The sequence below is a fragment of the Camelus ferus genome, chromosome 12 (assembly GCF_009834535.1).
Source record: "Camelus ferus isolate YT-003-E chromosome 12, BCGSAC_Cfer_1.0, whole genome shotgun sequence".
In the NCBI taxonomy this organism is placed as follows: Eukaryota; Metazoa; Chordata; class Mammalia; order Artiodactyla; family Camelidae; genus Camelus; species Camelus ferus.
Window position 1 is genome coordinate 19003208 of NC_045707.1, and position 72089 is coordinate 19075296.

General features: G+C 42.7%; 1 long non-coding RNA gene across 1 annotated transcript; it reads left to right on the forward strand.

The window, feature by feature from the left end:
* The first annotated feature begins 10800 nt into the window (after window positions 1-10800).
* Window positions 10801-31698, forward strand: LOC116667606. The gene is made up of 3 exons (XR_004324520.1): window positions 10801-11065; window positions 12394-12653; window positions 30670-31698. It is a non-coding gene; the product is annotated as an uncharacterized LOC116667606 (long non-coding RNA).
* Window positions 31699-72089: the final 40391 nt, after the last annotated feature.

The following is a 72089-nucleotide window of genomic DNA, read 5'->3' on the forward strand; positions in this document are numbered from 1 at the left end:
AGAAGCTTTTGAGGGCCTGTGATTTCCTGCCTTGGGCCCAATGCCAATGCCAGGGCCATGGGGAAAGTCTCACTCAACACTGTGATGCACAGCAAAACAGCACTGGGCAGGGGAAGTGAGGAATGCGGCAGCCAGGCTCAGCCCCTGCAGACCTGGGTGATGGGTGGCTGTGAGTCAAAGAACTCGCTGGGACCCGTGCTCTCTGGGAAGGCTGAGTCTGGACGCTGTGGTTCAGGGTGAAGGCCCTGCTGATGCTTCACGGGGCTGTTCCATCCTGTGGGCTCCTGGCCAGGCTTTTCACCCCACCTTTCCTCCAGGGAAACGCACACATACTCCAAGTTTGATGATTTCAATGTAATAACATTTGAAGCCCCCTCCTCACTAAGGCCCGGAGATGCTGGGATCATCCCTGGGGATCTCCACACTGTAACTGGTTTTCCAGCCTCTGGAGATCCTGACTAAGGTGTTCAGTCTCAGCTAATGATTCTCAGCTCTGGAAAAATCTCCTAGTAAAGTAGCCAGGGATGTAGTCAGTTCCCAGCTGGCCCTTCTGATGCAGATGGTGGCCAGCAGTGGGATAATCCAGGAGAGTGGAAAATCCAAAAGTGCTCTGGCTGCTTCAGAATCCCTTCCTGTGGACTTGTGTTTGCTTTGGGACGACAGAACCAGCCCTGGGGAGATGGCTTAGTGACTCAACTTTGTAATTTACTAGCTAGCTATGTGGCCTTGGGAGAGGCAACTCATTGCCCCACTTCAATTGTTTTTCATGATGATTGGAAATTATAGTCTTTATCCTACAGGTTTATTGAGGAATACATATGTTAAGATGGGCCCTCTCCCTCCTCCCTCCATTCCAGGCCCAAGGTGGGGGAGCTGAGGATAACCTGAAACTTTGCTTTCTGCTCCTGATAAAACCAGTGACTTCTCTGAGACGTCTTCTCTGCTTGGAGTGGATTCTGCCCTGGCCCATTTCCTGGGGCCATGGTGAGAATGGATTGAGTTTTATTTCTTGAGGTGCTTTCTTGGTGCCGGGCACCATGCTGGGCCCAGGCAGATGCAGAAACAGTTGGTACATGGTGGGAACAGCAGCAGATGTCGCATCCAGGAAGAAAAAGCTCACCCGTCCTAGTTCACAGGGTTAGGGGCGAAGTTCTGCCCCGACACTTAGTAGCAGGGTGATTTTGGCCATGTCACACAATCTCTCTGACTCTTTGCCTCTGTCTCCAGTGCACTTGTGAAGGTCCAATGGGTCATCTTTCCTGCTTGGATGGTTGTGAGCCTCTCTTGGCTTGCTCCCTTCAACACAGAGACATCTTAAAAATAAGCTGTTTCCTTTACATTATTCCTTTCTAGCTTCTTTCCAATTCTTTCACAACCAACCTTTTTTTTTTTTTTTAGAAAAAACTACTTTTTTTAAAAGTTTTTTTTTGCCTCAAAATCCTCCTTTTAATTTATGTTGTTACCACCCCGTAATGTTCCCACCACCATCCCTGGAATAGAAACAGTCTTTGCCAAGGTACCCAAACACAATCTCCACTTTCTAGCCTGTTGATTTGTGACCCTGCTAAGCACTCATCTTTTGAAATGTTGGGATGTGTTCTCTCTCTCTCCTCTCCCGTTTTTGGTCACCCTTCACCCCTCTTTGACTCTCCTTTCTCTGCCGCTTCAATGTTCTCCACTGTTCTATTCTTAGCCCTTTTCTTCTTTCCTCTTTAAAGACTTTCTTGTGTGACTCATCCTTGGAGTCACACTTAGGACTCCCACATCTTCATTCCAGCCCAGATTCCTCTCCTGAACATTAACATCCACCAGCTGATGGGGAATCACAGGATGTACCACAAACCCATCAAACCCCACAAGCTGAAAACTGGCCTCATCCCGCTTCCCCATCATCTGTGCATCCTCCTCCACTGTTTTCTGTTCTGCAGCATCAACATTCACCAGTAATCTAAATTGAGAGCTGAGAGTAGTTTTATGGTTTTCCATCTCCCTAAACAGCTACATTACAAGGACCTGGAGGCCTGTCAAGTCTCCCTCTTTACATGCTGCCCTTCTGTCTTTTCCAGGGCCTCCACATTTTTCTTTCTTTCTTTCTTTCTTTCTTTCTTTCTTTCTTTCTTTCTTTCTTTCTTTCTTTCTTTCTTTCTTTCTTTCTTTCTTTCTTTCTTTCTTTCTTTCTTTCTTTCCTTCTTTCTTCCTTCTTTCCTTCTTTCTTTCCTTCTTTCTTTCCTTCTTTCTTTCCTTCTTTCTTTCTTTCTTTCCTTCTTTCTTTCTTTTCTTTCTCTCATCTGGCTACTAATGCTTTATTTTTTTCTTTTTTAAAAATGGAAGTATAGTTGATTTACAATGTTGTGTTTGTTTCAGGTGTACAATAATGTGACTCAGTTATACATACACATATACATAAATCTATTCCTTTTCAGATTCTTTTTCATTATTGGTTATTATAAGATATTGAATATAGTTCCCTGTGCTGTACAGTAGGCCCTTGTTAGTTATCTTTTTTATATATGTTAATCCCAAACTCTTAATTTATCCCTCCCTCTCTTCCCCCTTTGGTAACCATAAGTTTGTTTTCTATGTCTGTGAGTCTACTTCTGTTTTGTAAATAAGTTCGTTGTTGTCACTTTTTAGATTCCACGTGGAAGAGATGTCATGTATTTGTCTTTCTCAGTCTGACTGAGTTACCTTAGTATGATAATCTCTAGGTCCATCTATGTTGCTGCAAATGGCATTATTTCATTCTTTTTTATGGCTAAGTAATATTCCATTGTATATATACATTTTCTTTATCCATTCATCTATCAATGGACATTTAGGTTGCTTCCATGTCTTGGCTATTGTAAATGTGCTATGAACACTGGGGTGTATGTACATTTTCAAATTATGGTTTTCTGTGGATATATGCCCAGGAGTATGATTCCTAGATCATATGGTAATTCTATTTTCAGTATTTTTGTGTGGTGGGGTGGGAGGAAATTAGATTTATTTATTATTTTTTTAGAGGAGGTGCTGGGGATTGAACCCAGGATCTTGTGCATGCTAAGCATGTGCTCTACCACTTGAGCTATACCCTCCCCACTATTTTTAGTTTTTTTTTTTTTTGAGGAATCTCCATACTGTCCTCCATAGTGGCTGCAGCAATTTGCATTGCCACCAACAGTGTAGGAGCGTTCCTTTTTTCTCCACATCCTCTCCAGCATTGATTATTTGTGAACTTTTTAATAATGGCCATTCTGACCCATGTGAGGTGATACCTCATTGTAGTTTTGATTTGTAATTCTTGATATTGAGTATCTTTTCATATGCCTATTGGCCATCTGAATGTCTTCTTTGGAGAAATGTCTATTTAGAGCTTCTGCAAGGCCTCCCCATTTCTTATCTCCATGCAAGAAACAGACTCATTGTTGATCTTCCTTCTCAGTGTCTTGGCTTCCATCTACCCATTAAAGTGATTTCTCAAACACAAACTCTGTGGCAGAGCACATGTGTCCTTGTACTAATGGGCTCCTGTCTGTCCCTTCAATTTCAACCCCTCCTCACTCCTTCATCTGAACCCTCCCTCAAACATTAAGTTTTTTTCAATTTCTTGCATAGGTTTTATTTTTCCTTGCCTCTGCTTCTTCATGTATTTCCCCCATGTAATGTCTACAATGCCCTCCTCCACTTTGAGATGCCCAACACACAGCGAGAAGGCAGCATATTTTGATGGAATGAGAATAAATGAGTGGAACTACGTGTCTTCAGAATCTGGGCCGAAGGGATGTGGAATGGGTGGACTAAACTTAGATTAATTAGCAACATGAATGTGTGGGAAACCAGGAGTTCCTCTTACATACCGAGCCACTTGTTCTGATGTGCACTTTGCTGGACTGTCTGTGAGGTTTCTTCAGTGAACCTAGCCTGATAACCCCTCTCTCTGAACTTCTAGGTGGGCTTGTGCTGCAGAAACCTGGTGATCCAGGCCATAGAAGCTTCCTTGAGTCTGGAAAGAGAGCCGGCAGGTTCTCAAAGGCTCGGATAGTCTCTTTGGGGTTTCGTGGTGAAGAGGGCTGGCACTGGGCTTTGAATTCCTAAGTAGTCTAGAATGAGACTCCCCAGGAAGGGCCCTGGGGACAGGTGAAGGTCCGGGGGACAAGTGGCTTGGGAGAGAATGGGGCTGCTTGGCTTCACTGATGGCTTCCAGTAGGGTCTTCGGGAGGAAGGGTCAGGGAGTTCCTGTGGTCCAGGATAGGAATAAAGTTGGCGTCGGGGGTGAATCAGTTCTCATGTCAAAGGTAGATGAGGAGGCCCCTGTGGGGAAGAGTGGGCAGAATTCAGAGGAAGGTGGGCTGGGGCTCCGGTCCCTCCGTAAACACTGGGCACTGGCAGCAGAGAGATCAGTGTGATGGGGTTTCTACCTCATGGCACTCACCTTGCAGGCTTGGTAATAAAATAAATGAAAGAATTTTCTATTAACACTGCCTGCTGTGGGGAGTACCCAGAAGAGGGAAAAATGAAGGTCTGAAGTAGCTCAGGGCTGTTGCAGGGAGAAGAGCTGAAATGTTAGATGAAGTGTCAGAGGCCTTTTGGGCAGGAGAGTGAGAGAGGACCTGCTGCCTTCTGGAGATCAGAAGCCAAGGGTGTAACCACTATATATAAAAATAGATAAAAACCAAATTTCTTCTGTATAGCACAGGGAGCTGTACTCAACATCTTGTAAAGCTTTTAATGAAAGAGAATATGAAAATGAATATATGTATGTATATATATGACTGGGACATTGTGCTGTGCACCAGAAATTGACACGTTGTAACTGACTGTATTTCAATTTAAAAAAAAAAAAAAAGCCAAGAGTGGAGAGGGTCTGGGGAGGGTGTGGGGTGGGGTGAAGTTTCCAGCTACAGGAGAGCACAGGGATCTGTATGTGTGTGTGGGGTGTGTGTGTGTGTGGTGTGTGTCTGTATGTGGCTGTGTGGGTGGTGTGTATGTTGTGTGTATGTGGTGTGTGTGGTGTGTGCAGTGTGTGTATGTGTGATGTGTATGTGGTGTGTGTGGTGTGTGCAGTGTGTGTATGTGTGGTGTGTATGTGGTGTGTGTGGTGTGTGCAGTGTGTGTATGTGTGGTGTGTATGTGGTGTGTGTGGTGTGTATGTGATGTGTGCCTGTGTATGTGACGTGTGTATATGTGGTACGTGTGTGTGTGTGTGGTGTGTATATGGTGAGTGTGGTGTGGTATATGTGGTGTCTTTATGTGGTGTGTGTGTAGTGTACAGTGTGTGGTGTGTGTGTTTGTGGTGTGTGTGTGTGTTTGAGTGGGAAGTATGTGTAGACAGAGGAAGACACTCTCTTCTCAATCCAAAAGTCATCTTGGACAGATCATTACACAGCAAACAGGAACAGTTCTTGCTATTTGCACAAGTCTTTTCCAGGAGGAAGTCAGCCCTCAGGGGGCTGGAGTCAGCGCTGCCAACCGCAGCCTCTGCAGCAGCCTTTCCCCTTGACTCCCTCCACTTTTCTGCACCTTAGGAATTAAAGGGGCAGGTGCTCCCAGGAGTGGTGGGCGAGGGGTCAGAGATCTGTATGGTAAAGACTTTTTCATTAACTTAAAACAAGATGTTTTTCATAAATTTAAAACAGGTCCTTAATGATCCATTACCAAGCTTAGGTTGTTACCCAGAATGGAGAGGGAGGGGAGGCACCGGATGGGAGCAGGGGCAGGGACGATGCCTGAAAGACAGCGGCTCATTTTCCCTTGGATGTGGTTAAAGAAAAGCACACTCTGGTCACCTGGGTTATGTGGGGGAGCGATTGTCCCTGAATGCCTGGCTGGACATCCTTCTGATTGCGGGGCTGCTGATGGCTCTCCTCCTATCCTGTATCTTCTTTTCCATTCTTCTCTACCTCGGTGCGGAGCCCTGTTCTCGACAGGAGGGTAGGACATGTGGAATCCAGAGGGAGGAGGTGGCCCTTCTGTTAAGAGGATGGAGTGATACTTTCTGCATCTAAGACACGGACAGAAGATGCCTTTACCTGGTTGCCCTGACCGCCCGGACTTTGCTGGTCTTCCTGTCAAGCACCCCCCGGCACTGCAATAACGAGTTGTCTCCCTGAGCTGGTAGAAGCTGACTAGTCACCTTGGTCAAGGGCACTAGGTAAAACCAGAAGGTAAACTGGCTGAATTTTAGATATGCTTGCCGGAAAAATGTCCTCCAAGTCAACGTCCCAGGCTTTGAACAATCTCAGAGTGACACATCATGTACCTCTGAAAGGTGAGTTAATATTTGGAAATGATCAACTATCACTAAGGATCAACGATAAGGAAAAACGAGGACAGAGATTTGGGTTGAAAACTGAACTTGGTGACTTTATCACAAGGCTCCCTTTTTGCCTGGCTCCTGAACTCATTCTAAAAGTCAGTTCAAAAGGGGAGACAATTTCGGAGCGATGGAAATCTGCCTAGGATGAGAATGTCTTCCCAAGGTGATGCGTTTGAAGAATGTGGTGCTCATTTAGAGGGAGAAGTTCTCGTTTATTTGAGACAAAGAAGTTCTCTCTTTATTCCCATCAAGTTGGGACTTGGCCTTAGCCAGGTTTTTGGCACACTCAGTACATTCTTAATTCCTTTATCCTGATGGGCTGGAAAGTTGAGAAGTCATCAGACTTTGGGAAGTTTCAGGGCTGGGAATCAATCTGGGGAAACTTCCTGGACAAGAAGCTGGAGGAGAGGAGATGGAAGTATGTGCCTTCAGTGTTGAAGACTTGTTAGTTTAAGGCTTGGATGCAGGACTGGGGCTTGTAAACTGAGTGGAGTTCACTGTGGAATCTTAAAACTAGGGAATAACAGAGTTGAGAGGGGGGCTGTTGGTAGAAAGCCAAGGTAGGGCTTCACAATGGAGCTTTAAATGGGAAGGAAGGGAGGCCATCTCGGTGGCATGCCATTCTCTGCCTTTGCGTAATTGGAGCTAAGCCTAAAGTGTTCCATGCGGCCTGAAGAGGGCCTGGGTCCTCTCCACGCCCCGGTCCTTATCACACACCTCCTTAATCCCCAGAGGTGCCAGGGGTCAGGCCCCGCTGCACAGAGAGCCAATTTCCTCGAGGAGATGACTTGGACAAACGAATTTTACGTTCTCACTTGCTCATGTGTGAGCCTGGGGCACTGCGGGGCTGGAGGCGGAGGAAAGGAGTTGCCTGAGGTTTGGAGGAGGCAACTTGCCTGTTCTCTGCTGAGATTCTAGGAACTGCAGGAGGCTGCTGTCCTGAAGAGTCCCCAGTTGGCCTCAAGTCCTGACTCCCTCTGGTCCCCTGGCACTCTCCCGGGTAGAATTCCAACCTCTTCCCTGCTTCCTGTTCTGAGTTAAGGACAAGTCTAAGTGGGAACATTTAACCTCCTTAGACACTTAGATGAGGAGGGTCTTAGGGAGAAGTCATTCTGTCCATATCCATCCGACTAGCAGAGAGAAGGGGGCAAATGCGCCAAGCTGAGGGGATAAAGGAGAGAGAATCCTTCCCTTAGGCTTTGAAATGTACTGTGGATGTATAATTTCTGCCGTCTCCAGTGCTCTGTTTCACGCACTTCATCCAGCTTTCTCCATGCGGGAGCAGTGGAGGAAGGCTCCGGCTCCGCTTTTCTCTATCACTTACTTTTCATACACAATGAATAGACTTGACCCTCCTTCCCACTGGGAGAAATTCAGCTTTCTTGTCAATATCTCTGTGGAGTCCCAGGAGCTTCTGCCCTTTTGATCCCCACAACGTCCTCTTCCTGCTGAACTGTGTGTCATTTGTCTTAATTCCTTGAGCTGTTCTTTGAGCCTTGAATACCATCAGCCCCTCAAAATGGGACACAACCCCTTTCTCTGAATTTCTCTGAGCACCACCAACAGAAGGTTTTGACTTTGCTGAAAATTTGGGGTTAAATTCTAGCACAAAAACAGTGTAATAGTGACTATTAATCATCCTTGTTGCAAATTTCAGTGGCCCTGACTACCTCGGGGAGCTCCACACCATCTCCCTGTCCTTGGAACTTCACTCTCCCCCAGACATCCTCTTTCCCTTTGCCACCTTCTATCCATTGACCTAACTATTCTTCATCTGTTCACTCAGTAAATGTTTGCTGATATTTACCATGCGCACTGCTCACTGATCAGCTTAAGTGGTTTAGTTCTCCTCTCTCTTACCACCCAGCGGAACCCCACCTCTCTCCACTGAGAACACAGAACTGGCACCAGGCCATGCCACCATTTTGACCAAGCGTGCACATCACATCACATGCCTCAGTCGGAGAGAAATCTTTGTATGTCGTGATGAACCACGACACACCACAGCTCTGTCAAGCACTTTATCTTGACCCTCTATCCTATGAGTTGCTGACTCACTAGTGAGAAGAAACGCATCTCTGCCTTTACAACACTGATGGCTGCAGACCACATAATGACCCCTGTAGGTACGCTCATCATGTGGGGAACTGCTGTTTTTCTGCCAGTGAAATAAGGAACAGACCAGCTGTTACTTTGCTGTTTTCCTTTACCGTCTATGTGTCTTCAGAGAGCCCAATTCTTCTAAAGGAATTCCTTGTACATGATGCAAATAAAAATACTTTATTTTAAATGTTGAAATCGGCCTCTGAGTCTTCTATTTGCTTTTGACATCACCCAAAGTTCCTTCCTTTCTTTTCTTTTCTTTTCTTTTTTTGGAGGGGGAGAGGGAGGTATTTTGATTGATTTATTTATTTTAATGGAGTTGCTGGGGATTGAACCCAGGACCTTGTGCATGCTAAGCATGTGCTCTACCACTGAGCTGTACCCTCCCTTAAGAGGTCCTTTCTTTTGACATTACCCAGATCTCACTGAAATATTCTCTCACAAAAAGATGTATACCTGGATACATTATACCATTACTTCGGAGGGCAGGATGTCTCTAGCCAGGTATTTTTGTTATGAATTATTTTATAGTAAGAATGATGTAATTTGGTTTATATGAGGAGGCCCTGGGGAGAAGGAGGAGGGTCCCACCTGAAGACTGAGGTCTTTCCTTGGGCAACGGTTGACCCTCAGATCCCTGCTGGTCCTGACACACGGACTCTCAGGGTCTCTGCCTCTCCTCCGTCCCACCCCTCCCACAAGCCACTCCAGCTTTCTGGCTGACTGCCACACAGAAACCCGAGCCGGCTAGCCAATTCTGGGTCTCATGGGTTTATGGGAGGCAGCAGTTAGCGATATCATTGATATGTTTCTGGGTGACGGTGTGGAAAAGAGTTCTCTAGAGTGAACACAGACTGGGGACTGGGGAGGATGAGAACTCAGGCGGGGTGCCTGCAGATTCCTGCCAGGCATTTCAGGGGCCCGGGCACAGTCTGGGGAAGCAGAAGGTAGAGGCAGGAGGTGAACCCTGGCAGCGCCCTCCCTGGTAGGGTCAGGACTCTGTTAGCCAGGCCTTTTGAATCCTGGTTTTTGGTTTTAAAATTCTGTTTATTTTCCTTACGTAAAGTCATGCTGAACACTCCAGACTATTTCTGTGGTGCTAAATGAATTAAACAAACGGTATTTTTCCATGTCTGAGCCCGGGAGGATGTCAGGGGCCAGAATGGGGTGGTGTGGCGGGGACATTCTCCAGAACAATCCATGGGGACATATTCTGGCTGCCTGGCCTGGCTCTCTTTCCTTTCTTCCAGCATAAAACTCTGACTTAGCGTTTCCGAGTTTAGAGTTAAGAGGACAATGTCTATATCCAGGGCTCATTTAAGGATAGAGTTTCAAAGAGGGTCGGGGGTTTTGGGAACGGCACGCAAACTAGCCTCATTTGAGTAGAAAATCGGGGTGAGAAATAAGAGTGCTGGGAAGGGACCCACAGGGCAGGGTGGTTTCTGTCAGAACTGTGGATGTGTCCTGCTCCAGAGCCCCAGCCTGGGTTTCCTTACCTGCTAAGCAGAGTCACCTGGTTTCTGCCTCCTTTCCCTTTGTCTTGGAATGTTTTTCACTTTTGCCCAAGCTCATTCCTATAAGCTGTGCATTTCTGGCCCCTGGTTATATCACATCCACGGGAAGCCTCCTGCCACAAGTCTGGCTCACCGTTGGTCTGTGAATGCCATGCCCTGGGAACATTTCCACTTGGACTCTTCTTACAGTTTTGCCACTGGCTCACTGGGTGGCTCTGGAAAGCCACCACCTCTGCCCCATCCTGTGTAAAGCGAGCGGGCTTTGCTAGACCCCTCTCAGGCCCCTGCCAGCTCCCCCAGGGCTCCCTGGCTGATGCAAGACAATCTGAGACTCGGGGACTGGATCACTGCCTGCGTGGGACGTTCCCTTTCCAGGGAGGATTCTGCGTTCCTGGTCTGGACTGCCAGCGTTCGCTCCCCTTCACCCTCGCCCCGCAGCCTCTCTTCCCCCAGGCCCAGGACACTTCTGTCTGAGAGAAGCGCTGGATTAAGAAGAGTTTCCTACCAGCTTTGTGTGTTTTCTGCTGCTCCCAGGTCCCGGGGAGGCTGCCCTCCCCTGAAGGAGGATGGAAGTGGATTGGGGGAGGCACATCCCCCCGATCCACTGACCCAACGGCCACAGCAAATGCAGACAGCACAGGGCGCTATGGGAGCAGCCTGATGGTCCCCACAGCCTTCCATTCCCTCCAGAGGTCATCTCAGGCCATCCCTGCCTTTTAACCAGACTCTCCCTCCTCCAGCCCAGTCCAGCCCCTGCTTGTTTCAATTTTGTAATTTCACAATGCCTTGTACACAGAAGGTACTTGGCGTGTTTGTCAAATGAATGATGGAAAGAAACCAAAATCTCTTCTCAGTTCCCACTTCTCTGGACAAAGGAGAGGCACTCCTACCCCAGCTGGTTATGGGTCTCTCTCCAGCCTGGTGGGGATACTGAGGTCTCACTCTAAGGCCTGTTGCTTCCAAGTGGCGAGACATGGAAGCAGGCAGCGCTGAGCCCTGCGCAGCAGTCTCGAATCACCATTCTGGTTGTGTGCACGCTCTGTTCTTTATTTGACTAAGTCCCAGGAAGCTCCATTCAACTTCAAGAATATCTTTGAGAAGGAGACAGAGGGTCAGTGAGTCTGAGACCAGGACCAGGCACCAGAGGAAGGTGGGGCTGTCCTGCTGTCTCTGGTGGGAGGGTAACCAAGGGACGGAAGTCCTGCAGGACATGGGGTCGTGGGGACACGTCCTCCTCTCCAGGTGGTTCTGGGGCTCAGGCCTGATGTGAAGGAGGGTGGGGTTCTGGCCTGTGCTCTGCGGTCTGCGCCACTCACCCCCAAGGCTGTTTGGGTTATGTATTCTTTTCTTTGAGCACCACGGGGTGTACACCAGTGGACTGTTACCAGCTTTTAGGGAGCTTGCCGGTGAGCAGTGTGGAGGGAAGGTGAAACGATGTCCTTCAGAGGTGGTCTGTGATGTGCTGAGTATAGGCACCAGGCACAAGAAGGAAAAATCAAGAGGAGTGAGGCGGCTTCGTGGACCAGACAGAGGATACAGCTGACTTCAGGGGGAGGCGGCAGGTGATTCCTGCCGTGGGGGCTGAGAGCGGGCTTACTGGGGACTGGTGGTAGAGGTCATGAGAAGGTATTATCTCAAAATACAGAAAGGGTGATGGAGGCCAGTGGGAGGTGAGTCTGGACGGGTAACTGTTTAACTGTGGCTTGATTATTTACAAAGGGATATATTTTTCTTCAATTAAAAAAACCACCTTTTTGTTGCTGTTGTTGGTAGAAATGCCTGAAAATAAAGGGTATACACTTCCTAGGAAGGAACACATGCAAGCAATATGCATGTCATATTGTTGGAGGCACCGACATAGCGATTCTCTAAATTCCATCTCTCGTCATTGTCACTTCCTAAGTCCAGGCTGCTATAACTCTCGTATGTACCACGGCAGTAACCTCCTAACTGATATCCTTGCCTCCAGTCTTTCTCTCCCCCAGGGCTCTGCCAGAAGGAGCTTTTTGAAAAGCATCATCACGCCAGCTTTTACTTTAAAAATCCTTGTCAGCTGATTACATGCAGGATGAAGTCTAAACTCCTTTGTGTGGCATTAAGACTTTTTTTTTTTTTAAACTAACTCCTTTTTAGGAGATTCTGAGACCGTGGAGCATTGGTGGCACAGATTTAGAATTTTTCTGAATTCCCACTTAAAGACAGTAACTAGATGGCAAAATCCCAAGCTCATGAACTTCTTTACAATAGAACGAGGTGACAGTATCCTCATAAACTCCAAAGTACAAGGGGATAGGGCAAGTCACCTTTTTTTTCCCTTAAAGCTAGGAATCCATGCGATTTTAATTCTTATTTGTTTGTTTGTTTGTTTGTTTATATTGATGTATAGTCGATTTACAATGTTGTGCCAATTTCTGGGTTACAGCATAGTGATTCATTTATACATACATAGATTCCTTTTCATATTCTTTTTCATTATAGGCCATTGCAAGGTATTGAGTATCGTTCCCTGTGCTATTCAGAAGCAGGTCACCTTCTGACACGAGAGGGTGTTATTGTTGTCTAGAAGGGAGAGAGCAGAGACAAGAGATGGGAAACCCTGCAAACTCAAGAGCAGAAAACCACCCCCAAATACCCAGCAGCTATTCCCTGGAAGGAACTGCAGACCAACCTGAGAACAGCAGCTGACGACGGGAAGGGTTTTCCTCCCTCTGCTCATGGATGGGTACCAGGGGCCCATGGTGAGTCTGAGGGGCTGGCTGGCTGGAGCAAACCCCTTGGATCTGTTGACATGAAATTATCCAGGCTCCCTTCTAGGGAGAAACTCCTGGGAGTGGAATAAAAGTCGAGCAGGATAGGACAAAAAGAGACAAAAGATAGAGAAGAGAAGGTAAGGGTGGCGTAGGGGAATAGAGTTGGGAAATCTCAGAAAATGAGCCGCCATATATATATATTTTTTAACACTATGTGTAGACGACAGAAGACGCCACCATTCCTTATGCATTGAAAATATAATTACTTGTAGAAATGAAACTCAGTGAGAGTTAAAAATAAAGGTATCACATAAAATGGTTATATATCCAGTCAATTAAGATAGAGGGTTACTGGAATGAGGAGCGTGCATAGACAACTTAAAAAACGATTCTGAGTGTTGGAGGTGGTAGCAGTAATATTGTCACTTTCAGACTGTTGTTGTACAATGTAGGATAATATAAATAAGTAATGATGGGGCAGTTCCATCATCCTGTGCTTTTAAGAGCTAGGATTCTTTCTATATTCCTTAAAAAAGAAAGTTGCTGGGGTTTTTATTGGGATAACATTGAATCTACAGATTAATCTGGAGATAACAGAGATCTTTAAAATGGTGAGTCTTTCCATCATGAACATGATCTGTCCCTTCATTTATTAATAATTGTTAATTAGTAATATTATATTAACAATAATGGTTTGTAGCTTCTGTATAGAAAAATTTTTAGATTTATTTCCACAATTTGACTTTTTCATGCTATTGTAAATGCGGTTTTAAAAGTTTCATTTTCTAATTGTTCATTCTTTGTGTGTTGAAATACAACTGATTTTTCTAGTCGACCTTATATCCAGTGACCTTGCTTAAATTACCTAATAGTCTGACTGCAAGTTCTTTGGAGTTTTCTGCACATACAATTTTGTTGTAATCTTGTTGTGTGGGAATAATGACAGTTTCATTTCTAAGTCTTACATTTTTTCCTTGTACTTTTGCAATGGCTAGGACCTCTAGTACAATATAAACCAACATGGGGAAAACAGATAGTCTTGTTTTATTCTTTAAAAATTTTTTTTATTGAAGTATAGTCAATTTACAATGTTGTGTTAATTTCTGGTGTACAGCATAGTGACTCAGTTATTTATATATTCCTTCTCATATTCTCTTTCATTTATAGGCTATTACAAGGTATTGGACATAGCTCCCTGTGCTGTACAGCAGGACCTTGTTGTTTATCTATTGTATATATAGTAGTTAGTATCTGCAAACCCCAAACTCCAAATTTTCCCTCCCCACCCCCTTTCCTCCTGGTAACCATAAGTTTGTTTTCTATGTCTGTGAGTCTGTTTCTGTTTTGTAAATAAATTCATTTGTGTCATTTTTTAAGATTCCACATATGAGTGATATCACATGGCATTTTTCTTTCTCTTTCTAACTTACTTCACTTAAAATGATGATCTCCAGGTCCATCCATGTTGCTGCAAATGGCATTATTTTCTTCTTTTCATGGCTGAATAATATTCCACTATATATATATGTGCCACAGCTCCTTTATCCAGTTGTCTGTTGATGGACATTTAGGTTGCTTCCATGTTTTGGTTATTGTAAATAGTGCTACTATGAACATTGGGGTGCATGCATCTTTTCAAATTAGGGTTCCCTCTGGATATATACCCAGGAGTGAGATTGCTGGATCATATGGTAAGTCTATTTTTAGTTTTTTGAGGAATCTCCATGCTGTTTTCCATAATGGCTGCACCAAACTACATTCCCACCAACAGTGTAGGAAGGTTCCCTTTTCTCCACACCGTCTCCAGCATTTATTGTTTGTGGACTTTTCAATGATGGCCATTCTGACTGGTGTGAGGTGATACCTCATTGTAGTTTTGACTTGAATTTCTCTGACAATTAGTGATGTTAAGCATTTTTTTCATGTGCCTATTTAGGTCTTCTGCCCATTTGTTTGATGGGTTTTTGTTTTTGTTTTGGTTTTTTTTTAATGGTCATTGAGTTGTATGAGCTGTTTGTATACTCTGGAAATTAAGCCCTTGTCAGTCACATTGTTTGCAAATATTTTCTACCTTCCGTAGGTTGTCCTTTCGTTTATAGTATCTTTTGCTGTGCAAATCTTATATGTTTAATTGGGCCCCATGTATTTATTTTTGCTTTTATTTCTATTGCTTTGGTAGACGGCCCTAGAACATTGCTATGATTTATATCAGAGAATGTTTGGCATATGTTCTCTTCTAGGAGGTTTATGGTGTCTTGTCTTATGTTTGAGCCTTTAAGCCATTTTGAATTTATTTTTGTGTATGGTGTGAGGGAGTGTTCTTTTTTAATTTTGGGGGGAGGAGGTAATTAGGTTTACTTATTTATTTATTTTTAGAGGCGGTACTGGGGATTGAACCCAGGACCTTGTGTATGTTAAACATGTGCTCCTCCACTGAGCTATAACTGCTAATGTCACACACTCAAAAGAAAGAATCAGATATCATCTGACTCTTGGTGAAACACACAACACCACCTGGATAGTCTTACTAAAAGGGTCCAACATCAGTCTGACCAAGGCTCTGGATTCAATTGTCAGTTTGCTGAAAATACAGAGGAGAGAAATATGTTGGATTGAATCATAAATATGGAATCAACCCAAGTCTAGACCATCAGAAAACTATACAAATATCTATCTACAAGTCAAAGGTTTATCTTCCATACAGACACTGAAAGGAAAATAAAAGGATGAAGGGGGAACCTTTAGATTAAAAGGGACTTAAAAACATTACAAAAATTTTAAAAAGAAGTTTTAAACTTAGAGTGGACAGGGATGCACTCTTGGGTGATAAAATCATAAACAAACACAAGGGAAATATTACTATAAACATCAAGAGAATGGTTACTTTTGTCGGGAGGAAGGCAGTTGTGAATGGGATGGGACACTTAGACAGGCTTCTACAGTGGTTGGTAAAATTCTGTGACGTGGGTGGTGGGGTATATGGGTATTAAAAATACACATTTAGTTTGAGTGGTTTTCTGTATCTGTATTTTGCAATAAAAAGTTTCAAAGAAAAGTAATCCTTTTCTAGAAAGTTCTGTTTCCCATTCTCCAGGCCCTGGGTACCCTTTTGTATCCCCATTCTGAGCACTGACTGCTCGGTGCTCTTTTTGCCACCATAACTTTGTTTGGCTGCTCCTTTTGCCTAGAATAACCCTCCCAGGTCATCTAGCTAATGAATTACAAAGTTGGCACTAAACCTTAGATTGGCTGATTCTGAGTTCTGGCTCTTTCCACAGTAGTACATCTTTCTTCTTTCATAATCCAAATTGATTCAGAAATCTGCCTGGTCTAGCCATTACCACTTAGGTGATCAGTCTCTTGGGCTCGCTAAGTGAGTGAAACTGGGGTCTTTCGTTACCTGCTTAATTCGTGGAGACCCCCATCTTCTCTGAGGGCCTCTGGCTTTGGAGCTTAGGACTGGGTTCCCTCTACTGATTTCCTTAAGAGTTTGTGGTCTCTGGCACTGCTCTCCTTCCTCTCGGCTCTCTGGGAAGCTCTAAGCTTCTTAGTCTCAACTTCAGGCAAGGACACACCGTATGTAATTTGGCAGTGAGTGTAGAGAACGATGAACAGCCAGCATGACAGCAGTGCCAGGCCCGATCAGGTGCAGAATCATGGCTCTTTCTGTTGACCTCGTGTCCTGTCCTTGTTCCAAAAACCCTGCACCAGGCCAGAGTTCCTGAGTTAATCGACTTTTTTGATCACAGCCACGTGTCGAGCTGGAGCCAGCTCCCCTAACATGCCACCCTGGGCCTGTGTAGTGAACTCCCTTTTGGGGGCCCCTTGTGTCCTTTTCTGTCAACAGACCCCATTGGGATAATCCAGACAACGAGAGGTGTCTGTGTTACTGGTTAGTCCCAAGGGGGACGAGCTCAGAGTCTTGATCCCTTTCCTCTTAGAAGCCTTGTTGGACTCTGTGTATTTCACCCCAGGGATTTTCTCTAGATGTTGAGGATCTTAAATAAACTAGCCTTGTCTGGTCACATATAAAAGGTCTGATGGTACCATTTCCCCAGGAGAGAGGGTACCTACCCACCTTGTAACTGTACGATTAAGGTAACTATTTTGTGCTTCCTACCATAATAATGAAAATCTGCTCAGAGGTGACCCCCTCTCTTTAGATACAGAAGGGACTAGTGAAATCTTAAGTGCTGTGTTCCTAAGCATCCCATTACCTAAGTAATAATCAATTCTAGTATTTGTGTAAGACACATGTAACTTTAGCATAAGCTAATTAGGGTTGGCACATTGATTTTATATAATTAAAAATAAAAGGGGTGATATTTTATGTTTTTCCTGTGTATCCTTATTAGTTGCATGTGTAATGATTATTAGAGTCACTGAAAGACTGCAAATAGTTAGAGGGTCCACATTATCACCCTCATGTCCACTAGGGATCTGGGTAGCCCAGGCAGGGAAACTTTGCCTTGTTTTATATGACATAGGTCTAGAATACACTCCATCTCAGGGCTTCCTGGAAGGATATTCTGCTGGGGCTTAAAGGATGCATGTCCATGCCCGTTCATGTCCATTGTGGGACGGGTGAATCATCCCACTGAGGGTGAGGTGCTGCCTCCCAACCCCCAGGGGGACAGTGCTAGATGGAACAGAACGTGGGTTTAAGAGACACATTTCCCTATTTTTAATAATGGAAGTAAAGACCTTGGTAATTGAAGTGGGTGATGATAGCACCTTCCTTTGGAAGGGTGGTGGTGCTTAAAAATGAATCCTGTGATTTCTCCCTTTTCTCTAGGGTTTCTGAGGAGCAGCTGACAATGATCAGTGCTCACTGTGTATAGAACAGTTACCTGTGTGCCTGTGTGTACCTTACCTGCCTGTGTAACTTGTATCTGAATCTGTGTGTAACACCACTGGCAGACCCGCCTCACATTCCTGGGAGAGACAGACTTACAGGACACAAAATGACTCCGGACTAAAGTATCACTGAGAACCCACAACTCACAGCAACAGCTCAAGGAGCAGTCTTGCTAACGCATCCATGTTTCCCTCTTTTCTCAGTCTACGTAAACTTTCTCTTCCATATGCCGTACCCCTCCTCCCTTTTCTTAGAGCATTTACTTTAGAAAACTTGAAACAGTAAATCCTTTCTCTGCTCCTTTAAGAGGTAAATCTTTCAAAAAGCCTCCTGTAGGCTTTACAGTAACGGGATATCTTTCTCAGGGCCTGGGAGCCATTGCTTTGAAATGTAGTCAAGGACCAGAGCATCCCTACCTGCCGGTCCCAGTGGAGGCTGGGAGTCTAATTCAGGTGCCCGGCTCCCAGTAGCAAAACTACCTCCTGTCATAAAGATAAGACAAGTGTATTTTCCTTTGGATAAAGGCAATTAGCTCACATGCATGACCACTCCAATTACCACATGAATTTAGGCTGAACTACGTGTGACAAGTGGTGCTGTCAAGTCCTCTTACTTGAGGACTGGCTATCATTTATCTGGAGACCATGTATGCAAGTCACATGTACTTGGCTATGTAAGGGTGAGATTTCTTTTCTGTCTTTGCAGTCTCTTTAGTGAGTGGCCTGTGATATGCACCACATTCTGATTTAATGCTTATTTAATAATACAAGTGTTTCCTTGTCTTCTACTTTTGTGGAAATATTTTCTGGTTTGGCAGGTGATTTTTTTTTAAATTTTTAATTTTAAGTTTTAATTGAAGTATAGTCGATTTCCAGTGTTGTGTTAGTTTCTCGTGTACAGCATGGTGAGTCAGTTATACACACACACACACACACACATATATATTCCATCTCATATTCTTTTTTCATTATAGGCTATTACAAGATATTAAATATAGTTCCTTGTGCTGTACAGTAAGACCTTGTTGTTTATCTATTTTATATATAGCAGTGTATATCTGCAAATCCCAAACTCCTAATTTATCCCTCCCCTCCCATTTTCCCCCTGTAACCTGTTTTTACTTACATCTCCCAACTCCTCATTTACCAGACTTCTTCTCGGTGCCCTCCTTCACCCTCTCCTGACACCAGATTTTGTCACCAAGAATCTCTTCTACAGCTGAACCTTTCTCTGGAACTTTCTTCCACTTCCCGGCTTTAACTGACACCTGCTACCTTCGGGCGACAGAGCAGGCAGCAGGGGGCGCTGTGTGACCACTTTGGGCTCTGCTGACAGGCTCGGTGTGAGGTCTCCTCTCCTCTGTGACTTAGACCGCGACTTAGCTTCTCTGAGTCTGTTTCTTCATTTCTAAGAGTAAGATGACACACCTTCCTGTCGGAGTGGCTGTGAAAATTAAATGAGAGAAAGCGTCGGGCGTGAGTCTTGGTCCCATCATTCAGTAGACATATGACTGCAGGGAAGTTCTTCATCTCTAAATTTTCATTTCTTTCTCACTCAGGGTAGACAGTGTGGTAGTATCTGCTTCGTGCTTTGTTGTGAGAATGAAGTGAGATAAACCATTTAAGCACTCGGTGACACACCTTGACCATAGGACGTGCCCCCTACCTGTTTGTGGACGCTGATGGTGAAAAATATTTGCTCTATTCCGTCTAAGCCCTCTGGAGATGAAGCCGCTCATCCTCCCCGCACAGTCTCCTGTGTCTTGAGGTCAGGAAACAGGGCTGACACACCCTGTCCTCACCTGTTTGCCCTCTCCCCAGTGCCTCCCGGACCATAGAGCTACAATTTCCCTTCAACAGCCGCCTTCCTTTGGGACTGCCTTACTCCTCTGTCAGTTTCTCAGTTGATCTGGCACATGGTGGGGAGGAGAGGGTGGAATAGGGTGGAATTTATTGTTACCCTTAAATCCAAGTATTATTCAAGACTCCCTGTGTTACAGTCTGTGTGAAAACCTAGGAGCTCATCAGAGGGACCCAGATCCAGCTCAGTACAGTTCTGTTCACTTCAAGTTGGAATTTATTGGATGTCACAGCAGCCAATTAGAGGACAATTGGAGTGGGAGAAATGAACAGGCTGGGAAAACTCCACCAATGGGGACAGAGCCTATTCCATCGGAGTTGTGGTGGAGGACTGGAGCATGAGGTCCTGATCCTTTGCCCAGTCTTATATTTCAGGATATTTTCTGCAGGGTTTTGCTGGGACAGCAGCTAGTCAGTCAGGAAGGAAGGCAGGGCAGGCAGGGCAGAATTCTGGGAACCCCAGTCATGCCTAGGCTGCCCTGCTCACAGCCTTCCTCCCACCCGGAGTATTACTTTCCTGCATCTTGACTTTACTATCTATATGGATGATCAAGTCCACGCTCTCATCTCAGAGATCTTGATCTACTGAACACAGGTCTGTTTCTTCTTTCTCTATTTCAGCTAATGCCAGAGACTGGTAATTAGATTTTTTTTATCCAGCAGAGTCTGGTGTTTTGGAAGGAGGAAGTCATCTGACAAGAGGAGAACACATTTCCAGACCCAACTTCTACCCAGCCATCTGGTGTTCTGGTTAGGACTCAGAGTTCATTTAGCGTTTGAGTTGTTTATCCACCGATTTCTTGGGTTTCTCAGGTTCATCAAAATCTTTGGCATTTTGTTCAGAGTCTTCATCTGTATTCCTCTGAGGTCGTTTCATTATCCATATGATGCCCAAATATTGGGAAATAATGTTTCCCAACTTCCCACACATACGTACATACATCGTGGCATCTGTCCCCATGTTTCCTCTTTCTCCCCCACCTTCAGTCGCAATACCCTTCCCCCTGCCCCACAATCTCAGAGGATAAAGCATTATTCCTAAAGCCTTGATTTTATTTCCACATTTTTCTGCAGCATCTTGACCTTATTCTTCTCCTGGCATTTTCCCCAGCCCACAAACATTATTTTATTCCTTCTTTGTAGAGAAATCTCTCTTTTAATCCTGTGCTCCCCTCTACAGGCTCGGTCACTTTTTAACCTTTTACCCAAATGTCTCCATGTTTTTATTCTATTCCTTACCTCTCCTTTTACTCTTACGTCCATTTATCTGGATTCTGCTCTAACACTCCTTCAGAAAAAAAGCCCTTTAATCCTAATTTATTATTTCTTTTATGACTTTGATTTTGCCGACTAGTTTCCTTTTTAGAAGCAAACGTATTCACTATTTTTCATTATATCAGTTCATTATAATATTTGAAAATTTGGATAAGCAAAGTGAAGAGAACAAAATCCTTGTTAAAAATATTTACTGAGCACTGGAGGAACCATAGGCTGGGAGTGGACTGAAATAATGAGTTTGGTTTCCAGAATGTTGTATTGAGTTGGCTGCGTGTTATCCAAGGTTTTATTAAGCAATTCAATACATAAGTATGGGACTCAGGAGAGATTTTGGGCTGGCAGTATAGTGATGACGAAAGCAATATTAGTATGTATCAGATACTGTGCTGGCAGTTTTAAATTTATTTTCTTATCTTGTCCTGTCAACATCTGTATGTTTTTACAAATAAAGAAATTAAAGCAAGAGCTGTCATGCAATTTGTTCAGATTGGTAAGTGGTGTAGATGGCATTTGAATCTGTTTGCCTGTCTCCAGAGTCCACACTTTAACCTCTCCACTGTGCTTCCTCTCTCAATGTCTGTCTGTCTTATTCTTAATTTGGATACAAGGCTGTTTTGGCTCATTTGCCTTAAAAGATGCTTATATTTTAATGCACATTCTTCTAGCTCCTGCCCAACTATTCAGGGATTAATTCATAGCCTTTAAAAAATTTTTTCATTTAAAAATATTTTATTTGTTACGGTATCATTTAATTATTTTATTTTGGTTGGGGGGAAGTAATTAGGTGTGTTTATTTTGAGAGGAGGTACTGGGGATTGAACCCAGGACCTCATGCTTAGAATGCTAAGCATACGCTCTACCACTGAGCTATACTCTCTCCCCTTAATTCATAGCCTTTTGATTTAACTTGTTCTCCCCACTTTGGACCTTGTGGCTTGACTGTTTCTCCCAATGGATTTTCTGAAAGCAAAACTAATAATCTCAATCTTATGACATTGAAGCAAAAAATTAGTTCTTAGTCCTGATTGAAAGGGTACAGAATTCCCTGACTGAAAGGGTGTATCTGGTGAGGGCAATGTCCTCAGTCACGTTCAGTAGATGGTTTGGCCTCCCTGGACCTCCTCATCTGTGGCTGCAGTAGTCACCGTGAGACGACATCTGACCTATGATGTTTAGCCAAGAAGGGAGATTAGAGGCTGGTTCTCCTGGTGAGGTGATAAAGGGGTCAATGGGAAATGAAGAAGTGAGGACAGAGAGTAGAAATACTTTCAAGAATTTGGCCTGGTTGGTGACAGATCTCAGTGGGCAGGGATATGGTGTTGAGGGAGGGTTTTCTCCAAGATAAGAGAGGTTTGATTTTATTTATTTATTTATATTTGCATTCTTTTTAATTGAAGTATAGTCAGTTTACGACGTCGTGTCAATTTCTGGTATTCAGCATAATGTTTCCGTTTTACATATACATATACATATTCTTTTTCATTACAGGTTACTACAAGATACTGAATTTAGTTCCCTGTACTATACAGTAGAAATTTGTTGTTTATCTATTTTACATATAGTAGTTAGTATCTGCAAATCCCAAACTCTCAATTTATCCCTTCCCACCCCAATGACCCCCTGGTAACCATAAGTTTGTTCTCTACGTCTGTGAGTCTGTTTCTGTTTTGTAAATAAGTTTCTGTCTTTTTTTTTTTTTTAGAGTCCACATATAAGTGATATCATATGATATTTTTATTTCTCTTTCTGGCTTACTTCACTTAGAATGACGATCTCCAGGTCCATCCATGTTGCTGCAAATTATTTTATTCTTTTTTATAGCTTAGTAGTATTCCATTGTACATATATATACCACATCTTCTTTATCCAGTCATCTGCTGATGGACATTTAGGTTGTTTCCATGCCTTGGCTGTTGTAAATAGTGCTGTTGTGAACATTGTGGTGCAGGTGGAGGCTTGACTATATTTAAATGCTGATGAAAAATCCTGAAGATTAACACTGTTAATTTTTCCTTGCTTACACATCCAGGTATGTTTCAGTATAAATTTCTATACATATATATACATCATGGTAATTTTAGAAGAATAAAAAAATATGTATAACAGTCAAAAGGAGAAAAAAGAATAAGAATGAAAAAAATCACTTGTAATGTTACCATTGAGAGATAGCTGTTATTAAACGTCTCACTTTAGGGGGATATATATGCATGTAGATACAGTAGGGTTTTCTCTCCTCTTGTTCTCTTACCACTACCTCAAGGACTAGCTCTGTTTCTCCCCTTCCCCTAGTCCACACTGAAGCAGATGCAAATATTTAAATCTAAGCTTAAATTCAAGCTGAGATACAGTTACATGCTTACTGAGCTAGGGTTTCCTCTGTAGAAGACCAGACAGGGCAGGGCTGGAGGAGAAGGAGGGGGTGAGTGGAGTTGGAGAAGAGGAGGGATCAGAGTCCTTGGATTCCATGTTGAGGACCTGGAAGCAGCCTCAGAACTCAGTGCTGAGCCAGTGCTTCAATGTGGACCTTCCCCTCCACTGATGCTGGAGGCAAGTGTCTACAACCATCCTGGACTCTTCTGAAGCCCCCCCTGGGCAGGCAGTGGTGTACTTACATATGTGTGATGAAGCTGAGCCTGAGGAGGGATCCTCGCCTCGGAACCAAGGGTAACCATGCAGAGCCATATGAGCCAGTGCAGCCGCGGAATCACTGCCAGTGTGTCTATATGTTCTTTAAGTGAGCTGGACTTGGTACGAGGAAAGAAGACAATATTTTTCTTACCACCGTCTTTGGAAACCTGCTCTGTAAAACCATTCTTTCCACCCTTGGATGAAACTGCAAACAGTGTTTATACCTTTTCCAAACACTGTCATTAAATAAAAAGCCGAGTTTAATAAGAAAACTCTAAACCTTAATCCATCTAAAATCTTTCCCTTCCCTTATGGATGATTCTGGCTCGGAAGCACGTAGTCAGGGAGGTGGGCTTGGACCATTTCAGCCTCCTTTACCACCTGTTCTTTTACCCCTTCTCTGTCCATGAGGCTGCAGCTGACTCTCCCAGGGTTGGAATAGAGATGTGGGAAAACAAGTCCCACGCAACTAGCATGGGTGTAGTCTCGTGCTGGTACCCTTAGATGTAGCAGATCCCACATACGGTTTTTTCTTTTTGGGGGCTTTTGCCAAAACAGGATTCAAAAAGGTCCCATTAAAACAGCCAGTTACATACATAGGACACAGATACACTCAAAAGAATATTGTCATGTGATATATATACTGCTTTTCTGAAAGGACACTATATTGTACTATTTTTCAATGTTAATAACTCTACATCCATATGCTTATCTTAATGGAATATATTTTCCATTTTAATTACTTAAAGATTCAAAGGCAGTATATGTTCATATAAAAATTCAGAAAATATGGAGGGGAGGGTATAGCTCGGTGGTAGAGTGTGTGGTTAGCATGCACAAGGTCCCGGGTTCAATCCCCCGTACTGCTATTAAAAAGAAATAAATAAACCTAATTACCACCCCCTGCCCCCCAACATTCAGAAAACATGGAAAAGTGAAAGTTCCTGTTTACCATTGAAATTCTTCTCTCTTCCCTAGACGAAGCCATTTTAATTTTCTATGTATCCTTCCAAATCTTTTACCACCAACTTAAGTATAGATTTAAAAATTAAGAATAGGATCATATTTACAGTTGGGTGTCTTAATGATTTGACTTCTCGTTTTTATATCTTCCTCATGTTATTAGTACATATCACCGTATCTCACTTAAAATAACGGCAGCCTCGTATTTCAAAGAATGAATGTACTCTCTTTTATTTAGCCACTTCCCTGTTGATAGGTTTCTGGGCTTGGTTTTAATTTCCCCCTACATTAATATTGCTGAGGTGTACATGTGTGAATATTTTTGAAGGATAGACTCTTAGAAGTCGAATTGCTGGTTCAAGTGATACGTTCACTTAAAATATTTTCATTACTAACGTTTTGTATACTATATGCTGTTGGAAGAGTGAGCAGTTTTCCTCCATTCAGAATGGTTCTTTCCATGTTAGGAAAACTCCAAGCATAACATACTCATGGTCTCTCTTCACCCCAACAGAAGTGACTTAAAATGAGTGGGGAGTTTGGAAGAAGAGATTGGGTAGGTGTGGTTGGCCGAGCGCCTTGTTCTTGACTTTCCCTTGGGACCCAACCTGCCCTTGGAGAGCACGTGTCCTGCTGTCCTTCTCCAAGCCGGGGGCCTCCTGAGCGGGATGGCCCGTGGTGGCCCCGTGCTGTCTGTGAGCATGTGGGCAACTGTATTTCATTCTGAGATCCAGTGGTAGAAAGTTTCTTTCATGTAGATATGAGCTTTATCCTCCACTACCAGACTTATCAGCAGGAAAGATATTATCTTGATCATCCTTCATCACATTCTTTAAAAAGAGGTCAACTTTTTATTTTGAAATACTTTCAAACTTCAATAAAAGTCACGTAAACAACCAAAAACTGTATACCCTCACCCAGATTTCCCAATTGTTAGTAATTTACCACATTTGCCTTATTCTCTCACTTACTTTTATTATTTTCAGTCATTTGAGACATGAAACCCAATTACTTTTAAATATACAGTGTATATTTCCTAAATATCAAGACATTAATCTAAATAACCACAATATGCCCATCAAAACCAGAAAATTAACACTGACAAAATACTACCATCGAATCCACATTCAATAATGCCAATTGTCCCAATCACACCCCTTGCAGCAAAACAAACAACAAAACAACAGCAACAACAACGACAAAATCTTCTTTTTTCTACTTTGACTTTCTTTCCAGAGTTGAGTCTAGGATCACGCATGATATTTGGTCTTCATATCTCTTTATCCTCCTTCAATCTGGGAAAGTTCCCTGCTGTCTCTCCAGGGCCCAGAAAAGGAACTCAATAAATATTTGTTGAATATTTACTTTATTTACCAAATACTTTTCCAATCAAAAAGCTAAAAGAAAAAGAAAACTTCTGGGACCAAGTGATGGAGGAACTCAAAGTAGAAATAGAAGCAGGACAAGTCTACTGCAGAAACAAGGCCTGCTCTTCCCCCAGGAACCCCGGAGAGCCTTGAACCCAGGCATCAATAGGCTTGAGGAGAAACTGATCAAGGGGGGTAATCACAAAGACAGATAAGCAAATGACGGTTCCCGGAATAGCCGGGCTAGTCATTCCCTTTCCCCTCCTCATGTTTACAGAGTGACTGGCTGAACGGTTTGCCCTGGAGTGAGCAAACAGAGAGGAGTGAACCAGGACCTGCGGTAACTCTGGGCCTTCAGATGGTCACAGAGGAGAAAAGAAAGGGAGGGTTGTTCCTCAGGAGGGACACTGACTTGCCTTTTGACTCTATTTCCATAACATCCACATACCTTAATAAGAAACCTTTCTGTCAACATCCCCATCCTGTAGAGTCACTCACAAAGGAAAGCAAATCAGACTAGCACCCGGGTCCTACCTGCTACCCAGAAAGCTAACGGCCAGTGGGTCAGAGCCTTTCACCATTTTACGCTGGGGTTCGGTAGCCAGTTAGATATTGTGAGGGCAACATAAAGAGCTATGAAAGTATGTCACTCATGCTCCTTTTTTGAAAAACATTGGTCTATAAACAATACAATTTCAAGAAAGGAGAACCTGATATACAAGAAAGATTGGTAAGCAGAGAAACCAACAGAACATATTATCAAATGTAAAAAATTCTTGTAATCACTGCGTTTAATACAATTGTTAAGAGATGATTCCTGAAATATATGGTTTCTATTAGGTGACAATTATTGTATTATTATATATGTATATTTTAAAACATATAATATCTAACTATATAGAATTATATATAAAATAATACATTACTACCTATTATATATTTAACAACAAAAATGTACAATATCTGAAATAAAATTATAGATAATTTAATCAGAATTTTGGAAGACTGAATAGGAAAAAGAGGTAAACTATAAAATTATACATGATGCAGTTCTCAGTTTTTTGGGAGAAGTCATGGATATTAATTGTTGATACTGAAACAAAAATATCTAAATAAGTTTGCTAGAAATGTAAATATTTCACTAGTAGAATGAGAATAGTATGTAGTTGTGGCAGTGTGTTACTTGCCTACTCGGTGTCCATTCTTGGTTTCTTCCTTAGAAATAGAATTTGGAAGTCATTTATGAAGGTGTCGTGCAAAGGTAACATTTCCCAGCCGCTCTTGCGGTAAGTAGTGGTCACATCAGTGTAAATGGAGTGCTGTGTTAAATGTCAGGAAAGGCTTCTCAAAAGGACCTTGTTCAGCTGACCCTTGTCCTTTTTGTGCCTTCCTCTCTTCTCTCTTCCTACTGCTTGGAAATGTACACGATGGCTAAAGCGGGAGCAGCTGCTCTGTGACCTTGAGAAATGGGAGTTATGTTCTAAGCGTGGTGGAGCAGAAAGAGGAAAGGTGGCTGAATTCCGGAAGCCAGTAGAGCCTGGATATTAGTCCTGATGTAACTGGTATAGATCGACTTTCTCTAGATTTCTTTGGCTTTGAAAAAAAAGGCTTGGAAAAAAAAAAGTGCTCGTGTCTTTAAGCTGCTTATTTCAGAGTTTCTATTTCATGCAGCTGAACTGAATCCCAACTGATTTATAGATCTTCCAAACTGGGAGAGGGAAAAGAGGAGCAACAACAAAAATTTTGATCCATCCAGTGAAGGTTAAGAGGGCAAGGCAAAAAAAAAAAAAAAAACCAGCAACAAGAAAACAAAATAAATGGCAGGGTTAGAAGGTGAACTTAAGTCAGAGATTTCTTTTGTGAGAGACACACCAAGAATAAAATAACACACGAAAGTTGAAAATAAACAGATGGTGAGAGAAAATTTAGGTAAATGGACAGCAGTATTAATATACAGCAAAAGAGAATTCAAGGCTAAAATAATTAAAGGAAATGTAAAGCACTATTTAAATAGCACAGATAGAAAAAGGTGAAATTTGCCAAGAGAATAAAATAGTCACCAACCATCATGCACTGAACTTGGCATTGAAAGAAAGCAAAGACCGTTACAAATATGAAAAATATCTGACAAAACCACACTCTTTGTAGAAAGTCTTGGGAAGTGATGCTTTATGTGGGCCAAATAGAATTTTGTATATAGAGGGTTTGAATAACACAATAGACATGCTTGCTTTGAATGTTACGGCCAATGAAAAGGGAATAAACATTCTTTTCAACACCCACAGGGCTTTGATTAAATACTACACACCCAAGAAACTCTGAATTAATTTTCCAAAGAAGAAATTATAAAGGCCACATTCCGTTACCATAGTAGAATATAAGTTAGAAATTAAAAATGAAAGAAGATTGACAATAATTCAAAAAACTAACCACAGGGGTGAAAGAATAATCTTCTTAATTTTGGGGTCAAAAAGAAAACTGAACCTTAAATTATGATTGGAAAAGGGGGTATGTGAACACAAAGACGTATACGTCTTTCCCTGGGCTGAAGCAGCGGAGTTTTTAGAAGTTCCCTGGTGTCTAGTGCTTTGATGAGAAAGAAATACCTAGCTGAAATACAGTCAGGTTTAATGACTAGAAAATGGCGAAACAGTTGCTCTGAAAAAAAAAGGAGAGGAGGGAATTAACAGATATAAACACGAGATTATTCAACTAAGTTTCAGAAGAAGCAATCCCAGCTCTCCCCTGGCATCTCCCTTTCCCTCTGATGTGTATTAGCTGTGGACTGTGGTGACATGGGGACCAGTTAGGACTCTGCAGCAGTGTCCAGACGTATCACTAACACCACCTCCTTTGAGGAGTTCTGAGGCTTACAGGGGTCCTTCATGATCTGGTCTCTTCCATGGGCTTTTTTTTTTTTTTTTTTTTAAACCCTTCTCACCGCTCCGTCTGTGTCCTAAGCCAGGTAGATTTTCTTTCAGTTCCTCGAGCATGCCTTGTCTCATGTACTCCTGGGGTTTTGCACATGCTGTTCAGTTCTTCCTGAAATGTCACCTTTCCCTTGATTTCCAATCCCAATATTTGAGTAATGCTTTTTACATTTTTCATCTTATTTCGCTTTTTCTGGGAAATTCTCTCCTATCCTTTAAGTTTTGATTAGGCACAGTTCTAATAGACTTTACCTGCTCCCTATAGTTACCCTTTCATAGCATTTGTCATTTTAAAGTATACGAAGAGATTTACTTTCCTGAACTTCTCTACTCTTGCTTCCTCCAACAAGACCAGGACTGTCTTATTCAATGTTGAATTCCTGGCATCTGGAACATGTCTGGCATATAAGAATCACTCAGTATGTTTTTTGTTGGACTGAGTCAATCATTTGACTGAATCTTTGGCCTCAAGGCAAAGTGCAGAACTTTAGGAAGCTTAATTGGACCATATGGGAAATGCATTTTGTGTGGTTTAGTGTCATAAATGGTGCCATGTGTTAAGCCCAAATTTAAATCTTTGAATTTTCCACCCAGGAGAGATGAAATCCACAGTCATCAATGTCAAAGGAAAATGAGCCAGAGAGAGCATTTCACTGTACACAGATATGTATCCTCCCTGACGCCCACCACCCCAGCTAGAAAATATGGCCCAGTGTGGGTCTGCAATCTGCTCTGGCCGCCAAGCATTTCCTCTCCTTCAGAAAGAGTGAAGAGGGACCTTGACCTTCTCCCCCTAGAGACCAATACAAGGATATCCTTCAGTGGAGAAGTTTAATCAGTGACGCTGAGAAATAAGTTTGAGCTCTATTAGTGCAATGCTACTTGGGCATCTTACCCAGTTTGGGCATATTCTTAACAAATACCCCTTATTTGAAGTTTTCTTTTAAATTGAGGAATTTGATTATTGCTGTGGAATGTTACATTTTCTGTGGAGGAAGCAGACAGTATAAAATACATGAAGTGGGTACTGAGTAGGGTGGCCATACGTTCTACTTTGCCTGGGACAGTCCCAGTCTAGAACTTTTTTTTCTCCCAGTGTTCAGTCTGGGTTAGCATGTGATTCTGGAATTTTCGTATTTGAAGAAGCTATTAATACGATTGTTAATAGCTACATTACAATAAGCTGAGATAGTCCGGTAGACCGTCACTGTGTATTTCTGCCATGGTCTCCTTGAGAAGTGTGAGGAACCCCTGTTCTCACTTTAACACATGGTTGAATCTGAAAGGCAGAGGGTGATAACCTTTCCTTCTTATCTTTTACAGATGCAATTTGACTAACACCTCCCTTTCAAGGACCGCTCGCAGGGCACTTCCTGATAAAAAATAATGCACCCACTTGGAAGCATTAGGGACAATTACTTCCTTCAGGTCTTGGGTAGTGGTGGTAGAAATTTTTGACACCGTTCTTCCTCCGGGCCATTTGGTGTGTCAGCCAGTTGTTCAATGGCCTGTGAAGTGACCTGTGAAGTGCAACAAAAAAATCAGGGCACAAGTTGACAGAGTCAATTGGACAGAGAAAATTGGAAAGTTATGAGACTTTTGTGGGGGACAGAGGCTGATCAGTTCTGCAAAAGACGTACAGTATATAGCCTGACTTCCCCTGCTCGGTGGTTTTTGTCATTTATTTTATGGTACAAATCTCATTTACTTATTTTATTGTTTGGCACTGCTTTTTAATTTTTGAACATTTTTGGCAGCAATGAACTAAAACAAAAGACACAAAAATTAAGTACTTGATATTTATTTCTTAGAGAAAGTTGTTGATGAACATGAGACTTGTTCCAAATGTTTTGTTGCCATTTACTATCCATTTTAGGGACCACAGTGCTACAGTTTGAATGTTCGTGTCCCCCTAAAATTCTTAGGGAGACCCCATGAAGTTTCCTTGCCCCTTCCACCATGTGAGGACACAGTGAGCAGGCAGCTGCGAATGAGGAAGAGGGCCCTCACTGGAATTTGACCACGCTGGTGCCTTGATCTTGGAATTCTCAGCATCCAGAACTCTCAGAAATAAATTTCTGTTGTTTGTAAACTACCTAACTTATGGTATTTTTCTTTTAGCAACCTAAACGGACTAAGACACGTTTGTCTTATCACTGACCACATGAAAGCCAGGAAATACGTCTGCTGAAGATGCAGGATTATCTTCTTCAAGTTACTAGTTGTTTAAGAAGACTGGGCTCAAAGACAATGATTTACTGCCCACCGCTGCAGAAGGCACATACTTGTATTACTCTGTGGAATCATGACTTTTCACTGAGATCAAACAGTGTCCTAAACTAATTTTGCTAATTTTGAATTCCAAGTTTTCTTGCGCATGTGTGAAAAGTGAACTTGTAGCTGTTACTTTATTAGCACTATTAACAAGAGAAATTTGCAAACATTTAAAAGATGCAGATTTTATATCAGTGTCTTTGGATATTTCAAGTACAAAATCAATTAAGTCCAATAATTCGATTTTGTTCCCATCTAGTGCATGGAATCAAAATAAGGTTTTGGGAATCCATTTGCCATTATTGTGAATGCTATCATAAACTTAGTTAAACAGTTTAAGTTTGAAGATAAAATTATTTGTTTTTGTGGTGATAATGTGAATACAATTTTTGGTAGATCACATGTTGTGGTAAAAATATTTCAAAATTAAAAAAAAAAAACTATGAAGTAGAAATGTGCCTGTGGTGCATGTATAATTTATAATATTGAGGCCAAAAAAGTGACAATATTCTACCAATCCAAAGAGAGCTATACTTGTAAAAATTTACAAATACATAAATTTACAAATTTGTACAAATATTTAAATTGCAAACTTATACATAATTTATATGTGTAAACATACATGTATGTATAGTAAACATGCATACATAAGTATACATTTATAAGCTGTATATGTATGAACAAAGATGATTTATAAGAAAGCTGAGTCATCAACCTAAATGTTTTACAATGATATTAAAGCTTTTTAAAAATAGGCAGAATAATTATTATTGGTATACATTCATGAACACTAACCTGCGAATGTGAGTGCATTTTGTTTAACGTTCATTGGAAATCTTTAATCAAAATATTCATTAAATGAAATGCCAACAACATCAGCACTTGAAGCTTTTAGTAAATTGCAGTAATGGAAAATAAGGCTCGCAAGCAGAAAGACATTGAAATTTATTTATCTCCACAGAAGCAAATGAAAACCAAACAAATCAAATGATGAGCACTCAAACAGTCTGGAAGGTTTAATTTTGAGATTTTTAGAATATCTCAACCTTGTGGGAAGAATGTTTTGATAGAGTTTCTATATTTAAACAAACAAGTTGATTTTCTCTTCTGGAACTAGATGGAATTGAGAAGACCTATGATAGTGCAGAATCTCAGTCTGGTGAAACATTTGAGGAACACTTGCCAATTCTTTTTGTCTTCTAAAAATATTTGCCGAGTAACGCTACTCTGAACAGGTTAGAAGATAGTTACTTGTGAACATTTCTGGGCTGAAATATTTACACATTTCAAAAATAAAAAAAAATTAGGATAGAATATTCTATTTGGCAGAATTTTCTGAGTTTGTCAGGCACTCCAGCAATTGTGGAGAGAGTGTTTTCTCACTTAAAACATTACGGTCTACAGAAAAGAATTAAAGACGTCAACAATTTCAAATTTGAAGGCCAGAGATCTGGGTGATAAAGACCTTCTTATTAATTTTTAAAAAGTGGCCCAAGTTTAATGTTCATTCTAAATGCGCTCAGAGTAGGAAGGCATAGGATGGTAGAGGTTACTCCAGAAAGGGTGATTATTATTATTTTTTCCTCCTGAGATGGTTAATAAACATACTGTGTTGAGTTTGGGTGGCTTGAGAGGCTGTCCTCCCTGGACCTCCTGTGGAAGGTCCTAATGATTGTATGTCTGACTGTCTTCATGTCCAGCATGTTCTTTTTCTAGTCCTTGTACCTGGGTGCAGAGCCCTGTCCCAGGGAGTCGGGGATGGAGAACACAGAACCCAGTGGGAAAGGATGACCCAGATCCCTTCAGGAGCTCCCAGCACAATGGCGGAGGCACGTGCATCTCCAAGCCCCAAGTATAAACTTTACCCTGACCACTTTGACTTCCCTGGTCCTTCTGCCAAGCCCCTGGGAGCACTACAGTGACGAGTTGTTGCCCTGAGTAGATGCAAGCTGACCAGTCACCTTGGTCCAGTGCATCAGGTATGACCAGAAGGCAAAGAGGTTGTCTTACCAGAAAAACACTTCAGAATAAATGTCCCAGGCTTTGAATACTCTCATGTGATACATCACAGTCTTATGAAGGCTGAATTGATGTTTGGAAAAAGTCAAATGTTATTAAGTTCCAACAGTGAGACATATGAGTAGACAGATTTAGGTTGAAAACAGGACTCGATGACACCAAAACAAGGCTTTCTGGTTTGCATAGGTTGCAAAAGCGCTTCCAAAGGTCATTTTACAAGGGAAGTTTCCACAGGCATTTTTTTGAGCAATGAATGCTCTAGCCCCTCTTCACTTGATTGAAATACAATTGACATGTAACATCATGTAAGTTTGAGGTGGTTTAAGGTGTGAAGGTATTGCTTTGACACGCATATGTATTACAAAGCGATTACCACCGTTGCGTTAACTGCCACCTCAATCTTATCACATCGTTTTCCATTTCTTTTTTTGTGGTGAGAACATTCAGGATCTACTCTATTAGCAACAGTCAAGGATATGATACAGTTTAATTAGTTATAATCACCATGCTGGACATTAGATCCTCAAACTTGTTAATCTTCTAACTGGAAATTATACGTTTTGACCAACATCGCCCCATTTCCCCCAGCGCCTGCTAACAGGACCCTAGTCTCTGTTTCTCTGAGTTTGACTTTTTAAAATTCCACTTGTAAGTGATAATTGGATGCTCTTTTGGAATAAGTCCTTTGCCTCTCAGAGTGACCAGTCTAAAGGGGGTAATTAATGGCCACTTCGATGGAGAAGTTCTGAATTGTTTGTGACAAACCTGTACTTCTCAACTTGCCATCACGTATCTCAGACTTGGTCTTACTCAGCAAGGCCACTGAGATATTTACTGAAGGCTACGTTCCTTTGCCCCAAAGGGACGGAGAGCTGAGGCATCACTGGACTCTGGGAAACTGCGGGGGAGGGATTGCATCTCGGGGGACTTCCTGAAGGAGGAAACCTATGAGGCAGAGTTAGAAAGGAGGGCAGGTGGACATCAGGGCCGTCAAGCTAGAAACTGCTTATTGTGGGTTTTGGATATAGAAAGTAAAACCAGGACAAATCAGCTATATGGAACTGACTTTGGGAACCCCTATAAATGAAGGGTGACATAAATGTGAGGTGAAGGGAGTTGCTTGAAGACTGGGATGTTTTTATGGGAGGCTGTGATAAGACGGAGTTGTAAACAGGAGGAAAGGGGCTACCAGCTTACTCTCTGACTTTCACTACTTTTGGTACTTGGAGCCAGGTCTAAAATACTAATGGGACCTGAACTGGATCTGGGTCTTCGCCAAACTGGAGTTCTCCTGACCCATCCCTTTAATCCCTGGAGGCACCAGGGAGGCAAGCCCAGGTACATGATGTACCAATTAACTCATAGGAATGACTTGGACAAATAGAATTTTTATGTTCTGGTTAGTTCACGTGTGCGCAGAGGGTGGGGGAGAAGGAGCCGCCCAGTGGAGTATGAAGGACACAGGCGTTCCTGTTCTCTGCTGAGATTCCAGGAACCATGGGAGGCCATAGTGTCCTGAAATGCCCCACGTGGCCACAGTCCCTGGTTCCCTCTGGTTCTGTGTTGGGAAGAAGTCCACGCTATCTCTTCCTGTTCTGAGTTGGCAACGAGGACAGGGTGGTTGGATACACGGAGGGCTTTAGTTTCCTCAATGACCCAGAGATGCTCAGAGGGGAAGGGGCTTAGGCATCGGCCAGACCGGCAGGGAGGAGGGAAACAGACATGCCATGTCTTGTGCATGGTGGAGCTGGGATGAGGGGTCATTCTTTATCTGAGTTTACCTTTTGCTGTGTGTGTGTGTAACCTTGCTCTCTGGCTGTGTGCTATGGTTGGATACTTAGAAATGCATCTATCTCAAGGCTGCGAGCCTCCTTGCTCTCAACCTTCTTTAATAGCTTCTGTTACTGCACGAAAGATAACAGATGGGCGAGGTCGAGCTCCTGCCTCCAAGTATCAGTGGATCCCAGCGTCACAATCAGTGTCCCTGTGATTTCCTTTTCCTGCAGAAATGCCGTCTCACTGGTTTCTTGTTCTCAGAAGCTGTTCTATCAGCTCTGACTCTCCCCAAACACAAGACTTGGTCCCCTTTCTCTGAATTCCCCCCAGCACCACCGACATGAAGCTATTGTGTGAGACAGACTCTGGCTGAAGGTTTGGATGGACATCACGGCTGACAATTTTATGTTGAGGATGAATCACCCACACCATATGTTCACAGGCTGCGGTGGACGCAGACTTTCCCAGCATCCGGCCTCCTCTTCAGGTCTCTCGTCTTCCCACAGCGCTTGCCTTCCTGGACCTCCACTGCCCCTGGCTATTGTGTCTCTCCTGAGGCCACCCTGTCCCCTCCTGCCCCCAATTATTTTCACAGCTTTTTTTCTCGCTCATTCATGGAACAAGTGTTTGTCGAGTGTTGCCACGTGCCAGGCACCGGTCTGCACACTGGTGAGTCTTGTTCTCTTTGTCTTATTGTTGAGGAGATCCTCACCTTTCTGAAAAAAGACCTCTCAGAGGTCCTCAGATATGTTTTTTATCTATTTAAAAGAAGACAAACAAAAGCATCTGCTCCTGGATGAAAGTTGTCACTCTTCTCTAAGACAGGAGGCGATAATTATTTTTGTTGTAGAGTTTTCTCACTCTCTGGGGTCCATATTAGTGTGTGTGTGTGTGTGTGTGTGTGTGTGTGTGTGTGTGTGTGTGTAGGGCTGGGTGGGGAGAGCAGGGAGGGGTGATCCTTCTGGGTAGTGGCAGACAACATACATTCACAGCCAGGGTCTGATGCTCAGCCTCAGAGCCTCTCCCTCCCTGTCTCCCAGGGTCCCCAGGAGTTTCCTGACCTCTGATCGACTTTCTCACAAGGACCAGTGCTACAGAGCTGAGCCGGTGTGGGGGGCAAGGGTCTCTTGGCAGTTGGAGGAGAGTAGACTGTGTCACTGACAAGCTCCTGGGTGGGTGGGGGAGAGTTCCCAGGATAGGGGGCGGGGGATTTCTGCCCATCCTTTCAGGGCAGCTTGGGCTCAGCCATTTAGGGAGGCAGGAGGTGGAACTGGACGGCCTGTGAGCGGTGGCTTCGAGCTTACCACGGGAAGGAGAGTTTATGAGGCCACAAAGCACAGGTTCGAGGCTTAGGGCGGCTGGGCTTGAGTCCCAGCTCTGCCCCTTGTTTGCTAGTGACCTTGAAGACATCCTGGGCTGTAGTGTCTGAGAGATGGGTACCGCAGGGTTCTCACCCTCCAGGCCTGATTAAAGTTCCATCGAGAATTGAGGTGACTTTAGCCTGGAACGTGCATGAGGAGGGAGAGACGAAGGGTCTGCTATGGTCTGAGGACAGCGGGAGTGAGCAGAGGGGGTGCGTTAGATAGCGTGGCGGTGTCCATTCGGGGAGACGGGGGAAAGTGTCAGCCTGAGGGCCTGAGGGTTTGGTGCGAGGAGGGTGGTGGGGTGTGTGTGTGTGTGTGTTGTGTCTGAGGATGTGTGTGCATCTTATATGTTTGTGAGTGTTGTGCGTGTGTGTGTATTGTGAGTGTGTGTGGGGGATGGTATCTCTGTGTGTGGTATGTGTTTATCTGTTGTCTCTGAGTTTGTGCACTAATTGTATGTTTGATTTAATTTAATTTAAACTTCCCAGGGCAAGTCTTAGGGGAAGGAGTGCCTCAGGCAGCAGGGCAAGTGATCAGACCTGAAGGAGGTCCGTAAACAGCCCCTGGGCCCAGGAGAACCTGCAGGGAGGTCCAGGGACTGAGTCCAGAGGAAGCCCATCCTCGTGGTTTCCCAGCTACCTCCCGATATCCCAGCATTCCGGGCTTAGGGCCTGGGGCCATGTGGGTGCTCTACGGAGGAGATGGGCCCCCAAGTGACCTGGGAAAACCTTCTCAAACGATGTCCAGTCTCTGCCACTGCCCCTGCCCCTCCCCAGCCAGCTTGCACCGTGACCTTGGGAGAGTGAACTGCAGGGCAGCAGCAATGCCAAAGTAAATACCAAGCTGGTGCTGGCAGGGACCTTGGGGAACACTTGACAAAGTGCAGAGTCAACACCCTTGGGCAGCAGAAGGTGGACCAGTGGATTTGGGGGCGGGGAAGGGTGGAGGAGGAAGGGCACTGAGGGAGGGTTCTTTCTGCCAGGGGGTCTGAGCCCTGTCAGGGTGATGAGGAAGTTCTCCCTGAATTTCACTGCTGAGGCCCTGGGGTCGGACTCTCAGGTTTCTGGGTGAAGGTTTTGGAACAACCAGTACATGCTCATAGCAGGAACGTTTGAATGAATCAGGGGAGAGAGAAGAACAGGGGTTAGCGGGTGGCGGGCACAGGTGCACAAGGGCTGAGACAGATGCTTGCAGCGGAAGGTGGGAAGGAAGAGCCAGCAGGGAGAGGGGGCGATCTGGAGAGACAGTTGAGAGACTTAAAGTGAGACACTCAGACAGAGAAAGAGACAATAAAAACTCTGTCCTTAGAGCACGAGGGGAATAAGTGTGCAAAGGAACTTTCTCGGAGTCACATTGCAAAGTGACAGCATCCCCACGCCGTGGCAGTGTTCATTAGGACTTCTGTCACTCGGTGAATGGCAGCATCAAACGTCCTATCCTTTTCCCAGACAGACCCGTTTGAAGTTGTCCTCTGATGCTGATTATTTATTGTCTTCGTGGCACTAACATCCTAATTTCAAAGGCATCTCCTTGCCTGTCTCTGACTATGATTTATTGTTAATGATACTGACGATTGAACTTGTTCATCACTTTGAACTTCAAATCAGCAATGGAATATTTTATACTCAGATAACACATTTATTTTCCCCTTCTGAGAATATAAATTGCATCATTCAAGACATCATGAAATAAACCCATCACCACCACCCCCCACACACACACACACAAACACACATGTCTGTCCTGAGAAACTCCCTCCTCTTCACGTTTGGGTTCGTGGACGGAAGACTGGGGTCAACCTTGGTGGCTGCAGCTTGGAAAAGCTTCTCAAGCTCCCTGGGAATTAGGCTAGAACTGGGTCTCAGTAGACAACCTACCAAAGGCAGTGGGCTTTACCTGGCCAGAGGAGAGAATGTAGGGTGGGGACGGGCGTGAGGCATTCTTCCCAGGGGTGTGACCCAGCCTCTGTCCCCAGGAGGGAAGAGTTTGAGGTTTCAGGGAGATTCCTCCCTACTCTGATGACAGGGAAGTACAGATCCAGGGCAGCCATGAAGCCATCTTCCCTGGCTGGGGTGGAGGTTGGAATGGAGCCTCAGATGGTTTCCATGTCTCGGAGGGTTAGTGAGGGATGGCTGAGAAATGACCACTGGTAGCTGTGAGATGGACGGTGTCTGGGCACACCTGCCCCTGTCTGTGTGATCTGGAGCTGACACTCTGAGTGTGGCTCCCTCAGCAGGCTCTCTCTGGATTTGAGAGAGACACACACACTGTGGAAGGACCTGAGCAACTCTGCTGATGCTCCTTGGAAGCCTGAGGGCGGATGGCTCCTCCGAGGGCTTGCTGCCCGGTTCCCCAAACTGCCTCCCTCTCTGGGAGCCATGGATGAAGCCCGGGGCAAACTCGCTGACACTCACCCATCAAGTATCTTCACCTTCTTCTCTCCCTTTCATTGTTCTGTGGGTGGTTTCTCAACCTCTTTCTCATCTGAGTGATTATTCCCTGCTTTGAATTCCCTCTTTTAAATAATCAGATTGATTTTTCTTTTCCTAGGTGAGCCCTGACTGGGAGAGAGTAGTGATCAGACAGACGAGGTGCTTGTAGTCAAGGAGTTTGTTTCCTTGTTGAGGGGGAGCGGGGCACAAAATAAACAAACACACACAATATACGAGAAGTACTGATACCTGTGATGGAGATAGGTGACAGAGAAGTACCTGCTGGGGGCAGGTGGTAAGGGAGGACCTCTTTGACAAGTGACATTTGCCTGCAGGAAGTGAGGGAGCACAGGTGGCAGAAGAGGGTGAAGAGAAGAGCTTGCCGGGCAGAGGCCCCGAGGCTGGCGCCTCCTGGCGCACTGGGGACCAGTAAGAAGCAGAACAGCGGAGTCGAGGGAGCACGTGGGCAATAAGAGTGGGAAATGCATCCAGAGAAGCAGCAGGTGGGGTGCAGATCCTTTGTAGTCTTGCAGGCCATTGTGGGGACTTCGGTTTCACTCTGAGTGACAAGGAATGCCACAGGAGGATTTCAAATGTGGAAGTGATATGATCTGACTTAGATTATAAGAGGATCACCTTGACTGCTGAGGGGAGAACAGGTTATAAAAGCAGAGAGAGCACTTTAACAACCACGCTTGCTGTGTTACAGAAAACCTAAAATGGGTTTATTTTTTTCATATTAAAAAACTCCAGAAGCACACAGTTGAGGGCTGGTAAGGCACCTCCAAGAAGCCGTCAAGGATTCAAGCTTCTTCTGTGTTTTTGCTCCACTGTCCTGAGTGCCTGGCTTCCATCCTCACAGACGCATCATGTTCTATAATGAACGCTGAAGCCGCAGCCGCTGGGCACTCCGCAGGCAGCAGAAGGATGAGGACAAGGAAGGGCTGGCTTATTCTCTTTTCATAAGTCTTCTCAGGAGTACCACGCAGCACCTCTGATTGTGTGGCCAGGACTGCACCACACGGCCACACCTAGCTGCAAGGGAAGCTGGGAAATAGAGCTTACCTGTTGCACGTAGAGTTCGGGTTTTTGTCACCAAGGAAGAAAGGGAGGATGGAAATTGGATGCTCATTAATCTCCCCTCCCACACAGTTAAGAGGCTGTTGCAATAATCCAGGGGAGAAATAATGTTGGCTTGTAGCAGGTGGTCGTGAAGGAAATGGTTGGAGGTGTTCAGATTCTATCCTATTTTCATGGTAAATCTGACAAAATTTGCTGGAAAATTATTTGTTGTGCTTGTGCAAGAGAGAAGTCCAGGGTGATGCCAAATTTTTTGGCTTGAGCATCGATAAGCGCGGGAGTATCTATGGACAGAATTGAGAAAGACTTTTGAGGGAGCCCAGATGGTGAGGGTGATGTTGAAAATCGTGAGTGCTGTCTTGGCCGTTTTAAATTTGAGAGGACTGTTAGAGATGCTGGTGGGGCTTTTAAGCAGGCGGTTTGATATATAAGTTCAGGGGGTATCTCTGGGTTGGATGATATTTGAAGCTGACAGACTGGATGAGATCACCTTCAACGTGTACAGAGAGAGAAGAGGATGAGGTCAGAAAGATGGGAGGAATTAACAAAGGAGTCGGGGCAACAGTGTCCAGTGAGGAGGCAGGAGAACCAAGAGTGAGGTGGCCTGGGAGCCTCGGGGATGCAGGGTGTCAGAGAGGCTGTGATGAACTGTGTCATATGCTGCTGATGGGTCAAGCAAGACAAAGTGGGGATGAATCAATCAAAAGGTGACGGATGATCTTGACAAGAGCCTTCCCAGGGTATTCACTGGGGGACTAGAGTGAACTCAAAGAAGAATGGGGGACAATATTATAGAGCAGATATTCTGAACGCTCCCCCCTGACAAAACAAGCAGAGCCTGCACAGATCATATGTATAATTTTTATTGCATTATTGGACTAGCAAAAATCAAGGAATTCTCCAAAAGGCCAAACTCCTCAAACAAACCATGAGCTAAGACCAGAGTGATGAGCAGGAAGCTGCTCTTATTTGACAAGGAGATTCAGGGAGATCTGAAGGTTCAAAGTTCTTGGTCTTAACCATGCGTACTCAACCATCCTCATACCAAGATCCCACCTCTAACTTTAGCATCAGAGACCTGGCAGGGTTGACCTTTCAACTACTGTTGCAGCTTTGAAACCTTTCCAACCAGACCCTTGTCGTGGTCCTCGGCCCAGTTTTCCCTGGGACTCCAGGAAGTGGGAGACTCCTTCAATGCTGAAATCCTTCACTTCTCCACCTGTTTTCCCAGTTGCAGATTCATAACATCTCTGTCTCTGTCTCTCTGTCTCTCCCACGCTCTCCTAAGTACCCATTCTAACACTGCAAGAAGAAACCAGGTGACTCTGTGATGTTTATAAAACATCATTACGATGCAGCTAAGTGCCAAAGCCACTTGATCCCTGATGCCTTCCTTGCTCTCCACCTGCTCCCCTTCCCATGTTACCACTCGTGATGACTTCAGTAATACGATGCAGTGAGCTAAAAACGTGTCTTACCAGTGTCTCGGCTCCTCACAGCAGGGGAACCGTCCTGCCTTCTGTTGAGAAAACCACCAGCCCTGCCTGAGCAACTTTGCCAGGCTGGATGCACAAAATGTCAAAAGAGTAATAAACAGACAACCGGTAGTTGGAATTCAGTGCGTGAAATAATCACATAATAAATGACATAATAATGCCATATACATATGATGTCATATATTTCATGTCATAAATAAAAGTATGGTTGGCTTTTTGACTAGAAGAAAGTAGTTTTTAACCTTGCTTTAGCTGTAAGGTACATTCCACATTGTCTGAAAATCTAAAAGCAAAAACAGGGGAGAGTGTAGCTCAGTGGTAGAGGGTGGTAGAGGGTGTGCTTAGCATGCACAAGGTCGTAGGTTCAATCCCCAGTACCTCCATTAAAGATAAATAAATAAACCTACTTACCTCCCTGGCCAAAAATAAATAAATAAATAAATAAATAAATAAATAAATAAATACCAAAAACAAATCAAAAAGACAAACATTTATGAGAATATGAAAATACCTTAGTGGAGGGTGGAAAAAATCTTATACAAGAGATAAAACCAAGAGAAACAAAAAAAGAAAACAAGCATTGATGATTATGCACAGATTTAAAAGTTATGTCAGAAGATACTACAAATATCAAAAGACAGAGGAACCTGGGTAAATTTTTAAGTCAGGCATCAGAAAGGACAGGGAGGAGGATCTCCCCATCCTTATAACCCACAGGGGTGTTTTAAGGGTAATTCAGCAAATAAGAGTCCTTGGGACAGCCAGATCTCTCCTCTTCCTCCCCTCACTTGTCTATGGAGTGGCTGGTTCAAGGGTTGCTCCCAGGCCGATGTAAAGGGAACAGCTGGCGAGAGAGGGCAGAGAAAGGCGGACACGCTCTGATGTAACTCTGGGTCTTCAAGGTGGTCACAGAGGGAAAAACGGCTGTGTTATAGAGGAACAAGATATACTAAAGCCAGCCCCTTAGAGCAAAACTGTCCCCGAGTTGTCTGCTAGCTCTCCATCCACACACAGCTGGTCAGAGAGTCCTCCTGTACGAATGCTGAAGGATCCGATGCCCGGGCACTGTACATGCAATTTAGCACTTCCCTTGAAGCTAAGCATCAGCAAACATTTGAGGAAAATTGACATCATTAAAAGGAAAGGCCAGGAAGAATTGATGTGATAACCAGCTAAGAAGAAAGAAACAGGGAAAAAACCTTCAAAAATGATAATTACGATCATCAGAGAATGTTGAGAGGATGTTATGCTCATAAATCAATCATAGACAAAAAAGTTCTTTCATGTTAGAACAACAGCTTATCAAAAGAAAGTTTTAAATATTAGAAGGATGCAATAAAATAAATCACTGACTTGGAAATCAGGGTATGCTCCCATAATGTGGGCCCAAAAGACAAGAGGATAGAAATTATGAAAATGAAGGTAAGAGACATGAGGGTCCAGGAGATCAGATCTGTATTCAAGAGGAAGTTAGATTAACAGATCAGAATATGACAGAGTTGGGGGAAGGTATAGCTCAGTGGTAGGGCGCGTGCTTAGCATGCATGAGGTCCTGGGTTCAATCCCCAGTCCCTCCATTTAAAAAAAACAAACAAAAAACCTAATTACCTCTTCCATCCAAAAAAAACCTAACAAATAAACAAATAAAATTAACTTTAAAAAATAACATGAAGAAGGAAAAGGAGGAGGAGAAGAAAAATTTCAGAAGAGAAGATACACTTCATACTTTTGATCAAAACTGCCTACTCAGGGTAGGAAGAAAGAGGTAAAACCTCTGAATTCTGAATTTTAGGGCTAAAAATAATCATTTACAGGTTTCCAGAAAAAAGAAAAAAACTACGTAAAGGAAAACGAACTGGAATGGAATAAGCTTTGTTGTCTACAAGATTAAATGCCAGTGGATAAGTAGGCAGAGGCCACTTGGTTTTGAGGAAAAAGAATCAAGAAACTGAATTTCTGTGCTTAGATAAATATCATACAGGAATTAGGTAAAAATACTGGCCACATATACCACTTCTGAAAAAATGACTAACAGGTGAAAAATTCACGAAAGAAGGTAATGTAGATCACAGTCACAGTTGGTAAACAAGGAAACTACTGTAACTTATAGTTAAATTTAATAATTATGGTTACTATTGTATTTCATACATTTATTAAGAATTGATTCCTGTAATGTAGTATAATAATTGATTATAATATAGAAATAATACTTCACTATTGTTTGGGAGGAATGATTGGGAAAGACATAATGTTAAAGACATAATACATATCTTATTTTGAGGGGAGATCATAGTGATTTATCAATATTTATAGAGAACTGCTTGTTTAAATAGCTTGGTAAAAAGTTAAATGTAATGGCTAACAGAATGGCGAGAGTACATAGATTTTGGCAGAGATTTCTGTTGCCTACCTAGTACCTTTATCCCCTTCTTTGGAATAGAATAAAGTGCTATTATGTTCAGCTGAAAGGCCACATTTTCTAGCCACCCTTGCAGCTGGGTATATACCAAGTATATACTAAATAGGTGAGTCACATCTGCATGACTCTGTTCTGGCTGATTATAGGTAAGTGCTGTGTGAAACTTCAGGGAAGTTTTCTCCAATAGAGCTGATTCAGCTGAGACATGCCCTTTTTGGCCCTTCCCTTCTTTTCCTTCTTGCTGCATGGAACTTGAACATGATGGTGGGAGCCCCAGCAGCCACTTTATGACTTGGAGAATGAGAATTACTCTGTGTGAATAGTGGAATGGAAAGAGTAGGAGCCTGGGTTCCTGAGGTGGTGGAGCCTCCATCTCAGCTCTAGACTGCCTCCCTGCAGGCTTCTCTTACAAGTGAGAATAGATGTTCTTAAGCTTTTCTTATTTTAGGGTTTCTGCTTTACTCACTGGAATCAAGTACTAATTGATGCAGACATCCTTGAAGCTACTGGAAGAAAAATAGAAACGTCAACAGCAACAATGTTCAATTGATCTTGTCATGGTCAATATGGAAAAAAAAAGAAAAATACAAAAAAGAAAGGGAAAAATGCTACAAAAGATAGATGGCAGAGTTGAAAAGTAAAATCCAGTTGAATGTTTTCTACGAGAAATGCTCCGTAAATAAATGAACACAGCAAAGTTGAACAATAAATGGGTGGATAAATATATGTGAGGTAAATGCTATCCAAAAGAAAACAAGGTTAGCCACGTAAGTATAAGACAAAGTGGAATCAAGGCCAAGATTGTTAAGTGGAACAAAGAATGCCTTTTATATACGGGGGAAAATAAAAGGCCCCATTCACCAAGAAGCTAGAACAGTCACAAACTTTTATATATCAAAACTACTGTGCGCCAAGACAAATAAAACATGTCAGAAATATAAGGAAAAAACACAACAATCATAGCAGGAGACATTTAAAATGCTTTTCTCAAAAAACTTCAACAACGTGGAAGATTTAAGAATGAGGACGAAGAAGCTTTATTATGGCTTTGCACACAAGGATCAAAGAATGAAGATTATTTTCAATTCCCATGGGGCCTTAAATATGGGACACTGATCAATATTAGGCACTAAAGAAAATCTCAATAAATCCAGAGGGTTGAAAACATACAGGTTCTATTTTCCAAAATAATTCAGTACAATGTGGTTCTCAGAGAATCTTCATTTTTGGTAATTTTTATTGCAAAGTGAGATGAATGGAAAGTAAAGGAACAAAACATTTAACTTTAGAGACTAGAATGTAACAGCAGAATAAGCCAAAAAGGAGGAAATTAATAGATATAAAAGCAGAAGCCATTTAAACAGAAATTCAAACAGAACACAAGGTTCTCAGGACCCCATCTTCCCTGAGAGACAATATCCTCAGCTGACTTGTTGCAAACTAAGATTTTAAGTCCTAAGGAATCATTGGGAGCCCAGAGGAATCGTCAGACTTTCGAGAGTGTGGGGATAGTCTGGGAAAGCTTCATGGAGGAAGAGGCCTGAGGAAAGATTGATGAGGAGCTTGTCAGCAGGAGTAAGAGAGGCAGAGTGGGGTGGGAATGCCACAGGGAGCCCTGAGAAGAGAAAGAGTGGGCCAAAATGTCATGGTGGTCCCATCAGGATCGTGGGGATAAAGCACAGATGAAGCAACTTCTTCTGATGCCTTTTATGATTCCTGAAACTCTAGGTGGCAACTGAGTCCAGAAATCCTCCCACCATGCCATGTAGCCTGGGTCCCGCTTGTCTCCTGCCCTTCTCCATGCAGCGTTCCACCTCCAATTCCGAAGAAGTAATTAACAAAGAAAGTGACAAGCTCCAAAATAGATATAGGCCCAGTTAGAGGGAGGGGGACTCAGGGAAGCCATCCTACCCACACTCTGCTCAGGTAGGGAGAGACCAAAGCGGCCAGAGTGGCCTGGGGCGGGGGCCTCGTCTACCAAGGGCAGAGCAGGAATCCCTTCCTGAAATTGCAGTCAATCCTCTCCTGTCTTGAGAAGCCCCCCGCGCCAGGCTTCAGCATAAGAAGGAGGAGTGAGGAAATACAGAGACAGCAGAAGTCAGGACACCCACTCAGATCGACAGCCAAGGCTGTCACAGCCCAAGTCAGACTTCATTTTCGCCTCATTTCCCACCCTTCTCTCCACTGAGTGTTCAACTACTCCTGAACCTTCCAAGGATGTTCCCATCTCCTCACCCTGACTTGTTCTACCACGTCTCTCGGGGATGCTCTTTCCTCTTTCTTCTTTTATCAAAGTACTAGCCATTCTCAAGGTCCTGCGTAACAGCCGTCTCCTCTGGGTTTTCTCCAAGCCTTGCAGGCTCAGGTAATTATTCCTTCCTGGGACTCCAGTACCTCTTCAGTGCAGCACTGAGCTCTGAAATTGGACTGTGTGTGTGTGTGTGTGTGTGTGAAAGAGAGAGAGAGGAAGGACTGAGATCAGGGAGGGTTAAGGGGGAGACCATGAGTTGAGCTCTGCTTTTCTTCAAGGCAGCACTGGCTGTGACGGAGTGTGAATGCTTCCCTTCTTCCCATATGTCCCCATCTTAATCCCCAGAACCCGTGAATATATTACATTACATGGCAAGGAGGAATGAAGGTTGCAGGTGGAATTAAGTGTGCTACCCAACTGATACTGAGATGGGGAGGTTATCCTAGAGTAGCTGGGTGGGTCCAGTGTAATCATAAGGGTCCATACGAGTGAAAGAGGGAGGGGAGGATTTGGAGTCAAAGAAGGAGATGTGAAGCAGAGGTTGGAGTGATTGCTGGCTTTGAAGAAGGAAGGGGGCCCCGAGCTAAGGAGTGTGGGCAGCCTTTGGAAGCTGGCAAAGGCAAGGGTATGGACGCTCCTCTAGCCTTCAGAAGGAATACAGCCCTGCAGGTGCCTTGATTTTAGTCCGGTGAGACCTGTTTCAGACATCAGATCTCCAGAACTGGAAGATTTGTGTGATTTTGAGCCACTCAATTTGCAGTAATTTGTTACAGCAGCAATAGGAAATGCACACAAGGCAAGCCCTTCCGCAGGCTTGTCCGCCCAGCTGCCTCTGCCTGGGGAGGTTGTCCCCCCAGTGCAAAACCCTAAGCAGTTTTGAGCTTTGACCTAGTAAGGGAGGACACCTCTGTTCTAGCCCCCTGACGCACTAGAGGTGGCGGATGGTGAAGACGGCGGGGGAGGGGAGCAGGTGAACTGGGCTTGAGGGCAGCGTCCATGGAAATAATCAGGGAGCTTGATTAGGGCTCTTGCATGAAGACGGAGCAACACCATGTGCCTGGTCCCTACTTGCCCTGGAAGCCCTTCTTCATGTGGCTCCAAGTCACTGGGCGACTTTGGAAGAGAGATTCTTCCTCTTTGAAACTCGAACTCGTCACTGGGAAGAAAATGCTTGAATCCGATTTCTCTCAGGCCACTGGCCACTCAGATCTTGGCCTTGATCTTCATCCAGTCCTGCCCCTCTCTGCCCCACTCCCTCCTCTGCATTCTCTTACCTTAGACACACCGACACACAGAGGTCCCGGACAGGCTTCTCTCCAGGTGTGTGCCCTGCGGGTAACTGTCTTCAAGCTACTGGCTCCTCATTTGCCTGGGAGAACCCCCTTGCAGAGAATAATTTCCAAAAACTGTATGTTTTTTGCCACATTCTCTGGATTCCTTAAACATGATATTTCTGGTGCACAAGTTGTTTCCTGCGAGAGTGGAAGAAAGTGTGTGGGAGACGTTTCTGGCTTTAGCGTTGATTTTGCCCTGTAAATTGTTGGCCATAGCCTATTTGGAGCAGCAGAGGGCGCTGTTAGTCGGCTAGATGTTCACGTGTGAAATGCGTGGCTGGGAGGATTTCATTTTTGACAGGAAATCAGAAATTTAGTTTTGGATAATTTTATTAGAAGTGTCTTTTAGAAGTTTGGACTTGAATAGTTTGATTAAAGATGTTGATCCGATGTCAAGGAAGTAGCTGAATATATATACTGGAATCTGGTTTTTTGCTTAACCTGTGTCCAGAATAAGTAACTCCTTTGAGGAGTTTTTTGTAAAGGGGAGGAAAGAAATGGAGTGAATATATTATTTTCTTCCCTCCTTATTAATTAATTAATTAATTAATTAATTAAAATTATTAATATATTGGCTCCTTCCCTAGCTTATTATTATTAAGTCAATAATAAACTTTAACAATGTATTTGATTTTTTAAAATTCCCATTATCTCCTGTATCATACTCATGCATTTATTTCTTTTCATTTGACTATTCCCTCTACGGATGTTTTCTTTATGGATCTTTGTGTAACAGTCTTCTGATGCCATGTTGCCTGAATTTTTTTAAAATTTTCTTTAAAATTTATTTATTTTTTTTATTGAGGTATAGTCAGTTTACAATGTTGTGTTAATTTCTGGCATACAGCATAGTGATGCCTGAAAATGTGTTTATGTACTTTTATTATGGTTCCTGCAACAACATGCTGGATAAAATTCTAAGTTCAAACTCCTTTTCTTTCAGTCCTGGACTGTGGCTCTGTCAACTCTCCAGCTGCTGTAAGAAAATGTCAGAGAACAGCTCTCCCTGAAGAGAGCACGGGTTCTCTGCTCCAGTCCCGTGTCAGAATTCTGACGGGCAGTCGTGTGGGTGGTGGGATAATTAGTGATGGGTCTAAATCTGGGGTTATTCTCATTGCTTGCTCAAAAATGCAAGCTATATCTCCAATTTATCACTGACAAAAGTGAAATTGGATTTCCAGGTGCCCTCCTTTTTTGTCTTGTTTCTCATTTGTTTCAGCAGTTGAGAATGATGAAGCATGTTCCTGTGATGATAATCTGCCTATGGAGAAGGACGAGAAAGCAGTCGACCAATATGGCCCCAGTGTTCCTCTCGGCCTGACTAGACATGACAGCTCCTCTCCCCACCCACAAGCAGATCTGAACTCAGGCTGAGTTCTGGCCTCCCTCCTCTATCGCAAGAGTCTTGAATGAAGTCTTTCTTGCCTATTTAACTTTGCCCAGTGTGATTTTCCAGTTGGTTACTTTTGAATAAATAATGACCAAAGAAAAACTGTATGATAGCCTATTTGTGTGAAATCATACATACATGTATGTGAACAGGTGCATAAAAACATATGAAACATGGCTGTAAAAATGAAAATAATGGCAATCCTAAAATGGTGGAACTGGGATTCCTGTCGATCTTTAATTTCTTCCCTACTTTTGCTTCTATTGCTTGAAATTTTCACAATGAACATCCCATTGTTTATGCTGTGTTGAAAATGGGTCAAATAAATAGTACTGTTTTTTTTTAATAGGCTCAGATTCTGAACCAGTTAGAGAAAGATAAGGTTAGACATATGGAGAGGAAATTATTAGCTTTACTATCGATAAAGTTGCTGTGAGCATGTGACACATGTGTTGGCAAGTGGGCTTTCCAGTTTTGGTCTCCAGGGTGAGTCCCAGATCTACACACAGTCTTAGACAGCGCTGAGCTCTCATGGCTCTCCAGGTCGGAAAATATCTCCACAAAATTTGGAACACGAAGGAGCAGAGTGCATTGTGCATTTTCTGCAAGCAACTTACTTTCAAGAGAGAGGTGAGGGGAGGACTTAGGTTCGGCATGCCCAGTTATGTATGGCAGAGCAGCAGGACCAAAGGACAAACGGTTTTATCTCTCAATGAGTTGTTCTTCCTAGAATAAACTTTGTTTGCTCCCCCCCCTAAAAAAAATTAAACTCAAGGGTGGATGTAAATAGTAGATAGCATTAACTAAGGAGTTAAAAATCAAATAATAAATGTAAACACACTCAATATAGATCCTTGCACATAACAAGGGCTTGATTAATATAATTTTCCACAAATCCTTCTAAAGGTAAATTAATTCCTTTCCTCCTTAGAGTCTCTGTTATCAACTTTTTTCTGATTTTTTTGAATGTATATTCACCCTCATAGCTAGATTCTACCATTAAAATAGCTCTATATCAGCGCCCCACCCCACCCCCCGCAAGAACCCCAGGTCCCTTATGATGATGGATTGGTCATGGCAACTACAGACTTTCCGAGAGAGGGGGAAGAGGGAGAGAGAGATATTTATCATGTTTAAGCCACTGTTTATTTATTTGTTTATTTCCTGCTGGATCCAACCCTAACTAATTTGTATCTTGGTACCCAGAAATGGGAAGATGCATCAGACAGAAACGAAAAATATAACCTTGGTTTGGTGACTGACCAGTGGGCAGCAAGGACTCGATTTTGCAGGGGGAAGTCTGATGACCGTTGTCATTCAGTGGCAACACATTTGCAAAAAGGAAACTGCCAGAGTCGGAAAGCTAACCGCCTGCCCACTGTGGGTGTGCGGCATTAGCGAAAATGACGGGAAAATGCAGCATCGGTGTGGGTTGGCTGTTTCTTGACACTTTCGTCAAAGTCCTGGAGGAGAGATGAATTCAGGCAAGAGCTTATCAGTCTGCGAGCAGCGATAGGAGAAGGTGTTCTGGGAGATGCTCTCTGCCTGAGGCCTTCGATTTAAATTGAGTGAAAGTCTGGAATTTGCAGTCTTGAAGTTTGGAAAAGATCATCAGCAGAATATCTTGAAATAAAGCAGTTATATCAGAGGCTGTGGAGAAACAGCCAAAGCTGCAAATAAAACTGTGGCCCCAAGCCTTTTTTTAGCATCCTCTAGAAAGAGTTTTCTGCCAGACAATAGGAGCCCAGCGCAACAGCAGAGATCAGAATAAGGATGCTGCCTTTATGCTAAAACTACTTTTTCCTTTCTGAGCACTTCTAGCTAGTGGCCGTTTACTTAATAGACAGAGGACTGGAAGAGGAGAAAGACCAGTCAGTACAGACCAGTCTTCAGATTTAAAAGCTCTTTGATTGTGGGTTATTTGCAGGTGGGATATCTGGAACTTCCCAGGTACAAACAGATCAGGTCTCTACCAAATTTTTAAGGAATTATACTGATAAAGAAACCGTGAGCCTGGCTGTAAAAGCCCATGATTGTTCCACCTGGAAAATCTACAAACAGCGGGAAGTTGTGCAGCCCCTAAGAAGGTGGCGCTTTCTAAAGTTTCTAAAGTTGCTTTTGGCGAAGGTAGATGATGAGTGAGGAAGGACAGACTGAATGGGACAGTGGAAAAGGGAGTTACTGCCCAGGACCAGACCCAGAGGAAATTAGAGAGTCAAAACTAGGACTTACTCTATAGGGAAACAACAAGGACCTAGTTTATAGCACAGGGAACTGTATTCAATATCTTGTAATAACCTATAGTGGAAAAGAATCTGAAAAAGAATAGATACCTTTGTGTATGTATAACTGAGCCACTTCCTGTTCACTTGAAACTAACACAATATTGGAAATCAACTATACTGCAATAAAAATAAAATTTAAAAAAGGGCTTTACTACCGAAGAACGATGGAATTAATGAATTGTTATGGACTAGCAACTGCTATGTATTTTCCCTGCTCCTCTTTACTAAATTGCAGATTTAATCTGTTTCTTACTCCTCCATCGCATCTTGGGTGTGTTTGGAGCGGATGAAGTCCTGCAGTTATCGGTCGCCACCTCTGGACTGGACTGTGAAAGAGTTCATCACCCAGACTCTGATTGGAGGCTGTGCCTGGTGGGGACTTGGCTGCTGTCTTTTTTGAAGAGCGGGTGTATGTGTCCTTTAGGGAGAGGAAGGATGTACACAGATAATGTGGTGGCCAAAAAGACAGACGGTGGTAGAGACTGCAAGTTAGTCCCAGTATCCATTCTTCTCTTCTTCCTCAGTCCCAGTACCTCCATATGTTAGCTGGATACTTGGCTGCTGGACCTAGAGATGATTTTCCACCTCCCACCGGGGCTATTACGGCTGCAGGACAATGTTCTGGCCAAGAGGATGTACACAGAAGAGGCTGATGCATCGTCCGGGGAGGGGAGCATGGGCGTGCCCTTCTTTTTTTCATTTCTCCCTCCCACGGCCAGAATGAAAGCATGTGAGCTGGAAGTAGACGAGGCATCTTCATCCAGGAGGTAGTGTGGAAGCCACAGAATGGGGATAGTAGCGTAACTAGACAGAAGGCAGCTGGGTTACTGGGACCTGTGGGGCCCCAGTACTGCCGTGGTTTACCTATGCTTATGTGAGAGAAAAAAAATGTATTTGTGGATCTAACCTTGACATTTCCTCCCCAGTTTATACAATCATTAAAAAACCCACTGCAGCAGTTTTTTAAATGACCAACCAGCCAACCAACAGCAACATCCAAAGGAAACAACTTGAAGAGAAGGCAGTATATAGAGAAGATGAAAGTGTGGATTTGAGTAATGGTTTGTATTCAATTTGACTGTCAAGAGACATAATAAGCAAACAAAGCTGTGTTTTCTTTCCTCTGGGAGACCATCTTATTTGAGTAAAAGCCCATGATAGATTCCTTAGGATTTGGGGATGGGGCTGCTTTGCAACTTGACTGGCAGTTACACAGCCATGTCCCTGACACTGGCTTAATTTGTCCCCAGTGATGTCCGGTTTCTCCAGTGTTCTGTGTTTGTGATGAGCAAGCTTCTCTTCAACATCAGGCATATACTGCATTTATAAATGGGCAGAAGAGGTGAATTCAGGTGTTTCAGTGTTCCGTGGCAGTACATAAACAATGCATTTAAACAAGTTGTTAGTCCAGTTATGATACTAAATAACAGTAGATCTGATAACAGCAATACGGTGCTGGCCATTTTAATTAGAGATGTGTCTGTATTCCATGTAGATTAAAAATCCTCTATACAGAATGCATTAGTCGAATGGAATTATTATACCACATTGAAAAATCTCATAGAAAGTAATATTTGAAGCATTTAAATGTCATAAACATTTCAAATATATATGGAAATAAAGCCCCATCATATCCTTTGTTTCAAATTAAATCTGACTCAGAAGTGCGGTATTTGAAGAAGTTGACAGTTGAGCTCCTCTGACGCAAGCCCCGGTGGGTGAGGACCCAGAGCCCCCTCACACAGCCCTCGCCCCAGTCCGGCCTCCGCTCCTGCAGGGGGCGCAGGGGAACGCCCAGGGCGCAGTTAGGCAAAGCCTCTCTAGTTATGATGCCTCATTTGACACAGGAGGTAACTGCAGCCCAGAGGGGACGTCCCGCCTTTAGGATTACGCCGCGTGCTTTCTTCTTGCTCCGTTAGGCACAGGAGAATCCTTCCTGTGAGAGTAAGGTCTCAAGAGCTCCGTAGCGTTGCAGCAGGAAGTGCCTTTGTATTACTCTTCAATTTGTCTGATGGATTTACTAGGGAAGGCCTGCAGACTGGAGGAGAGATGGAAAGGGAGAAGGGACGAGGTGAGGGGGGAGGAAGGTGTCCGGGTTACTTGTTACTGAGAGTAACTGGATAAGGAAATTCCTTTCTTCCTTCTTTCCTTCCACCAAACTATATCTTTAAAAAAGTCAAACAAACAAAAAAACCCAAAACATGACCCTCATACGATATAGTATGAGAACACATAAATGATTTACTTAACTCGTCAATGAGGGAAACAGCAAGATAGGAAGGACTAGAATATTTGTTACATTAAAGAAAAAATGGTACCATCAGATTGCAAAATTAGATACAAAACTGGTTAATGTCCAGGACTCAGTCTTTGGGTTATATTTTCTATGGGATAGAAAATCATTCACAATTTACCAATCTTCTCCAAATTAACATCTAACTGTACAGAGACCCATAACAAATAGTAAGCCTGAAACACTATCCTCCCTAATGATCATATGGTCCTGAAGTGGGCTTGTTAGACAATGTCCCAGTAAGACCTTGTATAGGTACACAGTGATCCTTTGGTTTTATTTCCATGTTTTGTATAATTTTTCTTAATTCTTATTTCCTAACTTCCAGACAAGAGGTGAGGAGAGTCTACTGTCTGCCTGATTCTCCAGTGCTACCCTCCCAAGGTTTAGTCTCCGCTGTTCGTCTGGCAGGGATGTTCTGGCAGCTCTTGGTAAGCTTAGTATCTGCTGTCACTTGTAGAACGTCCTGTGGGAGAGGGGGCGGGCGTGTTACCTGCTGCCAGTGAGACAGACCCACGATCAGTGAGTGGAGTTCACGGGCGTCACATAAACATATCCAAGTATTTACATGGTTTCTTCCTCCTCTACGTTTGTAAGGCATCTCAGAATCCACGTATCCAATATTGTGTTCTTCATTCACCCTTCCTCTGCCCTTTACTTTTCCACCTCCACTGAGTTAGTCCTGGCTCTTTTAAGAACAAATAATAGCCGTTTGCCATTTTGTTTGAACATAATTACATGACAAAGAACTTCTAAAGTATCTCCTATGACAGACACAAAAATGGTGAAGAGTGGCTCATTATTTCTCGGTTTTCAGCCAGTAATTGTGTTAATTACACTGTGCTTTACTACTTTCTGAACAAACAACAGGAGGGCATGAACCAAGCCTGATGGTTCCAGTTGCATAAGTTTCCTTATTGCTTTTACACTTGAAAACTGTTTATGCAACTAACTTCACTGATAGCTGCGTGAGACCCAGACATGTCTCTGAAGGCAACTGAAGGACAGCAAGATGAATTTATCACCGACCCACCTTGCTGTCCAGGTGTCGGATGCATCAGATACTGAAGCAGAACACTGATTAGCACCAGGAAAATATAATCCAGTGGCATATTTTCTAGAAGGAACATCTTATCCAGGATTAAGTTTGAGAAAAATCTAAAAAATCCTTCTTCGGGGGAGCGTATAGCTCAGTTCCAGCTTAGCATGCATGGGGTCCTGGGTTCAATTCCCAGTACCTCCATTAAAAATTAATTAATTAATTAAAAAAATTTTAACAACTGCAAATGGTCATCAGCCCACAGTAATCATTTCAGCAGGTTTGTTAAAATTTTTGACTTAGACTCAAAACTATAAGGCAGCATCTTCTGAAATTATTCTTGTAAAGCCTTGGTTTGAAGTTTGATTATTGAGAACATATGTGTTTTTTTCCAATGCTTCTCAAAGGATTCCTGTATCATTTCCCTAGTTTATTCATACTCCTTTTATTCTTTATTATAACTTGATTGGTGATTAAAAAAAAAAGCGCCCCTGATATACATCAGGTACATACCTCTCCTAGAATATTTAAAATAACTTCTCTGTCTTTTAGATCAGTTCACCTTTTGGAATGGTGAAACAATGAGGTTATTAAGATGCAATTATGCGAGGAAGACCAGCAAAGCCAGAATCCTATGTCAATCCAGTCACTCCTCCAGTCCTTGGAGATACTACGGGGTTATCTGTACACAAGAGAAGAAAAACAAATGCAAAAGCTAGGTCAAGTCAAAATCAAAACCCAGATCAAAGCAATTCTTCATAATGAACCAGGGTTTGGTGGCCAACTCCAGGACAGAACTCCAGTGAGTTGGGCAGAATCTCATGGAGAACTCTTTCTCCCATAGCTTATGCCTTCAACAAACTTTCATTGAGTGTAACTCTGTACCCTAAGCTGTTTTACATGATGGAGATATAGGAGGTGTCGTCAACAGCAGCCAGATCAGTAAGGAGACTGAGTCCATTCATGCTGTGGCAAGGAGCACACCCAGACTTTAAGGTCAGAGTGTCTCAGCAGGGTGGTCTCGCTCTAGCTCTTATCAGGAGGGGGAGATGAGTTGCAGATGGGGCAATTTACAGTTGAAGACATTGTGAAGGAAGGGGGAATCCAGTCAGTTATCTGAACAGGAAATGTTTTCCTCTGTGGTTGGATACTTTTAGGGGCACATGGTTCTAATCGTAGCTCATCAGTTAGGAGGCAGAAATGAGAAGTTGGTGGTTGTGAGTCTGGCTTTGTCAGCAGGTTCGGGCAAAACAGGAAAGGTCTGTGTTTGGCTTTGTTTGAATGAACAGAACATCCAGCTCCTGCCCTCATGGAGGTCCCAGTCTAGTGGAGGAAGACAGACAATCAAACAAGTAAATATGTAAGTCTAGAGTAGGCCAGATGGCTGAAGAAAGGCAGGTCAGATGGAAGGTGATGTTTTCTGTTATGCTGGTGTCCTTAGGGACAGAATTCTCTGAGTGATTATCTGTGGGAAGTGAGGGAGGAGCCTTGTGGATATCCTGGGAGGAGCGATCTGGTCCTGTGGCTGGGGAGAGGTGAGGGAGGGGCAGAGGGAATGGATAAGATCAGAGGAGTAGCCGGACGCCACATCATGTGAGGCTTGTGAGAAAGAGAAGCTGTTGCAGGTTTTAAAACTGGGTCCTCCACAGCCCGAAGCTATGTAGTAGGACCCTGATGATGTAAAACCACACTGAGATAATCAGTAGAAATGGCACTAGTGGCATGTAATAGTAGAAGCTTGTTTATACGCTAATTTTCTGTCTTCTGGATAACGGATCTAGTTAGTGTCCTAAAATCTGACCAATGCTAACCATATCCCTCTTTTTCTGGGCAAGAGTGAAGAGTGATGTGGAGATTGTTCACCTCCATCTTTTCTTTTGAGTTGAACAAACCTATGACCAGCCTCTTGGAGAAGTCATAGTTAACATGCATTGATCACTTATGCCCCAGACACTGTTCTAAACAATTTACATTTATGAATTAACTTGATTCTTAAACTTACCCTTTAAATTATTAATGCTATTATTAACCTCATTCTTTAGATGTGGAAAACTGAGATCAAGAGAAATTAAGATCTCCTAGGGCCCAAGATGAGATTCAAATGCAGGCAGCCTGGCTTTGACGGTGAGGTTGCTAATGTTGTGGAAGATCAGTGCTAGATCACATATATACCACCTGAGACCAAAGCACTGACCATAAGCTTCTTTGATGTTGCCAGAGAAGCTTATGAACTGTGTAGAACTTAATTCGGTTGGTTCCAATGCAATGCAATAAGAATTTGCCTCTGCTTCCACCCGCCCTCTTCCAGTTTTTACCTTGGGAGGCAGTGTCTGCGTGGTCACTGCACAGTTTTAAAATGACCACCAGATGGCAGTATAAACCAAATTTAATACCATGCCAGTGATTCCGACAATTTTGGTTTCCTTCCATTTTCATGCCTCCTTACAAAAAAAAAAAAAAAAAAAAAAAGTCTCTAAATTGAATATTCTGCCCTTGGTCCCACAGAGAAATTGACTGTCAAGAATATTCCTTTTCTGCTTCTCACCTGCAGCCACCTGACTCTTTCCCAGGGCCTGGCTGGAACCTGGTGCCTTCCTCTGCAGCTGTGCCCAGCCTGGGCCTCTACTGGTTATAGTTTCACTTTCAGCATCTACATCAAAATTACTGTTTAAACACATCTAATTATTAGGAGAATAAAATGTTTCATTTTTCAAAGAATTGCATCCGAGGTACTAACATGGTTATCTTGCATCCCCAGGGGTTTTTTCCTGAGGCCTTCCTCTTCCCCCTTAAGGCCCATAGAGGAGACCTAAAATTCTGGCTTTTCTCCTTCCCTTGGGCTCCAGGAGTCCAGGCATTTGGGTGCCCAGGTTGGTGTGGGTGCCATCGACCGACACCACTGCCATCTCAAGCTGCCCATAGCCTGTCCTGCTCATTCTGCTTCTCCATTTCCTGAAAGCCCTTGAGGATTTTTAAGCTGGTCCTGTCATTTATGGCAGCTGCTGTAGCCTCTAAGGAGAAGGATTTTTTATGCCAGAGAAACTCAAGAATATTCTGCCTTGGTCAAGCCACCTTTCTTCAAACAGAGCTCCGTAGGGAGGTAAATCTATAAAGAAATCAAGAAAAGCAAAAGCCACAAGGGGTTTGGTAAGTGGTTAAGAAATGCCTTTGTGTTTAACGCCAGTTTCCCTCCTTTCTTGCCTAACCTGAGACCTGGCTCTCTCTTCTGGCGGCTTATTCTCGTGGCCTCCCCAGGTGGAGGCTGTTCATGATTCCATGATTCATGTTCAAACTCAGCATCCTCATCTACCTGTACCCGCCTTCACCGTCCTCGTTTTCAGACTTCCCCGTCACACGCTGAGGACTTGGGTACTCGCTCACAGTCCTCTCGGTTTCAATCTCTGACACCATCACCCAATGATCTTACCTCTATTTGTCCTTTGACAGCTTTTTAACTACCTCACTCTGGAGGGGCCCAAACTAGATCCTTCTTATTCTTCGTTGTCCATTTTTTACAACCTGCTAATTAGTGGTCAGCTAGTAAGCAATTATTGAATTAGATCAATTGAGCTGACTATTATCTAGTTTTTCTTTCCTAAATTAGAGCCATCTAGTAAATTGCGTTAGATTAATAATCCCGTCACCATACCTTAGAAATATACAGATAGTTTCAAGGGAATAAATTTCCAGATTCTCAATTTCCACAATTCTTCCCAAAAATGTATTTGCCTGAGAACCAACTTGTGGTCAAGGAATCCTGAAGGCTTGCCTTTTCCCACCTTCTTTTTCACAATGACCCTTCTACTTGAAAAAGAAAATCTTATTTCTCATCCATGCAGAACAGATGCATTAACCTGATGTCTAAAAAAAACCTCTAGGACATTAAACACAGGGATATCTGAAATATGATGCCAGTGCTAAGAAAGTGAATGACTCTAATAACTGAACGGCCAATCATTTTCCAAGTCAAGTGGCTTCTAAATATTTGTCACATTATTAATTTTTTGATAATAGATGATTATGTGTTTTTAAACATATAACTGAAAAAGAATTCAAAGAACTGGGTGACATTGTTAAAATGAAAGTTTATCCTTTTCCATCAACTAATTTATTTGAAAAAATTTATCAGCACTCACAAATAAAAACTAAAAATATAAATAGTATTGCTACTGAACCCTGTAGCATTAAGTAATTTTCATTCTTGGATACATGAACTTATTGGAAAAAAGACCATCTATAGAATGCATTTCCAACGATATAGTTTTACGTTTGGTATTTGTCAAGATTTTGAATTTACAGGTACTATTTTGATCAATGGTAAATAAATTAAAATTGTAACAATAACAAAATTCAGCAGTAAAATTTTAACACATGGAATTTTATGGCTACAGAAAAGATTTAAATAATATACATACGTGTGTTACAGAAGAATATGATAAAGTGATCAATAAAACACTTTCAAGCATAAGAATACATTAGGAAGAAGTTCTGTGGGGGAGTTGGGTATAAATACAGGTTAAGGAGAAAAAGGAATTTTGTAAAGTTTCTAACTTTAAAAATATCTTGTCTTCAAAATGTTTGATAGTGGGTGTCAAATTGCTATGGCATTTAGATTCCATTGGATACCTTTAAAAGAGTGAAATAACAGTGTTATTTAAAATGTCAGCATTTTAATGTGCTGGAAGTTCTATCACTTATGACTATTTAAACTTAAATAATTTCTTTAAAAATTTAAAAAGTTGATTTAAAACTGTGTGAGAGGGTATGTAGTTTTCCCGTAATTTTTTAGGGTGCTTACGAGTGAGATGTTAGTTATCCCTGGGCTAGACCCCTTGGGTATCTTCTTTGACTCCTGGCCAGATGGCCCCCTTTTTCCCTTGCTCAAGACTGAATCCTGGAAAGTTACTACTCGAGTGGGATGAGGAGTTTACACCTACAAATATTCAAGGAGAAAGAGCCAAGGTGAAGATTTCTCTCTTGCCTTTATTCACACAAAAAAAACATATCTTCCCACTTACTCAAAAATCTGACCAGTTAGAGCAGTGCTCTTTCCTCCCAGAGAAAAAGTGAGGTATCAGTTGTCAGAAGAAACAGAGAGGGGGTTTATTGCATCTCTCAAGTGATACTGTGAAACTGAGGAATAAAATAAATGAATCCGGGATCATCAAATTGAGATCTGCATATAGTATTAAGTCGTGCTTAACCCGTGTTCATAATCTGAATAATTGCCACTGACCTGTAATAATAATCAACTACTACAGTATTATTTTCTATGATTTTTGTGTTTCCCTGACCACCGTTTGCAGGCCTGAACAAATAGTTACTATGTGAAGTGAGGCAAATTGTTTCCAGAGTGAAGGATAGGACAAAATTCCTGAATGTCACGTAGAGATGAAGGACAGTTTCAAGAGCATTAGGGCCACGTGTCAGAGTCAGGGTGGGAGATGGGTTTGGGGGCTCAGTGTAAGAAGACGTCTATGTTTAAGTTCCCTGCCGTGCTAGCCACCGCTTCTCTTCGTCCTGGTGCTTGTACCCAGCCCAGTCAGGAGGAGGACGGCCATTGGCAGCCACGGTGGCTGACGGAGACTCCAGTCATTTTGGACTTTTCCCCCTGTGTCTTCAGCGTGCTTGGTGTGTGTGCTGTGCTGGCAGAGATTATAAAATCTCTTCTTCCCTTCCCTATAAAATACCCGGAGGATTGAGAGCACTAGCTCGCACCGTAGACTTCAGGAATGGTGTCAGGTGTCTCACTGCATGAGGGTCCACTTAAAAAAAAAAAATCTTCTCTTTCCCGATGCAGAACCTAAGAGAACGTGGCTCAAGTGTAGGATGTGGGGTTATCTAGAAGGTGAGGGCTTCTTGTTAAGGGTTGCTATGTGCCGCAGTCTCAGTGTAAGATAAAGGGCTTAATGATTGTCACCGATCTTTGACGTGGTTCTGATGAGTTGGGGCGATTGGTGGGCGATTAGTATTTGCTCATAGTACTAATTTCACCATTTCACCATTCTTCTTACATTGCTGAGCAATAAAAGGGATCTCAACCGTTTTAGAAGCTGTCATACATACACATGGCACTGGAAGGAAGGCGAAACTATAACTTGATCTGAGACACACGTCTTTAATCTTTATTTTCTTCCTGCTGTCAGTATCATACTCTGCACAGAATGTGTTACACAAGGGCTTCGGTAGGCTGGTTTGCATCTATGTTAGCCAAGGTGACAGAGAGAATGCGTGAGAGACGTCTGCTTAAGACAGTGGGGGGCTAATTCCTGTTCCATGAAAAGCATCGTAAGTTACACCCTGAGCTTTTCATATTAATTTCTGCAATTTCTGTAGACATCTCCACTGCTGCCAAAACTACCACAACTCTACCTGCTAACACCAGCATTCTGAGTAGGTTTCTTTATGTGGCTCCTGGATGGCCTGGGTTCCCCATTTCACAGTGGGCTATGTCTGCTGAGGCAGGAGAAATATGAGAAATTCCCTGTGTTCTCCTTGCTTTCTGCTTTCTTTCAGTTTCCCACAGCAGTAGACAGAAAGTAGTGGGACCACGGGGTACGTACTTATTGGCTACCACCTTGCCTTACTCTTTCCTTTAGCGTGCAGTCTGTCCAACTTCCTCCTTAGCAGAAGTCATGCTGTAAAGACCATGTACCTAGCCGTGGTAGCTACAACCAGTGAATTCGCTTTTCCTTTGGAGAATTTCCTGAGGAATAGAAGGCATCTTTATAGTGGGTATTCCTCAGGGCAAAAGTCTGGACCAGATAATTTTGAGAGTCTTTCAAGGTACATCGCAAATATTTAAATCTTATTGAAGGTCAAGATTTAGGTCTGCTTTGCAGGTTTACTTTTTCTCTTCCCACCACCATATTGATTTAGTATAAACATTTGTTAATCTCAGACTCCTCCAGGCACCGTGTTCCATATTTCACACAATAAATACAAGTTTAATCTCACACCAGCTTTTTGAAGTAGCAAATTCTGAAGAAGTAGAAATGGATGTACAGAGATGGTGTGTAGTTGTTTTGGACACACGGTGCACACAGCCAATAGAGGCTCTGTATTCAAGTAGTCTGAGTTCTGAGGAGGCTTTTACTAACATTGCTTCATTAATTTTCTTTTTAAAAAATATTTCTTACCGGGGGTAGATAATTAGGTTTATTTATTTTTTAACAGAGGTAGTGGGGATTGAACCCATGTGCTCTACCACTGAGCTATACCCTACCCCCACTGCTTCACTACTTTTCTTGTTTAAAAAATTTTTTTTAAAATTTCTTTTTCTTTTTTTGTGTGTGTGGGGTCATTAGGTTTATTCTTTTGTTTTTATATTTTATTATTATTATTTTTAATGGAGGTACTGGAGATTGAACCCAGGACCTCGTGCATGCTAAGCACACGCTCTACCACTGAGCTATACCCTCCCCAAGAAGATGTTTTGGTGTTTTTTGGAAAGTTTTTTCTTTTTTTCTTTTTCTTTTTTTGGTAGGTGGAGGTAACTAGGTTTATTTATTTATTTTAACGGAGGCACTGGGGATTGAACCCAGGACCTCACGCATGCTAGGCATGCACTCTACCACTGAGCTACACTCTCCCCTGCACTTATCCACCTTTAATACAAGTGGCAATAAGCTTTGAGGAAAAGTAATGATATTAAAGCTTACCAGTAATATTTAAGGAAATAGCTTTAGTTCTCAGAGAACTGGCTAAGCGAATTGGTATGAATTATCCTGTCAACAGTCCTTGAGCTCCAAAGAAGACACCAAGCTGTAGGTGGAAACTGCAACTCTGCTAACATCTTGATTTCAGCCCAGTTAGTCTTGGAGCAGACGATTCATGCCAAGCCTAGACTTCTGACCTACAGAAACTGTGAGATGATAAATTTATGTTGTTGTGTACCATTGAGGTTTTTACTCAGCCATAGAAAACTAATATATCCCTTAGGATGAACAGACACACACTACTATATATAAAATAGATAAACAACAAGAACCTACTGTATAGCACAGGGAACTATATTCAATTTCTTGTAATAACATATAACGGAAAAGAATCTGAAAAGAAAAAATATGTATGTATGCATATGTATAACTGAATCACTTTGCTGTACACCTGAAACTAACATTGTAAATTAACTACTCTTCAATAAAAATTAAAAGAAAAAAAAAAGAAAAAGAATATATCCTTTGAAGACTAATTCTCAACTGAGGGCTTCAGCCACGGTTCACAGGGTGTGGATTCTGACCCAGAGTGTACCTCCCACTACATTAAATGTTGCCAATGGAAGTGATGCTTGAAGGATTTACTCCTTCTGTATTTAATGTCTCAAATTATATTCCAGGCAGAAGGGCCCTCCCCATGTAACCAAAGCAGATCCATCTGGCTGGCAGGTTTGTGCTCCAATGATCCTGCTATAGTTTTAATGGGGCCATCTCTGGATTATAAAGCTGCCGTCCACAGAGTGTCCCTACATTAGCCCATCAGTGTGCTCAGAATCTAGAAGCATTGTGGATGGGGTCCCCACAAAGCTCGGTCACAGACGTCGCCTGCTCCTTTGCAGGGTGCACCCCTGATGAGCGCACACTGAGATCTGCTCAGCGAGCAGTGGTCCCACCCTGAGCCAGGCCACTGGTGTATACGCTCAGAATTTAACACCAGCCAGCCAGCCACTCCTGCCCTTCAGGGGTCTCCATCTGGGAAGGCCTCCCTCCCCCGGGCTGGCCTCCATCACTCCCAAGGACACCAGTGCTTCAGACAACGTCATCCAAGAGCTCATTGTTGGAGATGACTGTGCCTCAGATGGTGATGCCACAACCAGGAGAATGATGAGGAAGACAAAGTTCCCCAGCCCTGCTGGACATTGGCAAGCCCCCCATCCCCACCCCATGGCCTCTGCACCAGGAGGGAAATGACTGGTGACAGTCAGCCTAGAGGCTGTGTTGCTTATATGCCACCAGTTGATGGACCCTCAGGACCCTACAGAACATTATTTTTCTCAAATAGCTAACTGCGTGCTGTACAAATGCTGAAGTGTGGAAGACCTCAACTGCAAAATGGTTGAAAATGGGCAAAAACCTAAACAGGAACTTCTCCAAGAAGAGGTCCACATGGCCAAGAAAGCATATGAAAAAAATGTGCAACGTCATTAGTCATTTGGAACACGCAAATCAAGACCATAGTGAGATAGTACGTCACACACACATGTGTTTTCATTTCTCTTGGGCAGAGACCTGGGAGTGGAGTCGTGGGATGTTACAGTAACTCCATGATAATGGCAAAACTGTAAGTTCCCTGCCAACTGCCTGGCAGCACTGGACATCACGAACACTGTATCCTAAACCACCCTCACCGCAATAAGGCGCTTCCTCCCAGCACCCCAACTTGAGCTGCTTAGACCTCATGGTTAGGGAGCTCTTCCTGCTGTGTTCGCTGCTCAGTGTGCTAGATCACCGCTTCGGCTCCCCCCCGGACAAATCCAAGACAGACTCTGCTCTCCTGTCATTCCCACCACTACAGCCCATGCCTCTTCCATACCTGAAATTGCCAACTGAACCCCCTTCCCCAGAATGAAACAGGGTTGGATCTGTCCCCACACAAGGTCAGACCTACAGCCACAGGTCACTACCTGTACCACAGCTCTTCCCAGTGATTGGCCCCTTGTGTTAATTCCCTTCAAAACACCTTGAGCCTCAATTGAATTAAACCAAATTCTTACCACTCAGGACAAGGTATCTGAGTGGTAAGATAATTAACTGCCTACAGCGGTCCTATCTAAAGGCTACCAACTGTACTAGGACACAAAGGCTCGACCACACCCTGCATTCTCATGACCCTGTAACAGTAAAGAATGCCTCGTTCAGATTCTATTGTGGACCTGACTCAAGGGGCCAGGGGCAAGTGCTCTCGACCCGGCCCTGCCCACAAGCTATCCGAGGAGGTGACCCCTATTATCGCATCATTGTTATTGTCAATATTCCAGCCACCTTTTACTCTCCTGACACCTTTCCAAAAGAGCCATTCTTAGCCCTATCCTTTTGGGACTGGACCAGCAGGCTTTGCAACAGGTGCTAACGCCCCAGCCCAGAAAGATCAAATATTAAAAGCGATCCAGTGATGATCAGCCACCCCGTCCGGCCACGTGCACACACTACGCCATACTTTTGCATCTGATGCAACAGCAGCATGAGTCACTAGCACAAATGGTGATGGATAATCGACTGGCCTTCGATTTCCTATTGGCTGACAGTGTGGAGTCTGTTCTTCACCGGGATCCTTTTGTTGTATGTATATTAACAACTCGGCACACACAGGCCAACCCCCGGAAAATGTCTCAAAATATTCAGGTTGTATGTAATAAAACTCAAATATTTCAACAAATTCCCATACTCCCTATGATACAGGAAAAACGAATGTGGGGCAAGAGGGGGGCCGTGTCCCAGGTCTCAGTTGAGTCCCTGGGATGTGCCCTGCCAAGGGTGGGTCCTTGGCTTTGCGCAGGAAAGAATTCAAGAGTGAGCCACAGTTGAGTAAAGATAGATTTATTTAGAGACATATATACTACGTAGAGTGCAGGCTGTTTCAGAAGGCGAGGGAAAGGCCACCATATGTTGGGTTTGGGTGCTCAGGTTAAAATGAAAGTAGACACACGCTGCATAGACAGAGTGCGGGCCATCTCCGAAGAAGAGGGAGCGAGAGAAGCTGTGAGGCACTGTTGCCAGTTTTTATGGGCTTGGTAGCTTCACAAGCCAACAAGTGGGAGGACTATTCCAACTACCCTGGGGAAGGGGCTGGGATTCCCAGGAATTGGGCCACCACCCACTCTTTGACCTTTTATGGTCAGCCTTGGAACTGTCATGGCGCCTGTGGGCATGTTATTTATCGTGCTAATATATTATAATGAGTGTATAATGAAGCTCAAGGTCTACTGGAAGTCAACTCTCCCGCCATCTTGATCCTCAAGGCCTGCTGGGAGTTGAATCTTCCACCATTTTTGTGTTAATTGCTGTGTCTTCCTTGAATGGCTGCGCCCTGCCTCCCTCCCCCTGTCTCACCTGGGGCTCCTGATTAGTTCTCAGGGCACTCTCCATCCACCTGGGGGAAAAGGCTAAGAACTGGATTTCAAACCATAGCAGGTCTATTCATCTAGGCTTCAACATTATTGCCTTGGTGAAAAGTGGAGAAAGCTTCAGAAAACACTATTTCTGTCTTTTAATGTGTCTGCTACACAAGGGATGGCTATTCCTGGTGCCAGGCATCACAAGGTGGATGGGTGAGAGCCGAGCTAACTACTCCATGTGTGGCCAGGCAGCCTGAGGGTCCTTGAACCTACGTTCACCGCTCCCGCAAACGCACACCTGAGCTAACAGCCACAAGCAAACGTAAGTTCCTGAGGTGGCCCTCCCTGCAGCCCCGCTGAGCAAGGCGCCCCTGCCTCCGAGAGCCCTTCCTTTGGTGTCCCTGTAGAGTTCAGCAAAACCTTGCACTTTTTGATTTGAATTGGCCAGTCTGGCTCTAGTCCAGGGAGCCCAGACTACTCTTCCCACAAATGCAGGTCCTGCAGCCCCCTCTTTGCCTGTATCCTGCCTTGGCCTCCCTGTGTGGCCCCTTGAGGTGTGCTGTGTCCTTCCTCCAGGACCTGTAATAAACTCTATTTCAATTTCCCTTGTGGTCTTTTGTTGAACCACAGCTCCCTATTCCATACCCTGGGGCTCTATTTGACAAACGTTGATTGAACAAAGTCACACCACAGGCTGACGCAAATTGTTCTAGTTCTCTGTTTCTCAAGCTCAAGAAAATCAACACAGACTCAGGGCTTAGAAGAGTTAGAAGCCTACCCTCCGGCTTCGGGTGACCTTAGGGAACCATTCTGTCCACCAAATTCATACCCAAATTTACCCTAGTTCGTCGCTGCCAGCATCGGGCAACACTAGGAAATATTAGCAGAGCAAACTCTTGACAGTCTGCACGTACACGGATCAAAGTGTGTTACGTGAGGACAAATGGCTGCTGAGGCTTGGAGTCAGTGGAAGGAAGAAAACAGCATGGAAGTCTTTTCCAGATACGCCTTACATTCTCTTCTAGCTCTCTAGAAGCCTTTCTGTATGTCTCCATTTTCTTTATCACCTTCTTAATGATAGGTTATGCTTTCACTGCATTTCTTTGGTTCAATTAATTACTTTTTTTTTTTTTTTTAAGAAAGACAAAAACTCTAATTTCTCATTTTCTGGGAGACTCACATTGGCTTACATTCCTTTAAATAATGTAGCAGTTACACTGTGCGTAATGCAATTAACACATCAGTTGGTAGCACAAAGTTTTATTTCCTGGGATTGTAAAATAAAAATGAAAGTAAATTATAGGACAGCATTACAGAAATAAAGAACTTACTCTATTTGACACCATTTGCTTCTTCTATGCATGATGCAATATAGTGTCTGGGAGGCTGTGTTGTTAACTTCCAGAAAGAATTCACTTTGTTTTAATGACAAATACAATCGGAGACCAAAGTTATTTCAACATTTTTACTTCTTTTTCCTACTGGGTCACTTTTAAATTAAAATGGAATGTGATTTAGGTAGGCTTCTTTTATTTATTTATTTTTTAATTTGTGTATCTTTTATTTTATTATTTTTTACTGTAGATAGCCTTATTTAAAAACATTTTTTATTGAAGTATAGTAGATTTACCATGTGTGCTAGTTTCAGGTGTACAGCAAAATGATTCAGTTATACATATATTCTATTTCAGATTCTTTTCCATTATAGGCTATTATAAGATATTGAATATAGTTCCCTGTGCTATACAGTAGGTTCCTGTTGTTTATCTACTTTATATATAGTAGTGTGTATCTGTTAATCTCAAACTCCTAATTTATCCTTCCCTACCTTTGCCTTTTGGTAACCGTAAGTTTATTTTCTATGTCTATGAGTCTAATTCTGTTTTGTAAATAAGTTCATTTCTCTCTCTTTTCTTTAGGTTCCACATATAAGCGATATCATATCGTACTTTTCTTTCTCTGTCTGACTTACTTCACTAAGCATGTGCTCTAGGTCTATCCATGTTGCTGCAAATGGCATTATTTCATTCTTTTTTATAGCTGAGTAATATTCCAGCCGAGTAATATTCCAGCCAAGTAATATACCACATTAGATAGCCTTTGGGCAGTTGCCTCTCTCTGCTTCCCCTCCCTCCTCCTTTTATGTTTCTGTTGCCTTCTTAAGGTCCCCATCTCAAATTGTTAATATATTCTTCTATTCTATCTTCAGAAGCTTTTCTGTTTGCCATCACATTTAAATTTAAAATCTTCCTGAAATTTATTTTTTTGTGAGCAGTGATGTAAAAGCCAGGTTTCATTTTATTCCATATAGATATCCAATTGTCCTAGCATCACTTACTTAAAAACAAACACACAAATGTACATTATTTTCTGACTTCTCTGCATTGCCATCTTTGTGGTAAAAAATGTATAATTCTTCTATTTTATTTGTCTGCCTTATGTTGTGTTTTCCCATTTGCCTATTCTTGCACAGCGCCACACTGTCTTAGCTGTTAATTAAAGCTTTATATTAACCTTGATATCAGAGCAGGTCCCCCCTGTTCGATTTTCTTTACAAATACCCTAGCTCTTTTTTGTCTTTTGTCTTATAACTTAAATTTTAGAAAAAGCTTATCATTTGGTACACACCAAAAAATCTTCAGAGATTTTTGACTAGCTTTGCCTTGAATGTGCAGACTAATTTGGGCAGAACTGGAGAGATGGATCTCTTTTCAATACTGAGCCTTCCAGTTCATGAATATTTCTCTATGTATTTTGGCTTCCTTTATTCATACTCCTTAAGTTGAAGAGTTTCCTTGTAGATGTGTTCCACATGTATTTGTTTTTCCACTTCATTGCCAACTTGGTATTCTCTATCTTTTAATTTTTAGTCATTCGATGAAGTATAGTGTTATCTTATTGTCTTAATTTACTTTTCTCTGATAACAGTTTGAGCACTTTTTCATATGCTTACTGATTATTTGGATTTTTTTTGTGTGTGAAGTCGTTTTAAAAAATTTTTTTTAGCAACATGTAAAACAATGAAGCTAGAACACTCCCTTACACCATACACAAAAATCAACTCAAAATGGATCGAAGACTTAAACATTAGACAAGATACAATAAACTTCCTAGAGGAAAATATAGGCAAAACATTATCTGACATACATCTCAGAAATTTTCTCCTAGAAGAAATAAAAGCAACAATAAACAAATGGGACCTAGTGAAACTTACTAGCTTCTGCACAGCAAAGGAAACCATAAGTAAAACAAAAAGACAACCTACGGAATGGGAGAAAATTTTTGCAAATGAAACCGACAAAGGCTTGATCTCCAGAATATAGAAGCAGCTCATACGACTCAGTAAGAAGAAAATAAACAACCCAATCCAAAAATGGGCAGAAGACCTAAACAAGCAATTCTCCAAGGAAGACATACAAATGATCAATAGACACATGAAAAAATGCTCAATATCACTAATTATCAGAGAAATGCAAATCAAAACTACAATGAGGTATCACCTCACACCAGTCAGAATGGCCATCATTCAAAAGTCCACAAATGACAAATGCTGGAGAGGCTGTGGAGAAAAGGCAACCCTCCTACACTGCTGGTGGGACTGCAGTTTGGTGCAGCCACTGTGGAAAACAGTATGGAGATTCCTCAAAAGACTAGAAATAGACTTACCATTTGACCCAGGAATCTTGCTCCTGGGCTTATATCCAGAAGGACCCCTACTTCAGGATGACACTTGCACCCCAATGTTCATAGCAGCATTATTTACAAAAGCCAAGACATGGAAACAGCCTAAATGTCCATCAACAGGTGACTGGGTAAAGAAGATGTGGTATATTTATACAATGGAATACTACTCAGCCATAAAAACTGACAACATAACGCCATTTTCAGCAACATGGATGCTCCTAGAGAATGTCATTCTAAGTGAAATAAGCCAGAAAGAGAAAGAAAAATACCATATGAGATAGCTTATATGTGGAATGTAAAAAAACAAAACAAAACAAAACAAAAAAATCCAAACAAAGCATAAATACTGAACAGGAATAGACTCATAGACATAGAATACAGACTTGTGGTTGCCAAGGGGTAGGGGGTGGGAAGAGATAGACTGGGATTTCAAAATTGTAGACTAGATAAACAAGATTATACTGTATAGCACAGGGAAATATATACAAGATCTTATCGTAGCTCACAGAGAAAAAAATGTGACAATGAATATATATATGTTCATGTATAACTGAAAAATTGTGCTCTACACTGGAATTTGACACAACATTGTAAAATGATTATAAATCAATAAAAAATGTAAAAAAATGTTTTTTTTGGTGGGGAAGATAATTAAGTTTATTTATCTAATTTTAATTGGAGGTACTGGGGATTGAACCCAGGATGCTAAGCATGCTAAGTATGTGTTCTACCACTTGAGCTATACCCTCCCCACCCCATGAAGTCTTTTTTTTTTTTAATTTTTTTTATTGAGGTATAGTCAGTCCATGAAGTCCTATTCTAAGCTTTTCCCAATGTTTCTATTGGATCATCTGTCTTTTTCTTATCATTTTTAATTGAACTATAGTCAATTTACAATGTTGTGTTAATTTCTGGTGTACAGCATGGTGATTCATTTATATATATACATATATTCCGTTTCATATTCTTCTTCATTATAGGCCATTACAAAGTATTGAATATAGATCCCTGTGCTGTACAGTAGGACCTTGTTGCTTATTTATTTGTTTATTCTTACCCATTTTTTAGGAGTACAATTTTATAGCCTAGCTACCAATCCAGATGAGGACCCACTTTATTTGTACGAAGACACGTCCACAAATCTTTCCGAGATAACCCCTTCTCTAGCTTTGGCTTCTGCCGAGATGTCTGAAGGTCAAGGCTCTTAAACTTCCCCTTACAAGGGAAGCTGAGATCTGTGGTGAACATTTTTACTTTCTTAGAAGGATTCTGTGTGACCGAATGTTCCAAACTTCTGGTCCTTCTGAGGTTTCAGCAAAGATTTGTACAGTCACACAATCGGCTTTTTCTCTATGCCTGCTTTGGGAACAATCTCTTAATCTTTGGATCTTTGCTGTCTGGGTAGGCAAGAATTTTCCAACTCATCAATTCCTGGTTTCTTCTTCTTTAATAATTCTTCCCTCAATTTCTCACTCTCCTCTTGCATTTTACTGTAAGCAGCAAGGAGAAACCAGATGTGTCTTTAATACTTTTCTTAGAAATCTCCTCAGCTAAGTATCTGAGTTCATTGTTTACAAATCCTGCTTTCTTCATTACTGAAGGAGACAATTTCGCTAAGCTTTCTGCCTCTCCAGAACGGGGATCCTTCTTCCTCCAGTTTCCAATAACATGTTCCTCACTTTCTTCTAAGTCTTCAACAGCTGCCTCTTCTGCATTCTTGTTTCTAGTGAGTCTCTTTAAGGCAGTTTAGGCTTTTCTTATCATGCTTCTCAAAAACCTCTGAGTGCCCACCCACTGCCCAATTCCAAAATGACTCTAACAGTTCTAGGCACTTGCTCCTGCAGTACCGTTCTTCTAGGTACCTAAATCCATATTCATTTGCTCTCGCTGCATAAAAAATAACCACAAATTTGGCAGCTCATGCAATATGTATTTATCATACCATTGATTTTTAGGTCAGGAGTCTGGGATGGCACAACTGAATCCTCCGTTCAAGGTCTCATAGAACCAAACTCAAGGCATTCGCTGGCTGGGCTCCTACCTAGGAGCTCTCAGGAAGAATCCTGTTCCTTGTGGCTGTGATCGAAGTTCCCTGTTTCCTTGCTGGCTGTCAGCTGCAGGCCACTCAGTTCTCAGGGGAACTGAGAACTACTCACATCCTTTCTTACACGTCCCTTCCATCTGCAGCCCAGCAAAGGCTTATAGCGTACTCCTCTCACTTCCCTTTCTCTTACTTTCTGTTCTGCCATCACCTGGAGAAAGCTCTTTTCAAAGGCTCCTGTGATCAGATCAGGCCCACCCAGATCATCTGCCCATCTTAACTTATTTACAGGTGTGATAGCTCATCAAATTCACAGCCTCTGGGGATGAAGGTGGCCCATCTGTGGAGGCCATTTAAAAAATTTTCCCTACCACACCCTTGAAATTTTACAGTCTACTTGTCAGTTAAAAAAATAACAAGCTGTTCACATTTTGATTGGAATTTCTTCAAATCTATAAATCAATTTGGAGATAATTAATCCTTACAATATTCTATCTTCCAAGCTGTTTTACATGGTTGATTTCTCCACTTCTTGGTCATAATTTCTGTGTGGAAGTCTTGTCCATCTTGCCTTAAGTGGATTAATACATTTTTAATTTTATTAGTGGTATTAAATGGTATCATATAAGCAGCTCTAGTTTTCTATTGTTAGTACACATAAGTACAACTGATTTTCATTTGTAGGTTTTCTTTTAATTTGTCTTGGGGGGAGGAGGTAATTAGGTTTATTTGTTTATTTACTAATTTTTTAATGGAGGTACTGGAGATTGAACCCAGGACCTCGTGCATGCTAAGCAAATGCTCTACCACTGAGCTATGCCCTCCCCCTAAATACAGTTGATTTTTGTATACTGTCCTGTGTCCAGCAACAATGATACATTTGCTTTTTGATTCTGATAATTTATTGACAGATTTTTTGGGTATGTTTTATAAATTCAGTGATGTCATCTATGAGAAATAACATGTTTCTTGATTACCTTTCCACTCCTAATTTCTTTTATTTCTATTTCTTGCTGAAGTTTTCTCATTTTGGTGGGATGCTTTCAACACCTCATCATTTAGCAGACTTTTGCTAATGGTTAAGACAGTTATTTCCTATTTATATTCTTCTAAATGTTTGAAAACTAATGTTTGATGAATTTGACAAAATTTTCTGCATCTCTTGAGACAATCATATGGTTTTCCTGCTTTACTCTGCTAATTAGATGACTGACATCGATGACTTTCTACGGTTAATCTTATCTCGCATTCCTAAAATGAATTCAATTTGGCTGCATTGTGCTATCATTGTTATTTATTTATAACTGGATT